Source organism: Nerophis ophidion, linkage group LG17, assembly GCF_033978795.1.
Source record: "Nerophis ophidion isolate RoL-2023_Sa linkage group LG17, RoL_Noph_v1.0, whole genome shotgun sequence".
Classification (NCBI taxonomy): Eukaryota; Metazoa; Chordata; class Actinopteri; order Syngnathiformes; family Syngnathidae; genus Nerophis; species Nerophis ophidion.
The window spans coordinates 33,851,453-33,913,396 of record NC_084627.1 but is presented as its reverse complement, the minus strand read 5'-3'; the positions used below and the strand labels follow the sequence as shown (position 1 = coordinate 33,913,396).

At 40.3% G+C, this 61,944-nt stretch overlaps 2 protein-coding genes across 3 annotated transcripts; one reads left to right on the top strand and one right to left on the bottom strand.

Annotated features, from left to right (window-relative positions):
* The first annotated feature begins 1,757 nt into the window (after positions 1-1,757).
* On the top strand, positions 1,758-33,196 carry ndor1 (NADPH dependent diflavin oxidoreductase 1). 2 transcript variants are annotated; one of them, XM_061876780.1, is made up of 15 exons: positions 1,758-1,872; positions 8,123-8,262; positions 8,353-8,430; positions 14,467-14,564; positions 14,638-14,736; positions 16,237-16,338; positions 16,434-16,637; positions 18,515-18,642; positions 22,979-23,190; positions 23,498-23,605; positions 23,705-23,819; positions 26,666-26,812; positions 26,902-27,020; positions 32,298-32,392; positions 32,460-33,196. In XM_061876780.1, exons 2-15 carry the CDS (start codon positions 8,128-8,130, stop codon positions 32,602-32,604), a joined length of 1,785 nt encoding a protein of 594 aa, XP_061732764.1. In that variant the 5' UTR covers positions 1,758-1,872; positions 8,123-8,127; the 3' UTR covers positions 32,605-33,196. The 2 variants fall into 2 exon arrangements, with proteins under 2 accessions (XP_061732764.1, XP_061732762.1); XM_061876778.1 differs by lacking the exon at positions 1,758-1,872 and adding an exon at positions 7,943-7,961.
* A 7,929-nt stretch (positions 33,197-41,125) lies between these two features.
* ntmt1 (N-terminal Xaa-Pro-Lys N-methyltransferase 1) lies at positions 41,126-58,429 on the bottom strand. Its single transcript, XM_061876781.1, has 4 exons — positions 58,281-58,429; positions 50,021-50,177; positions 46,005-46,257; positions 41,126-41,584 (listed from the first exon to the last, which is right to left on the bottom strand). Exons 2-4 carry the CDS (start codon positions 50,174-50,176, stop codon positions 41,328-41,330), a joined length of 666 nt encoding a protein of 221 aa, XP_061732765.1. The 5' UTR covers position 50,177; positions 58,281-58,429; the 3' UTR covers positions 41,126-41,327.
* Between the last annotated feature and the right edge of the window lie 3,515 nt (positions 58,430-61,944).

Genomic DNA, 61,944 nt, shown 5'->3' with positions numbered 1-61,944 from the left:
ACCACTGCATTAGACCCACAAATGCTGGCAGAGTAACAACTATATGAACGTTGCATGGAAAATTTCTCTGCCAGTTTCTGCATCCCACATCTTACATATACGTAAGATGTTTGGGGCTAACAGAAGTGTGGAAATTGATGTTCTGTGCACACACACACACACACACACACACACATACACACACACACACACACACACACACACACACACACACACACACACACACACACACACACACACACACACAGCAGGCCTAGACAGGAGGAGGACAGAGTGTAGGTATGCAGAACATCAGAGGGTCAATCAAATGTGCGAGAAAATGAGAGCAGACAGTGTTGACAAACAAAGTTGCAACCTTGTGTGGGAACCGCAGGTGCAGAAAGACAAAAGAAGAATCCCTGTGGGATGCAGAAACTGGCAGAGAAATTTTCCGTGCAACGTTCATATTGTTGTTACTCAGCCAGCGTTCATGGGTCTGATGGACCTGTTGCATTTTTATTGGGATAAGGTAAACATCTGTTCAGTATTTTAACATAAAAGTGTTTAATTGTAAGGCATTAAAAGCCACAAAATGCAAGGGGTCCATCAGACCCACAAATGCTGGCTGAGTAACAACAATATGAACGTTGCATGGAAAATTTCTCTGCCAGTTTCTGCATCCCACAGGGATTCTTCGTTTGTGTTTCTGCACCTGCGGTTCCCACACAAGGTTGCCACATTGTTTGTCAACACTGTCTGCTCTCTTTTTCTCGCACATTTGACCCTCTGATGTTCTGTGTACCAACACTCTGTCCACTGTAGGCCTGCTTTGTGTGTGTGTGTGTGTGTGTGTGTGTGTGTGTGTGTGTGTGTGTGTGTGTGTGTGTGTGTGTGGTGGTGGGGGATGTGTAGTACACAGAACATCAATTTCCACACTTTTATTAGCCCTGGGTCCAGTGACCAGGACAGCTAATAGAAATATGTGTTTGATATATTTTCTTCACAGAAATTGAGCCAAAGTCAGTGAGTCTCAGCTTGAAAAAAACATAAATTGTATCGTTTTTATTTTAATAAAAAATGAAAACGGGTCCAAATATCACACAAGGGTGTCACCACACTGCTTGACACTTAATTGCTCACATCCAGTCCTGGTTTTTTTTGGGGGGGGGGGGGGCTATTTCCCTTCATGAACTGTAGTAGGACATTTGGCAATTTTGTAATGGGCGAGGAAATGTTGTTCATTTTTACAAACTTCTTCGCTGAGACCCTCCACAACTTTTTTTATTCGGGTTTGAAAGTGGCTCTTTTCAGGAAAGAAAAAGTAAAGGGATTTCATACAGGAAATGATGTAATGAATAAACCGACCAATCGCATATCTTCGTTATTGACGCGCGATAGGTTGTTTATTGTCACGAAAAAAACAATACTAATTCCATTTTTGTCCACTTTTAAAAATGATTGGTTAGTAGTATCGTAGTGCTTGCTTCTTGTTGCCACAAAACCAGAAAGTAGCGCCGAAGCTCCTTGGAAACGTATTGCAGTGAAAGTATGGATTTTATTTTTGAAATATACTGTAGAGTCGACGTAATAGTTCCTTCTAACGTGAGTACTGAAGTAATAAGAATAAAGAAACGAATTACATCACTGACTATTGAAAATAAAAATCTCACTTTATATAAAGCTTTTTTGTATCGAAATCAACTGAACTACAGTAAGTGAAAACTGTGAAAAATCCGATTTTTCTTCTGAACTTTGAACGTGCCCTCATTTCACTGGCCTATCACGATGCGACTTTTCTGCCGTAAAGTGTGACCAACATGTCCGGATAGGAGATCTCTGAGCGTCACTGTGAAGCACTTTTACATGATTTTTAAGCCATCTGTGAAAATAAATGTAAGTGACAATTTTTGCATACTTATTGATATATTTTAATGTTGAGACGAAATAAATATGTGAACCGTAATTCATAGTCTTGTTAGCCTGCGAGTCGTTAACAATAGTAATGTGGTCCTCATAAGAGAATTGAGTCTTGTCTGTCAGTAATAGTAATACTTTTCAGCTACCCTAACCATTATTGTTTATAAATGGAATATAAAATGATTTAAAGTAATATGTCTGTCCTTAGGTAGCTGGCTGTCAGTAACAGTAGGTACACTTAAAGCCTACTGAAATTAGATTTTCTTATTTAAACGGGGATAGCAGGTCCTTTCTATGTGTCATACTTGATAATTTTGCAATATTGCCATATTTTTGCTGAAAGGATTTAGTAGAAAACATCGACGATAAAGTTTGCAACTTTTGGTCGCTAATAAAAAAGCCTTGCCTTTACCGGAAGTCACCGACGATGTGCACGTGACATCACTGGTTGTAGGGCTTCTCACATCCTCACATTGTTTACAATGTGAGCCACCAGCAGTAAGAGCAATTCGGACCGAAAAAGCAACAATTTCCCCATTAATTTGAGTGAGTATGAAAGATTCGTGGATGAGGCTATTGATAGTGAAGGACTTGAAAAGGAGAAAAGTTAAAAAAAAACAAGCTAGGGCAAGTGAGAGTGATTCAGATGTTTTTAGACACATTTACTAGGATAATTCTGGAAAATTTCTTATCTGCTATTCTGTTGCTAGTGTTTTAGTGAGATTAAATAGTACCTGAAATCAGAGGGGTGTGGCCACGGGTGTCTTGACGCCAGAGTCTCTGAGGGAAGTCACGCGGTTGCATGGACGGCGCAAGCTCCGCTGATTTCCGGTAAGAGGCGACTTTATACCACAATTTTCTCACCGAAAACTGCCGTTAGACATGTAGTCGGGATCCATGTTCACTTGACCGCTCTGATCCATAGTAAAGCTTCACCTCCGGGAATTTTAAACAAGGAAACACCGGCTGTCTTTGTGTGGGTAAAGGCTAAAGCTTCCCACCTGCATCTTTCTACTTTGACTTCTCCATTATTAATTGAACCGATTACAAACATTTAACTACACAGATGTCCAGAATACTGTGTAGTTATGTGATTAAAGCAGACTACTTATAGCTTGGATCGGGCTGGAAAAATAATGTCCACTACAACCCGAGACGTCAAACGAACCTGTCATTATACCGCGATGTTTTCAACACGACACTTCGCAGGAAATTTAAAATTGCAATTTAGTAAACTAAAAAGGCCGTATTGGCATGTGTTGCAATGTTAATATTTCATCATTGATAAATAAACTATTAGACTGCGTGGTCAGTAGTAGTGGGTTTCAGTAGGCCTTCAAACATTGTGTAATGAACCTGCCCTTACAAATATTAAACATTAGTTGTGACAGAACAAGATGATGTCACCCAATTATCATTATAGTACATGTGTTAACTTTGATCATTTTCTTACAGTCTTATTGGGTTCCATGCTGGAAATGATTGCTGTGCACTAGGAGTGTCCAAAGTCAGGCCTAGCAGCCATTTTTGGCCCGCATGTCGCTTTATTACAGCGACCTGCTGCATACCATCAAACCTGTGTTAGGGTCCACCAGTCTATGGCGGTCACTTGCCGATAGCGGCCTAAAAACAATTCTCGTGGAAATAAGTAGTGGTATATACGACCACAAAAGGGACAAGCGGTAGGAAATGGATGGATGGATATACCTTGTCTACAGCGGCAACCCGTTAAACACATACTTGCCAACCTTGAGACATCCGAATTCAGGAGATACCCTATATACCCTATTTCCTTGAATTGCCGCCGGGGCGCTAATTAATTTAAAATCTCTTTTCACTCCTGCGCTTACCAAACGTATGCGGTAAAAGTAAGCATGCGCTAATTATTTTAAAACCTCTTCTCACTCCGACACTTACCAAAGGTATGCAGTAGAAATTTGAGTGTGATGTAAGCTTGGACCTTAAATCCTACTGAATATTTTTTAATCTTCTTCCCTTTATGCGATTTTAAATTACCTTTATTGAAATCAGTCTCCTCCATTTTGAAAATGATGACAGGGGAAGTGTCACTCGTGACGTCACGAGTTTGACCAGGCGGTAATACTAAGCATGCGCTAATTATTTTTGGAAGCGAGTTTGACCCGGCAATAATTCAAGGCAGGCGCATACTATATGCCCTGCGGCAGTTCAAGGAAATACAGTATTTACAAGTATTTTATATATATATATATATATATATATATATATATATATATATATATATATATATATTTAATATCTCAATATTTTTAGGCCATATCGCGATACACGATATATATCTCGATATTTTGCCTTAGTCTTGAATGATCACTTGATGCATATAATCACAGCAGTATGATGATTCTATGTGTCTACATTAAAACATTCTTGTTCATACTGCATTAATATATGCTCATTTTAAACTTGCATGCAGAGAGGGAAATCACAACTAAGTCAAATGATCAAAACTGTATTTATTAAACATTTATTAAGCACTGGCACAAACATTCATGTCTTTTCCAAAACAGAAAGTGCAAGATTGTCAGAGACATTTTAAAACAAGCTATTAGTGCACTTTTGTGCATGATGTCACTAAGATCACGTATCAAAAAAACACTAAATTTAAGTGCACTTTTTGTACAGAACACCACTACAATAGTTTAAAACAAATTAAGTGCACTTTTGTGCATGATGGCACACAAGATATTTCAATACGTGTCAAATAAAAATTAGCTGCATAGTAGAAAATCAAATAGTGTTTGTCCTTTGCTATGTGGTAGGTTACTGCGGACATTATCTCCTTTTGATGTTGACTAGTTTTTCATACGGTATTGATCTGGAAATGTTTCCCTCGACATTTTGACGGTGTGGGCGTGTGGCACCGAATGGAGATGTTTACATGAGGAGTAATCACTCTTCATTCTCTAGCAGGTGACTTTTCAAATGATGCTACATATTAGCAGTAATGTTACTTTTTGTAGCAACGCTTTTGCCCCACACTTGAAAAAATTACAGTTGTCTGTTTGACATATTCCCACTTGAAGCCAAATCACCGGCTGTTTTTCTTGGGAATTAATTCTTCCTTCATTTGTTACCAGATTCGCACCTTCTTTCTCTCGCACGGCTCCGCTAGCATCACAGCTAACGTTACCCATGCTTCTACCTCTCTGCTCCGCGGGGGCGTATACTTATGTGACGTATGAAAGAAGGTGCGCTTGCTGTCTGTGAGAAGGAGACACAATAAGGAGTGGAAAGAGCCTGTAGTGTGATGCCCGCAGCTAAGTGCAACTGCGTGAGAACGTATACTCGAATATCACGATATAGTCATTTTCTATATCGCACAGAGAAAAACCTGCGATATATGGAGTATATTGATATATCGCCCAGCCCTAATATATATATATATATATATATATATATATATATATATATATATATACAGGACTGTCTCAGAAAATTAGAATTTTTGTGATAAAGTCCTTTATTTTCTGTAATGCAACTAAAAACATGAAAATGCCACACATTCTGGATTCATTACACATCAACTGAAATATTGCAAGCCTTTTATTATTTTAATATTGCTGATTATGGCATACAGCTTAAGAAAACTCAAAAATCCTATCTCAAAAAATTTGAATATTTCCTCAGACCAAGTAAAAAAAAAAAGATTTATAACAGCAAAACAAAATCAAACATTTGAAAATGTCAATTAATGCACTCACTACTTGGTTGGGAATCCTTTTGCACGGATTACTGCATCAATGCGGCGTGGCATGGAGGCGATCGGCCTGTGGCATTGCTGAGGTGTTATGGATGCCCAGGATGCTTCAATAGCAGCCTTCAGCTCATTTGCATTATTGGGTCTGGTGTCTTTCAGCTTTTTCTTCACAATACCCCACAAATTCTCTATGGGGTTTAGGTCAGGAGAGTTGGCAGGCCAATGGAAGACAGTAATGCCATGGTCAGTACACCAGTTACTGCTGGTTTTGGCACTCTGAGCAGGTGCCAGATCATGCTGGAAAATTAAATCATCATCTCCATAGAGCTTTACAACAGATGGAAGCATGTACACAGCTGCATTGACTCTGGACTTGAGGAAACACAGTGGACCAAAACCAGCAGCTGACATGGCTCCCCAAACCATTGCTGACTGAGGGAACTTCCGTTGTCTAGAGTTCAGGAGTGGCTTGACCATGGGAATACGGCTATTGAAGCTGTATCTGTTGAAAAGCTCTATGGAGATGATGATTTAATTTTCCAGCATGATCTGGCACCTGCCCACAGTGCCAAAACTACCAGTAACTGGTGTACTGACTATGGCATTACTGTCCTCGATTGGCCTGCCAACTCCCCTGACCTGAACCTCATAAAGAATTTGTGGGTTATTGTGAAGAACAAGCTGAAAGACACCAGGCCCAATAATGCAAATGAGCTAAAGGCCGCATCCTGGGCATCCATAACACCTCAGCAATGCCACAGGCCGATTGCCTCCATGCCATGCCGTATTGATGCAGTAATCCATGCAAAAGGATTCCCAACCAAGTACTGAGTGCATTAATTGACATTTTCAAATGTTTGATTTTGTTTTGCTGTTATAAATCTTTTTTTTAACTTGGTCTGAGGAAATATTCAAATTTTTTGAGATAGGATTTTTGAGTTTTCTTAAGCTGTGTGCCATAATCAGCAATATTTAAATAATAAAAGGCTTGCAATATTTTAGTTGATGTGTAATGAATCCAGAATGTATGACATTTTCATGTTTTTAGTTGTGTTACACAAAATAAAGGACTTTATCACAATATTTGAATTTTCTGAGACAGTCCTGTGTGTGTGTGTGTGTATATATATATATATATATATATATATATATATATATATATATATATATATATATATATATATATATATGTGTGTATATTCCGTTCATGAATGAGTATATCCGTTCGACCACTGTGTTAAATGGAGAAGTCTGATCTACAAAATTTCGAACTGTCCTGGATGAACTGAAATTATTTTTTCCAATCATTTTGAAACTTGCAAGCGTACTTCTTCTTCTTACTTTTCGTCGCCATCTCTCTTCTTCGTTCTTCAGCTTCATCTCTGTTATGTTTTTGGACATTACTACTTGCCGTAGTTTTGAAGCAATGCATGATGGGAATCAGGATGTTGTGTGTCAGTGTATTAAAGTGCCGGCTGGAATAAACACACGCTGAGAAACAGCTCTGTGCCTGCCTACTTTGTGGGTTATAGATAAAACTATGGATAACGGAGACATATATAATAGTCTCCTTTTTAGGTGAGAGAGGACGCTAAAGGCAGTGCCTTTAAGGCAGTCCCCCAAAATTGTTATCCGGGTGGAAATCGGGAGAAATTCGGGAGTCCCGGGATACTTTCGGGTGGGGCACTGAAATTAGTGAGTCTCCCGGGAAAATTGGGATGGTTGGCAAGTATGGTTTAACGCAGGCCAGCAGCCATTCATTTTGCATCCCAAAACATTTTTTTGACTCCCGATATTATCAAAATTTGCCATACCACGGTCCGTCAAAATGTAATTTCTTTTCAGCTGACTGTTTTGTTTACAAGTAAAATGTGATCTTTATCAGATTCTCAGTGTAAACCTGCACAGGACCCAATGTGGCCTCAATGGGGCCTCAATGTCACTTTGCATGCACAGTTTGATGAAGTGAAAACAAAGGAAGTTGACCGGATGAACTTATAAATTAACTCGCTATGTCACGAAAAAAACATGGTGGCCACAGATCAGCATGTTATGGGTTTGTGCCGTGGTTGTTGTGTAGACAAAATGGGCAGAGGATGGCAAAACAACTGCAGGATAAGGAAAAAGAGAACTGCAACAGTGAAACTGAAGTTGCTCGAACAAAAAAATGACATAAAAGTCGCAACCAGGTTGCATTGCCATTTGAACTGCAGTCACAATTGAAAAGATCAAATTCCAAACAGATTTGGACTACCACCTGATGTGGTCAAAATCTAATGCAAAAATATCAGATTTGAAGCATTTTAAGCGTTTGGACTTGCAAAAAAATGTACGTATACAATTTGTGTCCCTGGAGGGGAAAAAAATCAGATTTGTTATCCAGTGTAAACAGAGCCCTTAAAGCTCATATGTAGGGTGTTTTTCCTAAAACCACCTTAAAACACGAGTGAAGGCCATGTCGCTCCGAACCTTACCACTTGTGTCTTTTAGGCACAATGCCAATCCCTGTTTTGCTCATCCTGTACGGGAGCCAGACCGGCACGGCACAGGACACGGCGCAGAGGATTGCTCGGCAGGCGCTGAGAAGACGTCTGCAAGTGCGCGTGTTGCCTCTGGATGACTACGATGTGGTGGGTTTTGTTTCGCAATTGTCGACAAAGTGGGGATTGTGACTCCATGAGGGACATGTGACATGTGTTGTGTGTCTTCTCATTTAACAGGCCAACCTGATCTCAGAGTCTCTGGTTGTTTTTGTCTGCTCAACCACTGGTCAAGGAGACCCTCCTGACAACATGAAGGTAAAATACATTTTGATTGAGGACGTTATTGAGACTCAGCCAAGATCCGCGTACAGTTCTCCCATGTTTTCATTCCCAGCCAGTTCTTCTTCCTGTAATTCCGTCAGAATAAGATTCCTTGCTGCCCTTTCTGGAGAGGCTTAGTACTGCTTTTTGTCCCTATGTTTGAGGAGCCACTGAGAAACAGACTTTAAAAATAACAATAAGAATCAAAGCTGCGAGCAGCATTGAATGGGCCTTCTCCCCTCGTGCACCTTGGAGTTCATGTGAATCGGCGAGCAAGCAGGACACCGTACCAGACGCTGGTACGGTTAGCAAGATAGTTAGCAAGAAAACTGAAAGTCTGGATTAATTTTTGATCAAGAAAGTTTGATGTTTTAAGGCGAGGAATATGGAATTGTTAACATAGCAAAATTATTTGCAAAACGTGTATCTCAACTGTGCACGTGCAATCCAATTCCCGTGAGTGTTTACTAATTTGTGTGTCAATATCAATTTGAGTGTGTGTATTCAGAACCGCGTACGTGTGTTTTAAATCCGGTACGTGTGTTTTAAGTTGTCTGTCCGTCCCTTATCAGAACCCTCAATAGGCTCTCTACTTAAACGTGACTTTTGCGACACTTCTGCTGTGTTAGATTTGAGTGCGCACATCCAGATTTGTGAGCGTGTAATACAACTTGTGCGTGCACGTTCAGAAGAGCATGAGTGTAATGCAATCTGCGCGTGCGTATCTATGATTTGAGAGATGCAGGAACTAGTGTTGTCCCAGGTACCAATATTTTGGTACTTTTCGGTACTTTTTGGTACTTTTCAGCACTCTTCTAAATAAAGGGCACCACAAAAAATGTCATTATTGGCTTTATTTTAACAACAAATCTTAGGGTACATTAAACATATGTTTCTTATTGCAAGTCTGTCCTTAAATAAAATAGTCAACAAACAAGACAACTTGTCTTCTAGTAGTAAGTAAACAAACACAGGCTTCTAATTTAGCTGCTAACATATGCAGTAACATTTTGTGTCATTTATCATTCTATTATTTTGTCAACATTATTAAGGACATGTAGTACAAAATGAATTATTCATCTACTATTTCATTTACTGTTAATATCTGGTTATTTTCATTTTCAACATGTTCTATGTACACTTCTGTTCAAATGTTTTAATCACTTTTTCTTCTGTTGTTTGATACTTTACGTTAGTTTTGGATGATACCACAAATTTCGGTATCAATCCGGTACCAAGTAGTTACAGGATCAGACATTAGTCATATTCAAAGTCCTCATGTGTCCAGGGACATATTTCCTGAGTTTATAAACATACAGTCATCTATATTTTTAAAAAACAAAATAACATTTTGTGATGCTAAAAAATATTGATGTAATCATAGTAGTATCGCCTAGATAAGCTCTTGTAGATCCACCAATGGCGTTTGTTTATATTGTAGCGTCTTTGAAAAGTTGGTGCTGCAGGGAATTCTGGGAATTTGTTTTGTAGTGTTTGTTGTGTTGCGGAGCAAATATTCTCTCAAAATGTGTTTGTCATTGTTGTTTAGTGTGGTTTCAATATATGGCACATGTTTATGACAGTGTTGGCCCTGTTCATACGGCCACCCTTAGTGTGACATGTATGGCTGTTGACTAAGTATGCTTTTCATTCACTAGTGTGTAGGGTGTTCAAAATAAAGATAATGGATAGGTAGTAATCGGACATGTTGAAGTCTTGTCTTGACTTTGCTGACTGTAGATCACTTTTACTGATCTAATATTAAGACTCTAGCGTGCTGCGATATGTAGAAAAGCATGAATAGTTATCGCTTGTTCTACAGGGATGATGTTTGAAATAAATGTACTATATTTGTCACCATGGAGACAAGGATTAATGTTTTAGAAGTAGATACAACCCTGCAAATAGACTGTCACTAGCTCGCCTTGTCTTAAAGCACCTCTGAGGGCGTTTCAGTGTTATTACTTCACCTTTACCTTTAGTTATTAAGCCAAACTTCGTCCGTTTTCCTTTTTCTGTCTACACACTGTGTCTGCTTTTAAGTGCTCCGGTATATTCCGAATATGATTAATTCGTATCGCGGTACTATACTACTGCCGGTATACCGTACAAACCTAGCAGGAATATAGACTTAGACAATCTTTATTGATCCACAAGGGAAATGGCTGTCTTTTTTACACTTGACTTTTGCAACACGTATATGATTTAAGCGTGCGCATCCAAATTTGTGAGCGTGTAATACAACTCGCGTGCGCACATTCAGAAAGTGCGTGCGGGTAATACAATCTGTGTGTGTATATGAGGTGTACCTAAAAAGACAGCCAATAGAGGGTTCCTGCTCGTAGATCATAGATACGCACGCACAAATTGTATTACACGCATGTGCTTTTGAAATTTTACAACAGCAGAAGTGTCACCAAAGTCACGTGTGAGTAGAAAGCCAATCGAGCGTTCTCTCTTATTAGGGACAGACATACAACGTGGAACACAAGTACGCAGGTCTAAAACACATTCGTGGATCCAAAACACATGTACGTAGATCTAAAACACCTACAACACACGTACACAGATCTGAATACAAACACTCAGATTGATATACAGACACACAAATTAGATTGCACACAAACAAATTGGATTACAGGTACACAGATTGAGATACATGTTTGCAAATAATGTTGCTACAATAATACATCCATAGAGGAGAATCTCGACCGCCATGATCCACCCACCCACACGTTATAAATCATCATGCTTAACATTATCAGTCTCTTGAACAGGCCCTCGCTCCCATTGCACCACAGAGGTCATGACATTTCAGGGAGATAGGAGCATCTGTATGGAAGTTATGAAGCTTATCATTTTCCACTACAAGGGTGCGATGATGGTGCCGCTGTAGTCATGCAGTTACGCCCCCACGCAGCATCAAACATTTCAGGAGGATAGCCACAGGTGGAAGAAAGTTATGACTGGTATAATTTTCCACCACAAGGGGGCGATATTGACACCACTGCAGTAATGCAGTTGTATCAATCAATCAATCAATGTTTACTTATATAGCCCTAAATCACTAGTGTCTCAAAGGGCTGCACAAACCACAACACAAACCACTACGTCATCCTCGGTATCCTAGCCAATACTCCTACCCGCCATCAAAAATTTGAGGAAGATGGGAGCAAGTGTAAGGAAGTTATGACTGTTTTTAGAGATGTCCGATAATGGCTTTTTGGCCGATATCCGATATTTCAATATTGTCCAACTCTTAAGTACCGATACCGATATCAACCGATACCGATATATACATTCGTGGAATTAATACATTATTATGCCTAATTTTGTTGTGATGCCCCGCTGGATGCATTAAACAATGTAACAAGGTTTTCCAAAATAAATCAACTCCAGTTATGGAAAAAAATGCCAACATGGCACTGCCATATTTATTATTGAAGTCACAAAGTGCATTTTTTTTTTAACATGCCTCGAAACTGCAGCTTGGAATTTGGGACATGCTCTCCCTGAGAGAGCATGGGGAGGTTGAGGTGGGCGGGGTTGGGGGGTGAGGGGTGAGGTGGGGGTAGGGGGCAGCGGGGGGTGTATATTGTAGCGTCCCAGAAGAGTTAGTGCTGCAAGGGTTTCTGGGTATTTGTTCTGTTGTGTGTATGTTGTGTTACGGTGCGGATGTTCTCCCGAAATGTGTTTGTCAGTCTTGTTTGGTGTGGGTTCACAGTGTGGCGCATATTTGTAACAGTGTTAAAGTTGTTTATACGGCCACCCTCAGTGTGACCTGTATGGCTGTTGACCAAGTATGCATCGCATTCACTTGCATGTGTGAAACACAGCAGATATTATGTGATTGGGCCGGCACGCAAAGGCACTGCCTTTAAGGTTTATTGGCACTCTGTTTTTCTCCCTACGTCCATGTACGCGGCGGCGTTTTAAACAGTCATAAATTTTACTTTTTTTAATACTGATACCGATAATTTTGAAACCAATACCGATAACTTTTAATTTTACATTTTAAAGCATTTATCGGCCGATATTGCCGATATTATCGGACATCTCTAACTAAGATAGCGATAAGGGACACCGCAGTAGTCTGGCAATGGAGTCCCACCCCACACATTACAACCCAACTTAAATTTCAGATAATTTTCCACCAATAGGTGGCGATATTGTCACCACACTGCAGTGATGCTGTTGCATCCCACCCATTCCCGTGATCCACCATCAACATTTTTAGAAACATCGGAGCATACGGAAGGAAGTTATGATTGTTCTAACTTTTCACCACAAGGGGGCGATGGTAGTGCAGATTTTAAACGTCCAAGCATGATTGGACCCAGACCTTAAAGGGGAACTGCACTTTTTGGGGAATTTTGCCTATCGTTCAATAGCATTAATATATATATATATATATTTTTTTTTTTTGATACATTCTATTAAACCACCTGTTTGGTTAACTATTGTAACTGGGGGTATAGCCAGATGTAGTGCAAGCTCAGCAGGAACTAATGATGCATTTTTTACATTTCTTGTTCTAAAACAGCCACCGTCAAGAGATCGCTTTTTCCCACCAGTCACACACTTCACAAAAATACTGTAGCACTACTTGTCACATCCGGTCCAACTGCAGTAACAAAATAATAATCTCTGAAACATGGCTTACACATTATCAAATGTTGATTAATATTCCTATCAATTACAGTAAAAGCGTAATTGATAGGAGCGGGATCAGTGATACTCATTGCATAGCTCGCCAAGCTTTAATATGCTGCTCGCATGCTAGTTTCTAACAACAGAGTAATTATCATGTTGTTTGTTTTTTAATTTGAGGGCCCCAATGATTAGGTTAGCTTTGTGACCCCTAATAACTAAATACGCCCCAGTTTACATACTGAGGACACTAACTCCTGTTATAAGTTAGTGCTATATTAATGCACTAACTTCAGTGTTTCCCCTAGAATATTTGTTAGTTAAGGTGGTGTCTCTCCAGGGGAAAGGGAAAGGCAATATTAAAAAGTTAAAGTACCGATGATTGTCACACACATACTAGATGTGGCAAAATTATTCTCTGCATTTGACCCATCACCCTTGATCACCCCCTGGGAGGTGAGGGGAGCAGTGGACAGCAGCGGTGCCGTGCCCGGGAATCATTTATGGTGATTTAACCCCCAATTCCAACCCTTAATGCTGAGTGCCAAGCAGGGATGTAATGGGTGCCATACGATATATATCTCTATATTTTTTCCGTAAAGTAAAAACAAAACAGTTCCAGTTGCCTGAGATACTAAGTATGTCATTATTTTGACTTAGTAAATATTGACTTACTAAGACAAAATAATGACTAAGTCAAATTAATGACTTACTGTAAATGAGCGTATGCAATAAGCATTTGAAAAAATGAGTTAAAAGTAGGGCCGCATGCTGACATATGCTTAAAATCATCATGCTTAATGTATTACAGCATTTGGGAAGCTTTAACAGCCAACTGATGATTGGCTGTTACATGCGCTCTGAATACGCACTGCTGATTGGCTGTTACCGCTCTGCGTGTAACCAATCAGACGGTTGTGTGGGCGGGACATTGCTGATTGCTGGGTGCTGCAGAGACGTACTAAGGCAGAGGCAGTACGAAGCGTAGCAGCTTGTTAAGACTTTAATTTAGCACCAAATGATAATATAAATACATTTAATAAAGTCATATACAAATTAGGCAACAAGAGAAGTATTCTACACTTCTTTTTTGTGAAGTGAATCTGAACAGCCGATATGGGCTTCTACATCTACTGTATGATTTGCCTGAGAAGCTAGACAGCACAAAAAAAAAAACGAAAACATGTTTTTATTACTTAAGTTTAGACAGGGGCTCTTTGTTGTTAAGGCAGCCGCCTTAACAACAAAGCGCTGCGGGAAACCCTGAACTTCCCCAGCCTAGTATTTGATGAATGGTAACAAGGAAATCAATTGGTATTACAGTTAAAACAAAAAGGCCACGCTGAAGTCACTTCTCTGTGCTTTTGTTTTTCTCCAAAGAATTTCTGGAGGTTTCTCTTTAAAAAAACGTTACCGGTTGGGTCTCTGTGTCGGCTAGACTGTGCCATACTGGGCTTAGGGGACTCGTCTTACCCAAAGTAAGTATGCGTTGCTGTCTCTACAATGCACTTACACACTCTCCTCTTCATCACGTATCTGCTGTATTTGGAGGTTCAATTTTGTGGCCAAGAAGCTCCACAAGCGTCTCGTGCAGCTTGGCGCCACTTTGTTGCTGCCTGTTGGCCTCGCTGACGACCAGCATGACCTGGGGTAAGTGATAATTGGTGCATTATGGATGTTTGAGATTGAATAATTAGGTGTACACACCAGGCAACCCCTTAACGACCAGACCATGTCATAGGTTGTTAGAGTTTTAAACTGACTGATATAATTTTAAATTAAAAATAATTGGTAAAAATAGGATTATACTAAAAATGCGTGATAAGAAAAAATAAATAAATGAATCCTGAATTCTTTAATGCACCACTATATAGTATACCGAACATATATGCACTAATACTGTAGGTCTGAACTGTGAGTGATTAAACTTTTTCCATGGAGAGTCCCATCCTGAGAAATCAAAAGGATTTAGGGATTTTGACAATTTTCATTTTGTGAAATAGTCTGAAAAACTAATATGACAAGAAAGTGTTTTTTTGTTCTTCAATTGAAAGTACACAAGACCTTCCAATAATGAAATCACTTACTAAATCTTCTGAAAAATTTAATTTGAGGTTTTCATGAGCTGTATGCCATAATCATCAAAATCTCATCAAAATAAGTTTTAAGATATCTTTCTCACAATGTGTTGGTGATGAACCCCAAGATGCAGAGAGGGCAGGCTTGGTGCAGGAAAACATGATTTAATGTTCAAAAATTAAGGCAAAACACAAGTCAGGAACTCGGAGAAAGGATACCAGGAACTAGAAGACAGCTAACAGCTATTCAGATTCAGCATACAGCTTCAGCTACAATGACAATGACATCGACAGGCAGAAACGACAATACTCCAGCACAGACTGGATGGCAAGGCAGGTTTAAACAGCAGGGCGGTATAGCTCGATTGGTAGAGTGGCCGTGCCAGCAACTTGGGGGTTGCAGGTTCGATTCCCACTTCCGCCATCCTAGTCACTGCCGTTGTGTCCTTGGGCAAGACACTTTACCCACCTGCTCCCAGTGCCCACCCACACTGGTTTAAATGTAACTTAGATATTGGGTTTCACTATATAAAGCGCTTTGAGTCACTAGAGAAAAGCGCTATATAAATATAATTCACTTCACTTCACACAGCTGGCTGATTGACACCAGGTGTGGCCAGGTGCCAATCAGCCACTGCTGACGGGAAACAGCGCTCAGGGAGACAAGCAGGAAACAACCAAAATAAACAACCAAAAACGGAAACAACCAAAAACACTGACAGGAAACAAAGACAAACATAGCGGAAAACCTAAAACATGACCAAACTGTCAGAGACAAGCCTGACAATCTTGAGTTGCATGTTATGAGCTCATATATTAATTTCACCTGTAACTCTAATCTCCGGTATAAACGAACGAGCCTTTGCATGATCTTTGCATGATATTCAGTTTTGTTTAGTTTCACCTGTATGTTGCATTACCATTTTTGACATGAATTGGCAGTATTTAAAAAAAAAAAAAAAAGATCATCAATGTATTTTATTTTGGACACAAATGGCCCTGTGTTATAGTAGAATATGGAATATTGTTTAGTTTTATGCCAGTTGTAATAATAATTGTTTTTGTAAATCAGGCCTGATGCTATAGTTGATGTGTGGCTTACATCATTTTGGCAAAACATGGCTGCCTTGTACCCAAGCCTTACAGATGTGGTCCCATTGAGGGAAGATGAGCCGTGAGTATCCTCTCAATTTAACACATAATAGCAAATATTCTATTGATGTTGACTCTCTGGCATGTTGCATTCACTTTGGAGCAATTTCTCAACAGACTTCCTCCGTCGTACACGTTCCATTTCTTGGATGGTGTAAAAGAGAAGACCGATGACTGTCGGAAAATTAGAACACAACCAGCTGCTCCTTCCCAGTCTCATCCCTTCTATGCCAAACTTCTGTCCAACGTGAGGGTCACTGACCAACAGCACTTTCAAGACGTGAGGCACATTGACTTTGACATCAGTGGCTCCAACATACAGTACGTCTTCTTCAAGCTCTTCCATTATTGATATTGGCCCAATATTAACAAAAAAAACAGGTATCGGATTATATTGGTTTGCATCTAAAATCTCTGATATAATTGCTCTTATACAAGCAATCCTGCAGCGTGTTTACTTGCGCAAAGATGGACTGCCAGTTAAAATTTAAATTTGCTCTAAGAAGCACACAAGGTTGGTATTTTAGTCAAGTCTACAGGATACTAGGAGCTACCAGCTACACAACAGCTAAGCACATAATAGCACACAAGCTAGACATACATAATACGTGTCCTTAATTGAACAATATTGCAGTCTAAAACACCACATTTGTTAATCTAAACAAGTATTAAATAGTTATATAATGTATGATGATCTGATGCACAGATCATCATACATAACTGATTCCACCATAGTATGGGGATTTTTTGTCCTTAGTTAGTTTGTTGTTGTGTCTTGTTCGCCTAGTAAAGAGTTGAATTTCCCGCACTCGGCCAGATCGGTTTCAGATGCTGGAACAAGTTTGTTGTGATGCTGCCTTTTTGAAACAAACTTCGCAGCGTGCAGTCTCTTGTTACACACCTGTTGCCGCAAAACCAAAGAACTGACAACATTTTTTTTTTTTTTTTTAGAAACAAATGTCTCGCTCTTATTAGCGTTAGTATTAGCCATGTTTTGCTACGTGTGCCGCTAAGAAAGTAAGGGGACGGCGCAAATTACACAAGCTCCTGAGGGCCAAAAGTTATGACGGAGCCAAAGAAGAAAACATTTTAATTGTTTGCAACAAAAAACTTGAATATATCGATAAAATCGATATATCCCTCAGGCTTACTGCATACAAGGCATTATAATGCCACATGTACATACAGCTCGCCTAAGTAGCATGGTAACATTGCTTAGCTTTCAGTCATGCACTGACCACATAAACCTGATTAGCACTCCACACAAATCAATAACATCAACAAAGCTCACCTTTGTGCATTCACGCACATCATAAACGTTTGGTGGACAAAACTAGACAACGAAGGAGTGAAATAAAAAACTTTTCTGTGGCAGCATCTGAGAAATTTATACATGTACTGTAAATAAACTATTGCGTCCCAGTCCACACAACTACGGTGAGTTCAAGGACTGCTAAAATTAGGATAAAACAGCGCTAGCCAAAAACTCTCATTAGTTAAGCATTAACACAAACTTATTAAGCAGAGGGCTTTCTAACAGTTAGGAAGGTTTGTGTCATGTTTGTCCTCCTACAGAATAGATTTTGTTTTTATTTTTTTCATTTTCCTACATTTCTGAAAATGCCGACCGCCGCATTAGATGTAGCCTGTGTACTTAGACAATACAACATATGACATAACACAACATATACACTTAAACGCAACATATAACACAACATGTAACATAACACCAAACAACATTTAACACAACACAGCGTATAATATAACACAATACAGTATATACTGTAAAATAACACATCATACAACATGTGTCAACATATAACATAAGACAGCATATAACAAAACACCAAACACAATATAACACAACTTATAACATTATGTTATATTGTTGTTACACAACATATTCAACAAAAGCATAACTCACAACACCACAAATAACATAACATAACGTATAATATAAGTCAACACTGCTTACCGTGTACAACATACTGTGCACCTATGAGTGCTTATTAATGGGGTCAATCTCCATGACAATCCAAACAGCCACAGGTTAACAAGCATCCACACTGTTTGTAATAATAGCCAGTTTGTATGTTCCTGTGCTGATACATAGATTGTGGTGAACTGCACTGTTTCATACAGTATTGGCTTACATCACCAATCAAACCACACTTCAGTACTGCTGTTGTTTTGGGTAGTTTTACTGCAGGTGACGTGGTGATGATGTATCCTTGCAACGCCCCAGAGGACGTTCAGCAATTCTGTCAGCTGTTGAGATTGGATCCAGAGGCTAAATTCTCTCTTACAAGCACAAATGGCTCTGCAGGTAAGGTTTTAAGCTGTATTCATGGTAAAAGTTAAGTTTAGCCCAGACATGGGCAAAATATGGCCCGTGGTTAAAGGGAAACTTCACTTTTTTTAATATGGTCTATTGTTCACAATATTTATGAGACAAGAAGACAAAAGGTTTTAGGTTTTTTTTGGGATTCTGGCTTGCAAAAATCGTCTCATTCCAGGTGGCTGTCAAAGCAGCTAGTAGGAGCAATCCATTCTGTTGCTACTTTTTCGTCCTTTGCGTAAATTTTTTGCCGTGTTTGTTGCATATTTGTTGCATTTTGCTTTATTGTAAAAGACTGATCTCAAGACGGTCGTCTGGGAAGTAAAGAGGCGAGACGTTCATATGTTCCTAATATTCAGGGTTTTATCAGTTATAGTTAATATTACAAATCCAACATAATTTTTTTCATGTACATTTTTTATTCAGCAAAAAAGCTGTACAATTCCATTTAGTTTTTGAGGTTATCTGTCATATTTATAGCATTCTATCAGTCATATTGTAAGTGTATTGTGTTTTTAGCTTTTACCCTTATCTGTGACATTTTAGGAATCTTTTTCACTAATGCTGAACAACCTAGACATATTTAAAGTAATCCTTAAAAAAGAGAACAAACTAGACACAGACAAACTCACAGCGTCATGTGAAAATCAAAATAAAAGAAAAAGACTGGTGAATATTGTCACACAATCACCAGTCAGTCTCTCCTCTGTTAGACTGAAATATCCTACTGTTTTAATGCCATATATTGTACTGTATATAAGGTATGTCTTTCTGTATACTATGTGTGTGTGTGTGTATTTATATATATATATATATATATATATATATATATATATATATATATATATATGTATGTATGTATGTATGTATGTATATATGTATGTATGTATATATGTATTTATTTATGTATATATGTATGTGATAATATATATAGTATATATGTATGTGTGTATGTTAATACATTTTTTATATATATGTATATATATGTATACATATATACATACACACACTTACAAACCCCAAAACCAGTGAATACAATGATGTGAAAATCCTTTTCAACTTATATTTAATTGAATAGACTGAAAAGAGAAGATACTTAACGGTCGAAACTGGAAAACCTTGTGTTTTGCAAATATTAGTTCATTTGGAACGTGATGCCTGCAACATGTTTCAAAAAAGATGGCACAAGTGGCAAAAACGACTGAGAAAGTTGAGGAATGCTTATCAAACACTTATTCCCACGGGCGAACAGGCTAATTGGGAACAGGTGGGTGCCATGATTGGGTATAAAAACAGCATCCATGAAATGATCAATCATTCACAAACAAGGATGAGGCGAGGGTCACCACTTTGTGAACAAATGTGTAAGAAAATTGTTGAACAGTTTAAGAACAACATTTCTCAACCAGCTATTGCAAACAATTTAGGGATTTCACCATCCGTAATATCCGTAATACGTGAGGTCTGTAATATCGTGAAAGGTTCAGAGAATCTGGTGAAATCACTGCAGGTAAGCGATGATATTACAGACCTTCGATTCCCTTAGGCGGTACTGCATCAAAAAGCAACATCGGTGTGTAAAGGATGTCACCACATGGGCTCAGGAACACTTCAGAAAACCACTGCCAGTAACTACAGTTTGTTGCTACATCTGTAAGTGCAAGTTAAAACTCTACTATGCAAAGCGAAAGCCAACACCCAGAAACCCCGCCAGCATCGCTGGTTTCCGAGCTCATCTAAGATGGACTGATGCATATTGTAAAATGTTTCTGTGGTCTGACGAGTCCACATTTCAAATTTTTTGGGAAACTGTGGATGTTGTGTCAAAGAGGAAAATAACCATTCGGATTGTTATTGCCGCTAAGTTCAAAAGCCAGCATCTGTGATGGTATGGGGGTGTATTAGTGCCCAAGGCATGGGTAACTTACACTTCTGTGAAGGCACTATTAATGCTGAAAGGTACATACAGGTTTTGGAAAAACTTATCTTGCCACCCAAGCAATGTTATCATGGACGCCCCTGCTTCTTTCAGCAAGACAATGCTAAGCCACGTGTTAAAACCACGTAGCTTCATACTAAAAGAGTGCGGGTGCTAGACTGGCCTGCCTGTGGTCCAGACCTGTCTCCTTTTGAAAATATGTGGCGCATTATGAAGCCTATAATACCCCAACAGAGACCCCGTACTGTTGAACAACTTAAGCTGTACATCAAGCAAGAATGGGTAAGAATTCCACCTGAAATGCTTCAAAAATGGGTTTCGTCAGTTCCCAAAGGTTTACTGAGTGTTGTTAAAAGGAAAGGCCATGTTACACAGTGGTAAATATGCCGCTGTGCGTACTTTTTTTCTATCTGTGTCTGCCATTAAATGCCAAAAAAGAAATTTGTTTGTCTGTTCAAACATTATATATATTTATTGTCTTTGCAGTCCATTCAATTGAATTGAAATTGAAAATAATTTGTAAATCATTGTATTCTGTTTTTATTTACAATTTACACAACATGCCAGCTTCACTGGTTTTTGGGTCCATCCATTACCTACCGCTTATTCCCTTTGGGGTCGCGGGGGCGCTGGTGCCTATCTCAGCTACAATCGGCCGGAAGGCGGGGTACACCCTATATATATATATATATATATATATATATATATATGTGTGTGTGTATATATATGTGTGTGTGTGTGTGTATATAAATGTGTACATATATACACAAAGTTGAGGACAGAGTTACTCGCCCTCCAAGTGCTGTTAAATTGAGAAATGCATTTTTTTAACACAGCTTTCCAAGCATCCTATTTTAAGTTTGGATGCTTCAAATATTTTTATTTGCACTTATAAACAAGTTTATTCCGTGAAAACTAAAAATTACCAGAGTTAAAATTATTAGACCCTTGATGCTAATAGGCAATTGTGTGTCCTTTTTAATGGATGACAGCCTGCAATTTTTTGTTAGTTTTTCACAAGTCACACACTCATGACCTGAGCAATCCCAGCCCATTCTTCTTTGACAAACTTATCATACTCCTGCCATGCACTTTGGTCTTCAATTCTCCCCAAAGATTGTCGATGGTGTTCATGTCGATGGTGTTCAAGTCAGGACTTTGTGCAGGCCATTCAATAACATTCACTTTCTTCACCAGGAGTGACTTATGTTTTGCGTCGTTATTATTCTGTACCTACTTTTGCTGCTGAATGCATGAGATTTATTTTTTCCGAGACCTTCAAATATCCTTTTTTTCTTTAGGATTCCTTCCACCTTGACAAGATTCCCAGTTGCATGAAGTATCCCCACAACATAATACTCCCACCACCTTGTTTCTCCGTGGGGGCCGTGCTCTTTGGCTTGTATGCCTCTCACTTCTTTCTCCAAACACGCAGTGTCTCAATGGTTTTCTTTCATTTGACCAAAGGATGCACATCCAGTATGCATAGTTTTTCTCGGGGTTGTCCTTTACATACTTCAATCTGGCTCAAAGGTGTCTTTATTGCAGATGTACAGTTTTTCTTGTTCTGTAGCCTTGCAGTCCAATCCTGTGCAGGACTTCAGTGATTGTCTTCTTTGAGACTACAATTCCAAGCTTGGCCAACTCATTCATTATTGGCTTGACAGTTGCTCTGTGGTCTTTAGACACATCTCTCACTAGCTTTCTTTCCAGGGTCTTTAAAAAAAAAGTTCCGACCTCTGTCCCATCTTACTGCCTTTGAATTTCTTGATCATACTTCGAACTCCAGTTCTTGACTTTTGGAAACACTGTGCTAACTTAGTGTATCCATCTCCTGCTTTGTGTGCATCAATGATTATATTTGTTGCATTTAAATTAATTGCTTTTGCTTTAAGCGTGATGCTTTCTGAGTTCTGAATAATACAGCGTGAATTGAATCTTCCACACTGCTCTATAGCTTCTTATTACAAAGTCAGTGTTCACTGGTGACTTCAAATAGGTTTGATTAACCAGAGCAGATGGCTTCCAAAACTTGCTGTCTCTCAAACTACTGGTAGTTTTTAAGAGGGCTAATAATTTTGACTCTGGGCATGTTTTTTTTTTTTTTTTGTGAAATAACTTTGTTTCTGTGTGCAAATTAAAATATTGGAAGCATCCAAAGTGAAAGTAGGATGCTTGGAAAAGCTGTGTTGAAAATGCATTGCTCTCTTTAACAGCACTTGGGAAATAAAAAATACATCTTTATAGTAGGGCTAAAAACAAATTTTGACCATGCAACAAATGTATTATACAACAAAAAACATAGGAATGTGGTTGTATTGGAACCATGTTGCACAATTGTGTCTGCCTGATGTGGTATAGGCAAAACCTGTCTTGTGTGCTCAGTCCCTGGCAGGCTTTCTCAGCCCTGCACTGTGAGCTACCTGGTGGAGAAGTGTTTGGACATTGCAGCCGTGCCTCGACGCTCCTTCTTTGAGCTGCTCGCTACCTTCTCCACCAACGAGCTGGAGCTTGAGAAGCTGGTCGAGTTTAGCTCTGCAGAAGGCCAAGAGGAGCTGCACAGCTACTGCAACCGACCACGCCGCACCGCTCTGGAGGTAGGGGCCTAGCATTCAGAGTCAGTGGAGGGTTGATAATAATTACAATTCATTTTACATCTACATTTTAAGTCTAAGCCATTACAGCCCACAGTTAGGCTTGGGCCGATAACACATTTTGCTTGACGATAGTATTGCCATTATTTTTGGAGACCAAATTAACATAATTCCAATGCATGCATCTCTGTTCTAAATGCCATCAACTTGTATATTTAATATATTGTCATGTGAGCTTATTGCTCCTCTCAATGAGTAGCTTGTACTTTTGAGGCATATAAGCTAATTAAATGTGCTCTTGCTGCTGTAGGTCTTGGCCGACTTCCCCCACACGACGGCACAACTCAAAGCCGACTACTTGCTCGATCTTTTTCCTCAGATCCAACCGAGGTCCTTTTCCATCGCCTCCTCTCTTCAGGTAGTTCTTTTGAACACAGCTATTCACTTGTTCTTCAAAAATATGCACCTTCCTCACAGTGTTTGGTATGTTCTACCCCGCCCCCCTTCCCTCTCGCAGGCTCACCCTAACAGGCTGCAGGTCCTGGTAGCTGTGGTCCAGTACAAAACCAAAATGTTTAAACCGCGGAGGGGTCTCTGCTCCACCTGGTTAGCCTCCCTCGATCCCACAAAAGGTCATCCACATCTTTGAATGCCTAAATACCACTGATGTGTGACTTTTGGAGTAAATAGAGCAGTGTTTTTCAAACTTGTTTCAGGCAAGGCACATTTTTTTCATTAAAAATACCAGCGGCACACCATTGATTGATTGATTGAAATTTTTATTAGTAGATTGCACAGTACAGTACATATTCCGTACAATTGACCACTAAATGGTAACACCCGAATAAGTTTTTCAACTTGTTTAAGTCGGGGTCCACGTTAATCAATTTGTGGTACAAATATATACAATCAGCATAATGCAGTCATCACACAGGTTAATCATCATATTATATACATTTCGTTATTTACATTATTTACAATCCGGGGGGTGGGATGAGGAGCTTTGGTTAATATCAGTACTTCAGTCATCAACAATTGCATCAACAGAGAAATGGACATTGAAACAATATGTACAACCAGCAGAGAACATAGTGAGTTCAGATAGCATAAGAACAAGTATATACATTAGAAATACATTTGATTATTTACATTAGGTTACTTAAAATCTGGGGAGATGGGATGTGAATGAAGGAGGGTATTAGTAAAGGGTTGAAGTTGCCTGGAGGTGTTGTTTTAGAGCTGTTTTGAAGGAATATAGAGATGCACTTACTTTTGCACCTGGTTGGAGTGCATTCCACATTGATGTGGCATAGAAAGAGAATGAGTTAAGACCTTTGTTTGATCGGATTCTGGGTTTAACGTCATTTGTGGAGCTCCCCCTGGTGTTGTGGTTGTGACGGTCATTTACGTAATGGAAGTAGTTTGACACGTACTTCGGTATCGGTATCAGGGAGGTGTAGCGGATTTTATAGACTAGACTCAGTGCAAGTTGTTTTAGTCTGTCCTCCACCCTGAGCCAGCCCACTTTGGAGAAGTGGGTTGGAGTGAGGTGTGATCTGGGGTGGAGGTCTAAAAGTAACCGGACTAGCTTGTTCTGGGATGTTTGGAGTCTAGATTTGAGGGTTTTGGAGGTGCTGGGGTACCAAGAGGTGCAAGTGTAATCGAAAAAGGGTTGAATGAGAGTTCCCGCTAGAATCTTCAAGGTTATTTTGTTAACCAGAGAGGAGATTCTGTAGAGGAATCTCGTTCTTTGGTTGACCTTTTTGATTACCTTGGTTGCCATTTTATCACAGGAAAGATTGGCCTCTGGAATAGAACCTAGGTAGGTGATCTCATCTTTCCTGGTGATAACAATGCCCCCCACTTTTATAGTGAAGTCACTGACTTTCTTAAGGTTGATATGGGACCCAAATAGGATGGATTCCGTTTTACCTAAGTGTATGGATAGTTTGTTGTCAGCGAGCCACGTGCAAATATTAATGAGTGAGGATTTGTTCCACCTGTGACTTGTCCTTGCCGGACACCAGCAGGGCCGAGTCATCCGCAAACAGGAACAATTCACAGTGGCATGCTGATGGCATGTCATTTACGTATATTAGTAACAGTAAAGGTCCTAGTATACTGCCTTGGGGGACTCCACAGCTTACTGAGAGGGGAGGGGACACGGTGCCGTTCACCTCTACCACCTGTTTCCTCCCCTCCAAGTAAGATTACATCCAGCTCGTTGAGGTTTTATCAAATCCGATCGCTCTGAGCTTATCCAACAGTATAGCGTGGTTAACGGTGTCAAAGGCCTTCTGAATGTCCAGCATGACCATGCCGCAGTATTTGCCCGAGTCCACCTCATGTTTGATGTGGCATTTGTTCATTAGTTTATTAGTAGCAAGGGATCTATCGACCTGTTCATAAACTATTTTTTCCATTACTTTTGAAATGGAACTGAGAACAGAAACAGGTCGGTAGTTACCAGGTTCTAATTTGCTTCCTTTTTTATAAAGGGGGTTACTCTTGCTATCTTGAAATCCTTGGGTACTTGGCCTTGATTGATTGGGAGGTTTATTATATGTGTGATTATTGGGGCAATGGTGGTGTCAGAGTCCATGAGGAATCTGCCAGCAGAAATCGTTAAAAAATTCAACTCTACCAGTCGTCATGCCTTTTTTTGAGTTTGTTGGTGTTTTTCTGTGTAGTGCTTCAGTTTTTGTCTTGCGCAGTCATTTTGGTGGCCCTCCCTGTTCACCTGTTCTGTTGGTGTTTTCCTGCAGCAGTTTCACGTCTTCTTTTGAGCACCATTCCCCGCACCTGCTTTGTGTTAGCAAGCAAGGCTATTTAAGTTGTTGCTATTCTTCTTTGTGTGTACATTATTAATTGTCATGTCATGTACGGATGTACTTTGTGGACGCCGTAAGTTTTTGCTGTCGTCCAACATTCTGCTTCTGTTTACTTGGTAGCCAATTCAGTTTTACTTGTGTTTTGCACAGCCATTCCTATGCTTCATTGCCTTTTTACTTATGCTCATTTTTGGTTTAAGCATTATAAACGTTTTTACCTGCATATTGTGATCACAACAAACCATCCTCGTCTCAACCGACACATTCCGACTTTTACAAAGCAATTAACTACCTGCTGCCACCTACTGACATGGAGTATTACGTGGTTTCCCTGCCGAGCTCTACAGAGCACAGACACTAAGCAACAGCACATTATTTGCAGATTATAATCATTGAATTGAAAAAAATATTTTTGGGAGGAATTAGGTGAAGTTGCATAATTTCTCACGGCATTCCCTATTTCTCATGAAATAGAGAATAGATGTATTTAGTTTTCATCTGACCTTTTCAAACAGATGACTAAGGAAAACAGGAGCAGCGCCTCCTTTCCAAATGTTTAGTATATTTCAGTTCAGCTCTGTTTAGTTATTTCTCATTTCTTTGACAAGAAGACAGCCCTCCTCATGTGATTGCACTTTGTCCTACAGAAGATGTTTATGTGCCTCTCTGGGTGAAGAAGGGAAGTCTAAAGTTTCCCACGGAGAAGGACATCCCCGTCATAATGGTTGGACCAGGAACAGGAGTGGCACCCTTCAGGTCAGCTTTACAAGAGAGGACTGCTGAGGGTAAACATGGTGAGTACGTCCCCTCCCTGGACTGATTTGTCTCTGAGTGGTGGGGCCTCATGGAGATGACTCCCCTCTTTGACTTATTTACTGTCCAGGCAATGTCCTGTTCTTTGGCTGTCGATCCGAGTCCAAAGACTTCTACTTCAGGTCCGAGTGGGAGGAGATGATGGCAGTTGGACAGTTGAGGCTCTTTTCTGCCTTCTCCAGAGACCAGGTTCACCCCATGACTCAATATGATGCCTGTGACTTATATTTCAGAACACTCACCCGGACTCACCTCAATTACTCAGCATCAAGGTTTGAAATTAAGGGGTTAAATCACCGAAATTATTCCCGAGCGTGGCCACCGCTGCTGCTCACTGCTCCCCTCACCTTGCAGGGGGTGGAACAAGGCGATGGGTCAAATGTAGAGGGTAATTTCACCACACCTAGTGTGTGTGTGTGTGGGTGTGTGTGTGTGTGTGTGTGGGTGTGGGTGGGTGTGACTATCAGTGGTACTTTAACTTGAACTTTTATTCACTCAATTAAAATTGTATTTTTATACTGTAGTACTTTTCATTCGGCCTGTGATTGATTGATTGAGTAATTGATTGAAACTTTTATTAGTAGATTACACAGCACAGTAAATATTACGTACAATCGACCACTAAATGGTAACACCCGAATAAGTTGTTCAACTTGTGTAAGTCGGGGTCCACGTTAATCAATTCATGGTACAAATATATACTATCAGCATAATACAGTCATCACACAAGTTAATCATCAGAGTATATACATTGAATTATTTACATTATTTACAATCCGGGGGGTGGGATGTGGAAGGGGGTGGTGGTTGGTTTGGTTGATATCAGCACTTCAGTCATCAACAATTATATCATCTGAGAAATGGACATTGAAACAGTGTAGGTCTCACTTGGTAGGATATGTACAGCGAGCAGTGAACATAGTGACCTTAGAGAGTATAAGAACAAGTATATACATTTGATTATTTACATTTGATTATTTACAATCCGGGGAGGTGGGATGTGGAGGGGGGAAGGTGTTAGTCTAGAGTCGAAGTTGCCTGGAGGTGTTCTTTTAGTGTGCTTTTGAAGGAGGATAGAGATGCACTTTCTTTTCCACCTGTTGGGAGTGCATTCCATATTGATGAGGCATAGAAGGAGAATGAGTTAAGACCTTTGTTATGTCGGAATCTGGGTTTAAATTAAGGTTTAAGTACCAATGATTGTCATGAACACACTAGGTGTGGTGAAATTTGTTCTCTGCATTTGACCCATCTCCTTGAACACCCCCTGGGAGGTGAGGGGAGCAGTGCGCAGCAGCGGTGTCCCACCCGGGAATCATTTATGGTGATTTAACCCCCAATTCCAACCCTTGATGCTGAGTGCCAAGCACACTGCCAAAAGTCAGTGTTCGAAAACAAGAAAAAAAAAAAAAAATTGGGGGTATTTTATTTGAGCTAAGCAAAATTATCTGCCAATAGAAAAAGAAAATGTGGCTTGTCAAGACTTTCCAAAACAAGTACAATTAGCTAACCTCAATGAACCAAGAAATACCTTAAAATAAGTATATTCTCACTAATAACAACTGCACTACTATATGAGTACTTATTTTCTATTGTTTAAAGGGGAACATTATCACAATATCAAAAGGGTTAAAAACAATAAAAATCAGTTCCCAGTGGCTTGTATTTTTTGAATTTTTTTTCAAAATTTTATCGGTCCCCGAATATCCCTAAAAAGCTTTAAAGTGCTTGATTTTCGCTATTTGCGATGCGACTATCCACTTCCCTGTGACGTCATACAGTGCTGCCAATGTAAACAAACAACGGCGAATACCACAGCAAGATATAGCGACATTAGCTCGGATTCAGACTCGGATTTCAGCGACTTAAGCAATTTAACAGATTACGCGTGTATTGAAACGGATGGTTGGAGTATGAAAGTATTGAAGAAGAAACTGAAGGTATTGAGCGAATAACTATTGACGCTATTCATAGCCATACCAAGGCCGAATAGCTGCGTTAGCATCGCCGGTAAAATGTGCGGACCAAACGATCAGGACTTTCGCATCTTTTGACACTGGAGCAACTTAAATCCTTCGATTGGTAAGTGTTTTTTTCGCATTAAATGTGGGTGGAAGGAAACGTAATATAGTTGCAAATGCATCTGCAGGTTATCCATACATCTCTGTGCCATGTCTGCTTTAGAACCGCCGGTAAATAGCATGTTCGCATCGATTAGCGTAGCATGTTAGCATCGATTAGCTGGCAGTCAACATCAACAAAACTCACCTTTGTGAATTCGTTGACTTTATAGTTGCAAATGCATCTGCAGGTTATCCATACATCTCTGTGCCATGTCTGCTTTAACACCACCGGTAAATAGCATGTTAGCGTTGATTAGCGTAGCATGTTAGCATCGATTAGCTGGCAGTCACGCCGCAACCAAATATGTCTGATTAGCACATAAGTCAACATCAACAAAACTCACCTTTGTGATTTCGTTGAATTTATCGTTGCAAATGCATCTACAGGTTATCCATACATCTCTGTGCCATGTCTGCTTTAGCACCGCCGGTTAAATAGCATGATAGCGTCGATTAGCGTGGCATGTTAGCATCGATTAGCTGGCATTCCCGCCGCGACCAAATATGTCTGATTAGCACATAAGTCACCAACATCAACAAAACTCACCTTTGTGATTTAGTTGAATTTATCGTTGCAAATGCATCTGCAGGTTATCCATACATCTCTGTGCCATTTCTGTCATCGCCGGTAAAATGTGGGGACACTTTGGCACATTCAATGGGGGTCTGTTGGAAGACACTTTCGCATCTTCGGGCCAGTGGTGCAACTTGAATCCCTCCCTGGTAGTGTTGTTACACCCTCCGACAACACACCAACAAGGCATGATGTCTCCAAGGTTCCAAAAAATAGTCGAAAAAACGGAAAATAACAGAGCTGAGACCCGGTGTTTGTAATGTGTTGAAAATGAAAATGGCGGCTGTATTACCTCGGCGACGTCGCATTCTGACGTCATCGCAAAAAGAGCGATAAACAGAAAGGCGTTTAATTCGCCAAAATTCACCCATTTAGAGTTCGGAAATCGTTTAAAAAAATATATGGTCTTTTTTCTGCACCATCAGAGTATATATTGACGCTTACATAGGTCTGGTGATAATGTTCCCCTTTAATCGAAAATAAAACAACGAAGTCCATTTGGCTGTCATCGGTTTTAATGTGAGACACAATTGTGTCAAAGTCATGATTTTCTTTTTACATGCTTGAAATAAGAAACTATTACTTTTAAAAAGTAGTTTTGTACTTGTGAGTGTTGATGACACAGTTGATATTCTCGTTTCAAGCATGTTTTTCTCAATATAGGTCATCAAATCTCAGCAACAAGCTGTAATATCTTACTAAGATCATTTAGGACCAAACCCCTTAAAACAAGTAAAATACTCTAACATAAAATCTGCTTAGTGAGAAAAATGATCTCATCAGACAGAAAATAAGCAAATATCACCCTTATTTGAGATATTTCATCTTACTTCGATTTCCGTTTTTGTAGAGCATGGAGGTAATGGGTCCCATTTTTTTAATAGTCTTTGGTATGACTCGGCCGGGGTTTGAACTCCCAACCTACCGATCTCAATGCGGACCATCTAACCACTAGGCCCCTGAGTAGGCTTTCAACATGGTTTGTGGAGCTCCCCCTGGGGTTGTGGTTATGGTGGTCATTTAGTTTAGAAGTAGTAATAGGTGGGAAGCGAACCTGCAACCCTCAGGTTTCTGGCACGGCCGCTCTACCCACTACGCCATGCCGCCCCAAATAGTTTGATATGTACTTCGGTATCAGGGAGGTTTAGCGGATTTTATAGACTAGGCTCAGTGCAAGTTGTTTTACTCTGTCATCCACCCTGAGCCAGCCCACTTTGGAGAAGTGGGTAGGAGTGAGGTGTGAAATGGGGTGGAGGTCTAAAAGTAACCTGACTAGCTTGTTCATCGCAGCTGTTGTGGTAGTTCTTAAATATAACGTCTTCTGCCTGCTCTGCCGTTGAAGTTTTCACCGTATCCCTGGCTAGGGGGCAGTCAGGTACTAGGTCTTTGCCAAGGGCCACCTTGGGTAACAGTAGTAAAGGGGTTAACCTCGTAGTGCCCCAAGACCCCATAGAGGAGCCTCCACTGCCGGATGCACTTTAATGTCATGCCCAGGACAAGTGTGTATGTATATGCATATATATACTGTGTGTGTGTGTGTGTGTATATATATATATATATGTATATATATATATATATATCCATCCACCCATTTTCTACCGCTTATTCCCTTTTGGGGTCGCGGGGGGCGCTGGCGCCTATCTCAGCTACAATCGGGCGGAAGGCGGGGTACACCCTGGACAAGTCGCCACCTCATCACAGGGCCAACACAGATAGACAGACAACATTCACACTCACATTCACACACTAGGGCCAATTTAGTGTTGCCAATCAACCTATCCCCAGGTGCATGTCTTTGGAGGTGGGAGGAAGCCGGAGTACCCGGAGGGAACCCACGCATTCACGGGGAAGACATGCAAACTCCACACAGAAAGATCCCGAGCCTGGATTTGAACCCAGGACTGCAGGACCTTCGTATTGTGAGGCAGACGCACTAACCCCTCTTCCACCGTGAAGCCCTATATATATATATATATATATATATATATATGTGTATGTATGTATATATGTATATATATATATGTATGTATGTATGTATATATGTATATTACATGCCAAAAGTTTGGACACACCTTCTCACTCAATGTGTTTTCTTTATTTCATGACTATTTACATTGTAGATTGTCACTGAAGGCATGAAAACTATGAATGAACACATGTGGAGTTATGTACTTAACAAAAAAAGTTGAAACAACTGAAAACATGTTTTATATTCTAGTTTCTTTAGAATAATAACAGCTTTGCACACTCTTGACATTCTCTCAATGAGCCAACTCCTTGAAGACTGTTGGAGAACCATTTCAGGTGACTCCTTCTTGAAGCTCATCGAGAGAATGCCAAAAAGGTTTTACATCGTTAAGTTCAACTCGTGAAAAATGGGAGCAAAAACAAGAGTGTTGCGTTTGTATTTTTGTTCAGAAAATATATGTGTATGCGTGTGTTTTATTGTATAATTGTACATAAGGTCAGTGTAGACAGGCTGGTCCGACGTCAGAAAGTCATAACCTTTAAGTAACCATGAATTAATCAACGTGGACGCCGACTTAAACAAGTTGAAAAACTTAATGGGGTGTTACCATTTAGTGATCAATTGTATGGAATATGTACTGTACTTTGTAATCTACTAATAAAAGTTTCATCCAATCAATCAAAAAACCAAAGTAATGTAGGTGGAAAAGGAGTACAATCAAGGGGCGTCCTAATATTTTCCACCAATGCATACTAATTTGATACATTAAAGATATTATTTGTCCGACTTTGTCATTCCAGGAAGAAAAGATTTATGTACAACAGCGTGTCAGCGAGAACGCTGCACTCATTTGGGACCTTATTAGCAATAAAGGCGCCTACTTCTACATAGCAGGGTAAGTTCCGAGCAAACTTTTGTGGATTCTGACGACACTTCTTAACATTTCTTTGACGTCTGCACAGAAATGCCAAACAGATGCCGACCAGTGTGTGTGACGCACTCAAAAGGGTCTTCGAGCAGCAGGGAGGGCTGTCGTCCGAGGACGCCGAACAGATGCTGACAGTCATGGAACGCTGCGGTCGGTTCCAAAGTGAGACCTGGTCCTGATCAGACGGAGTCAAGAAGGACAGCGGTCACATGACTTCACATCGGTGACATCATCAATATATCTACTCACTCTATGCACAGAAGAAGATTTGAAATTCTGGACTAATACTTCAGTCCTGCCACCGCAACAATAAAGAAGGACCATGTACACACTTCAAAGAATGTGGGTGCATTTTAGAAACAAAGTTCCGACTGTCTTTTAGGTCGCGAATGTGAGGTGATTGGATGAGTGTGAGTAAGGCCATGAAGGAAAAGTAAGGGAGTGCCAGAGTGTGTGTGCAATGTCAGCTTATTGAGTGTGTGACCCCCACGGTCAGATCTTCGTGTACACCACCTGAAAAAGAAAATTATGTTTAATTCTGCATAGACAGATCAATTTTGGTTGTGGAAAAAAATCTAAAAGAATGCACAAAGTATTGTGTTATTTGCTGTGTTATATTTACTGTTTCCTTAGTGGAAGAAATTTGTCAAAATGGGTTTTTTTTTATAAGTGATGTTATGTAAGGGATCTAGGCTGAGATCTTAGGTTCAAGAACTTTAAAACCAGTGAAGTTGGCACGCTGTGTAAATTGTAAATAAAAACAGAATTCAACGATTTGCAAATCCTTTTCAACTTATATTCAATTGAATAGACACGTAGGATTTGGGGGGGCTCGGCTTGGTTGGGACCCACCATGACCTTGATGTCCCCCAATTTTAATCGCATTATTAGTTCCTACAAGCATACACGTCTCACTCATGCTACAGTACACACATCAATAGGGACTGGAGGTCGGCGGTAACGCCTGGCCTCCTAATTTTAACTACACAGTAGACACTCTGGGGGCCCTGTACACATGCATGAGGGGGTTGGGGTTTTGGAGTACATTGCCTCCTCAGCCGGTGCGGGTTGCAGGGACTGCGGTCTGGTGGCCTGCCACTCCTGGGCAGGACCTCGCTGAAGGTGTGAGGATTTTATTGTTATTATTATTTTTTTGATTTATTTATTTTATTTTAAAGAAAAAATAATCATACAATATATTATTTATTTGTGTGGGGTGTCGCTCGGGTCTCGCTTCCTGTCGAGCGGGGTCCGTGCCCGTGTGGCCCGTCCTTGCGGTGTGGAGTCTGTGCTGGTGACTTGATGCGGTGGAAGCGCGGCCCCTTTGTCTGGTCTGGATGCTGTGTCTCGGTTGTTTGGGCAGTGGTGTGTTTGTGCGGGTTTGGGTTGGGGTGGTGGGGTCTACTGGTGGGCGGGGGTGTGTTGATGTCTCTTGTTTGCATGTTGGCGTTTGGGCTGACTGGCAGGCTGGTCTCCATGATCCTGTTGGCGTGTAGTTGCCGATCATTTTTTTTTTCTCGATCGCTTTGATTTGATGGGGTGGTGCCGACTGTCTGGGACTATTGCAGCTGCTGTTTCTGATGCCGTTTGTTTGTGGTGTGGGCACCCGTGGCTGCTGGGTCCGGTGCAGGTGGGTGGCTGATGTTGTGACTGGTGGTAGCGGGCACTCGTGGTGGTTGTCGGGGCTGACGGACTAGCCGGCTTCATACTTGTTTATTGTCGTGTTGGTTGGCTTGTCGGGTGTGGGCCTGGGGTGCCCTTGCGCCCTGCCGCGCCGCCCTTGCGTGCCCGGTTTCGCACCGTTGTCTGGGGCGGGCTTGTCGGGGGTTATCTCTGGGTGGCGTGGGTACGCGGCAGTACCTATGGGGCTTGGGGGTTCGGCTAGGTCTCAGTGGGCAGTGGATGCCGGGACTTCATTGCTGTCCCTCCGGCCTGTGTATGGATTGGTTGTCGTAGAGATGTGTGTGTATATACATATATGGGTGGAGGAAAGGGGAGCATCCACCCTCGTTGATCCCGCATCAGGGCAAGAAAAAACTCCACCCAATGGGATGACAATGAGAAACCTTGTAGGGGACCGCAGATGTGGGAGTCCAGTCCATAGTGGGTCTCACATAATAGTGAGAGTCCTGTCCATAGTGGGGCCAGCAGGAGATAATTTTGAGTGGAGACAGGTCAGCAGCACAGATATGTCCCCAACTGAAGCACAGATGAGTGGTCCACCCAGGGTCTCGACTTTGTGACCATCTGTGGTCACTGAATCAGTCCCCCCACCACCCCCTCTCCACGATGGAGAGGTGGTTCTTTTCCTCTTTGGTCCAGAGAACACATCGTCCACAGTTTTCAAAAAATATTTTAAATGTGGACTCGTCAGACCACAGAACACTTTCCCACTTTGCATCAGTCCACCTTAGATGAGCACGGGGCCCAGCGAAGCCGGCGGCGTTTCTGGGTGTTGTTGATAAATGGTTTTCACTTTGCATAGTAGAGTTTTAACTTGCACTTACAGATGTAGCGACAAACTGTAGACTTAGACAAACTGTAATGATCCAAGGGAAATTGTTCCACACAATAGCTGAGTTACAAATGATGGAAAAGATGAAAAGGACAATGCAGGTATAAAATACACTAAAAGCAACATAAAATATAACATATATACATAATATATGTACAGTATAGGATATATACTGATATATCATATGTTTATATATACACAATATATAACAATTACCATGTACAATATTACAGTATATGTAACAGCTGCAGCATAAAATAGAGAGTAAAACCAGCAGAAAATAGACATTATAAACAAAGAGCGGTAGCTAACATGTCAGGTGTCAGGTAATAGACAGATATCATCTATTGCTGTATGGCGAGTAATTATACAGTTAGGTGGAGTGCGGAATGAAGGAGTTCTTGAATCGAACACTGGGAATGAAGCTGAAGGAGCCTGTTGGAGTATGAGCTCCGCTGTCCCTCAATTGTCTGGTGGAGTTGGTGGGCAGTATTGTCCATGATGGCAAACAGTTTGTCCAGTGTCCTCCTGTCCCTCACTGACACAAACGCCTCCAACTGCGTGCCAATAGATTGGCTGGTTTTCCGGATCAATTTGTCAATCTGGTTTAAGTCCCTTTTGCCGGTGCGCCTCCCCTAACAAACCACTGCAAAGTACAGGGCACTGGCCACAACAGACTGAAAAAAGATCTCCAACAGCTTGCTGCACACATTAAAGGACCTAAGCTTCTTCAGGAAAAAGAGTCTGCTCATGCCCTTCTTCTATACAACTTTGCTGTTGTCCTTCCAGTCCACTCTGCTGTTGAAGTAGACTCCCAGGTACTTGTACTGCCCACTACTGCCACCTCTCCGCCCTGGATGTTGATGAGCTCCATAGGGGTCATTTCCTTCTTGAAGTCGATGATCATATCCTTGGTCTTGTCCAAATCAAAGAGTCGATGGTTCGCCTGAGACCACTCCACAAAGTCAGCAATCAGTGTCTTGTACTCCAATTTCTGTCCCTCTCCGAACCACGCGACCACAGCAGAGTCATCAAAGTATTTCTGCAGGTGGCAGGACCTGGAACTATACTGGAAGTCTCAGGTGTACAGGATGAAGATGTAAGGAGACAGGACAGTCCCCTGTGGAGCACCTAGACCACTGACCAGAGTATCTGACAGGGAGCTCCCCAGTCCCACAAACTGGAGCCTATCAGGTAAGTAATCCAGGAGACAATCGATGAACTGACACCCATCCTCAGCAATTTGTCACTCTTCAGAATTGGCGGACTGGTGTTAAAGGCACTGGAGAAAACAAAGAACAAGATCCTCACAGTGCTCTTCCCACCATCCAGAGTGAGCACAATGCAGCAGGTAGATCAGCATCATCCACTCCTGATACGCAAACTGTAGAGGGTCTAGGGAAGGAGCCACCAGGGGTCTCAGCTGAGCCAGCACAAGTGTCTCGAGGACCTTCATGACATGAGACATCAGGGTAACCGGTCTGAAGTCATTTGAGCCCGATGGGACGGGCTTCTTGGGCGCTGGCACTATGCAGGATGTTTTCCATAGAGCTGTTATCCTTTCTAACTTCAGACTCAGGTTGAAGATGAAGTGCATATCTCAGTCAGCTGAGCAGCATAAGTCTTCAAGACCCAGGGGTTGACTCGGTCAGGGCCTTCTGACTTGGCTGGGTTGACTCTCTCCAGCTGATGTCTCAGGTGTCAGACACACCAGGCTGGCTTTCTCAGTTCGGGGATAAGAAACAGTGGTGGCAAGCAACAGCGAAGCCGTTTGTAGGTTGATGTTCAGGGAAGGTGTGAGGACAGAAGCAGTTGCTAAATCTACTGAAAGATAAATTCAGCTCATTGGCTATATCAACACCCCCATCCAGCAGTTTGGCTTTGTTGTTGAAGCCTGTCATGGTTTTCTCGAGTGTCGTTCTGTTGGAGTTTAGCCTCTAGCTTCATTCTGTAGGAATATGTTCCTTCTTGCAGCTGAACTTTAAACTGCCACGGTATCCTCCTCAACTCGTCCCGATCACCAGATCTGAAGGTTGGATCAGCTGGCTGCTGATCCAGGGTTTGTTATTTGGGTAACAATGGACAGTTTGTGTAGGGATGATGGAGTCCTCACAGAAATTGATGTAGTCTGTGATGGTGTCAATATCTGTCCCGTGAGGCTTACAGAGCACATCCCAGTCTGTGGCCTCAAAACAGTCCCGCACGGCGAGGCATGCTTCCTGGTTCCGCCTCTGACGTTGTTACCGACAGTGGTTTTCTGAAGTGTTTCTGAACCCATGTGGTGATATCCTTTACACACTGATGTTGATTTCTTTCCATTTCCACGTTCAATAGGATTGGTCTTTTTTTTTATTTTTAATTACGTCTCGTAAACAAAATCAAAAAAGTATTTATCTATCAATCTAATGCAGACTTATATTATACACGCATCATACATACAATCATGGCCGGCTCTACGCAGGGGCGAGAGGGGGCAGAGCCCCCTTAAATAAATGTCTTGCCCCCTCAAATAAAAATTTGAGAAAGCAAATTTTAATAAACTCACAAAATTACTACATTACAAGTTGACAAAATTATCTGCACTAGCGGAAAAATCCGCCGAAAAAGGGACACACCCGATATAGTAGTGTCGGCTTCCCTCTCATCCCTCCCTCCGCTGTGCGTGTATTCACCATTCCACAGGCTGCGCAGCAGACACACACCCGCACACACCCCTCAGCCCTCAGTAAACATCCAATCACTGTTGCAGTATGAAAGTAAAAGAAAAGGAAAAGTTGTCTACATTTATCATATACTTGTTAGGATGGGTGTGTTTGTGTAGTCTTATCTGTCATAAACACGTTTATCGTCGCGGACTTTCGGTGCTACGGAGTTCCTTTTTTTAATTTTTAGACAACTTGACAAGAGCAGTGACAGCGGAGGCTCTGAGCAGCAGTGGTTTGGAAGGCAGAGAGCCTCCACTGTCCCTGTAACAAGCTACAAGTCATTTATGATGCTGTTAATGAGGGTAAAAATGAAACCTGCTTAGCAGTCCTCTGCTGTCCTCTGTTCACAGCGGAGTCCCTAGCAACGGCCCGTTTTACTTAGCAACGGTCTGGCAATCGACTGCTGGAATTCTTTTTCTGTTGTTTTTCTTGTAATTCTACATAGTCAACCTTTAATGTTTTAATCTACATTTTGTAATAAACTAATTATAAGTTTCATTTGATATGACCAAGACACCTAAAAACAAAAACACAGCCATTTTCATCAATTTACAAGCAAGTGGGCAACACACATACATTGGAGTGAATGCATTTTGTGCCCAGATGAGTGCCCACGTCCACTGCATGTGACAAACTGAAGACAAGTGACCTGTGTCTGACAGACCCCTACGTAAAGCCCCGCCCCAGGCTGTAGTCCTGTACTGTTGTTGTTTTTCTTCATGTAATCACAGTGGGTTATTTCTGTTGTTGTTCAAGCTTACTTATTTTCTGCTCCAGCTTCTAGCAGCTCACAAAGAGAAAGTTAATACTCTGTAATGCATCCATTTTTCAGAGCATTTAAAAAGTCTAGTCCTGCTCCTGCATTTAGTAGTAGCAATGATAGTTTGAGATTCTTTTTTATCATTATTCATCAGACTACCTTTCAGTTTTGTAAATATTGACTGTAGTGTGTGAAGTTCTACTTTGGGTCAAAATTTATTTGAGAGTTAGGCCATCCAGTTAGGATAAATGTTATGTTGTTGGTTGATCAAATCTGGATGAAGGATGTTTTATTTTATTTTATTCATTTATTTTTATTTTTCAGTTTCCCCCCCTGAGGGATTGCCACCTTATTGTGGTCAGGGGGCTTGCGTGCCTCAGTGACCGTAAGAGCTATACCAGCAGGAGCTTAGTCTTCAGGTGGGACACCCAAGTTGGACATATCTGAAGGTATAGAGGCCTGACAAAGTGCTATCCACTACTCCAGGTTGGGGTTGGACACATAGCTAAAGACCCATTTCAATGAAGAAAGCATTGTTACTATAAGCACAGAAAAAAAAGTGCTGGAGCATGATGTGTACACATGATGCCCCCTTCACATTTCTGACTGCCCCCTCATATAAGCATGCCTAGAACCGCCCCTGCATACAATAATCCTAAACTTAAGCCATACATCACAATCTTTTAAATGAAATAAAGTATAATATTTTAAAAACAAAAATGTTTGATGAACACATTTAGAAACGCACACAATACATACAAAAAATAATAGGTTAAAATAGATTTGTTTATGTTACGAACTGTAAGGGGCCCCATTTTGGGTAATGAATGAAATGAAATTCAATGCAAACTTCTTCCCCTGCTAAGTCACTGGTAAGAATATAATGGACAAGTTCCCAACTTGAGGGGAGGGGGGAAATCACCCAGGGCCTAAAACTAGCTAGGACTGCTTTTGCCAGAGATTCATTATTTTTATTACCAAAATCTTATATTGGTGACTTATACCGTCGACTGGGCCACTGTGCACAGTCCTCGCCAGCGCTATGTGCCACAGCTTGCCAACAGGCTCAGGTCGGGACTCATTGCCAATGCATGTACAAAACCCAAAACCAGTGAGGTTGGCACATTATGTAAATCGTAAATAAAAAAACAGAATATAATGATTTGCAAATCCTTTTCAACCTATGTTCAATTGAATAGACTTAAAAGACAAGATATTTAATATATAAACTGATAAACCTTATTTTTTTGCAAATATTAGCTCATTTGGAATTTGATGCCTGCAACATGTTTCCAAAAAGCTGGCCCAAGTGGCAAAAAAGATTGATAAAGTTGAGTAATGCTCATCAAAAACTTATTTGAAACATTCCAAAGGTGAACAGGCTAATTGGGAACAGGCGGGTGCCATGATTGGGTATAAAAGCAGCTTCCATGAAATGCTCAGTCATTCACAAACAAGGATATGGCGAGGGTCACCATGTTGTGAACAAATGCTTGAGAAATTGTCGAACAGTTCAAAAACAACATTTCTCAACGAGCTATTGCAAGGAATTAAGGGATTTCACCATCTGAGGTCTGTAATATCATCAAAGGTTCAGATAATCTGGAGAAATCACTGCACGTAAGCGACGATATTACTGACCATCAATTCCTCAGGCAGTGATGCATAAAAAGGTGACGTCAGTGTGTAAAGGATATCCTCACCTGGGCTCGGGAACAATTCAGAAAACCACTGTCAGTAACTAGTTTGTCGCTACATCTGTAAGTGCAAGTTAAAACTCTACTATGCAAAGCGAAAGCCATTTATCAACAACACCCAGATACGCCGCCGGCTTCGCTGGGCCCAAGTTTATCGAAGATGGACTGATGCAAAGTGTAAAAGTGTTCTGTGGTCTGATGAGTCCACATTTCAAATTGTTTTTGGAAACTGTGGACGTCGTGTCCTCCAAACCAAAGAGAAAAATAACCATCCGGACTGTTCTAGGAAGTAAGTCCAAAAGCCAGTATCTGTGATGGTATGGGGGTGTATTAGTGCCCAAGGCATGGGTAACTTACACATCTTTGAAGGCACCACAAATGCTGAAAGTACATAAAGGTTTTGGAGCAACATATGTTACCATCCAAGCCCCGTAATCATGGACGCCCCTGCTTATTTCACCAAGACACATGTTACAACAGCGTGGCTTTGTAATAAAAGAGTGTGGGTACTAGACTGGCCTGCATGTAGTCCAGACCTGTCTCCCATTGAAAATGTGTGGCGCAATATGAAGCCTAAAGTACCACAACGGAGATTTGAAAAACTTAAGCTGTATATCAAGCAAGAATGGGGAAATTCCACCAGAAAAGCTTCAAAAATTGATCACATAAGTTCCCAAACGTTTACAGTATTGTTAAAAGGAAAGGCCATGTAACACAGTGATAAAAATGCCCTTGTGCCGACTTTTTTGCAATGTGTTGCTGTCTTTAAATTCTAAGTTAATGATTATTTGAAGAAAAAAAGTTAGGTTTCTCAGTTTGAACGTTAAGTGCCGTTATCTTGTCTTTGCAGTCGATTCAATTGAATATAGGTTGAAAAGGATTTGCAAATCATTGTATTCTGTTTTCATTTACTAATTACACAAGGTCCCAACTTCACTGGTTTTGGGGTTTGCATTTTCATGTTATTATAGAGGTAGTAGTATTCAAAGTGTACACAAGCAGCAGATAAAAAGTACCTGCAGAGACAGTCAGTGTGCTTTTTATTGGAGCTGGTAGCGCCTCCTTGGTGCAGTCTTGTGAAACACATTCAGGCCGGACTAAAATACACTTGGGTGACATTTAAGCTTCCAGACAGAAAACTTTCTGCTTCCGTAAAGTTAATGGTTAAAAAATGTGTTGAAAATAAATAAAACCGATGACGAAGGTTTATGAATATTAGCGAGTCTTATTGGAGGGCCAGAGTGTGGACGTGGTAGATCTCCTTGGGGAAGTTCACTTGTTGTTCCTCGAAGACCACGCTCAGGCCCGCTCTGGCCACCAGGCGGCGGACTATTCCCAGGTCTCGACACACGCTGCTGTCCACCTCGTCTGGGACCACACCCTGGTAAGACACGTTGTCCTTGATGATGACCAGCCCGTTGGGCCGCAGAGCCTTCTGGCAGCGCCGCAGGAATTCCACCAGGTGGTCGTCAGTCAGGTGGCCTGTGAGAACAAATCAAACATCTGCCCATAAATGGGGAGTTTTCTTGAGCAGTCGAAAATGCATCCATTTGTACAATTGCTTTTATATTATATATGACAAACAAATCAGATATTTATTTATTTACTCCCCTCAATTCCCCCCAAAATGGATTAACTGATTGGAATATAAAGACAATATAACATACATCCATGAAGGTGGATGCATATGCAAAAGTGCAATATATTTTTCTGTACGGTAATCTATTTATTTATATCTGCACCTTATTGCTCTTTTATCCTGCACTACCATGAGCTAATGCAACAAAATTTAGTTCTTATCCGAACTGTAAAGTTCAAATTTGAATGACAATAAAAAGGAAGTCTAAAAGTTTATTAAAAGTAGGGCTGTCAAATCATGAATTGTTCTAATCAAATAATTACACTCTTGAATTTCAATAATCACGATTAAAGAAAATACCTCAAATTTGGTCACAGAATCGTATTTTTACAATCAGGTAGGTGATTTCAACTTTTAAAAAGAAAGTCTGAAAATAAGCCGGGGGTCTGCCTTTGATTTTATAGTCAATTTCTGTCTCTTTGACTGCCTCTCCACATGCAAAAATCATAAAGAGAACAAACGATGTTTATTCTATGAGCTAACTTCCTTTATCTGAATAGCCATTTGTGATTCATAGCATGAAATAACAAACATCTTGCAGTCATGTTGTTTGTTTCAAAATGATTCAACTACTCAATGTCAAAATATAAACAGTAGAAATCATGAACAAAATGTTAGCTACTGTCTTGTTCTAAAAAACACCAATGAAAATGAAATTTAGCATTTAGACAGGCTGTATCAGTGGTCCCCAAACTACGGCCACTCAGCCGGATACGGAAGTCCCAAGGTAATAAGTAAATAAATAAATAAATAATAATGATTTATTTCTAAAAATATTATTTTTTAAAACCTGTCTTTTTTTTTTTACCGCTTGTTACTCTGTGCTTCCTAGCCGCTTAGGCAAATCCTATTGTATAAAAATGCATGTGGAGGGGGGTGTGGTGTGCGGGCCTGCCACAGAACGGGATGTTGCCAAGACCGGCCTCGAAAACAGCGACAGGTGCGTAGATGGCGCAGGTGGGCCTTGTTATCTAATCACCTGTCGCCTTTATTAGCAGCAGTCGTGATAAGACGAGTAGTCGGAGTTGGAGGTGCTGCTGAAAGGACGCAGGAGAGAAAGACAGTTTGCTGGAAAGCAAAATACTTTGCACTATAATATAAAAATAAAACAGTGTTATACCCAGAATTCCTGGCACTCCTGGCAGTGTGTGGAGGTCTGAAGAACCCACTAGAGGGCAACCTCTACAATGCATTTTACCGATCAATAACGTGACATCATCGCGCTCGCGCCGCAGATCAGTCATTTATTGCCTGAGGAATATATATACATATGTATTGTATATATATACTAGGGCTGGGATATGGCCTTTTTTTAATATCTCGATATTTTTAGGCCATGTCACGATACACGATATATATCTCCATATTTTGCCTTAGCCTTGAATGAACACTTGATGCATATAATCACAGCAGTATGATGATTCTATGTGTCTACATTAAAACATTCTTCTTCATACTGCAGTAATATATGCTACTTTTAAACTTTCATGCAGAGAAGGAAATCACAACTAAGTCAATTTAGCCAAACTGTATTTATTAAATAGTTACTAAGCAGTAGCAAAATATTCATGTTATTTCAAAACAAAGTGCAAGATTGTTAGAGACATTTTAAAACAAAGCTCTGAGTGCACTTTTGTGCATGATGTCACTAAAATGACATATCAAAACAACACTAAATTAAGGCGCACTTTTTGTACAGAACGCCACTACAATAGTTAAAAAAAATAAAAAGTGCACTTTTGTGCATGATGTCACACAAGTTATCTCAATAACTGTCAAATAAAAATGAGCTGCATAATAGGAAATCAAATCACTATGTGGTAGGTTATTGCGGACGTTATCTCCTGTTTTTGACTATTTTTTTCATAAGGTGTGGATGTGGAAATGGTTGCCTTGGCATTTTGGTGGTGTGGCACGGAATGGAGATGTTGACATGCGGCGTAATCACTCTGATCTAGCAGGTGACTTTTCAAATGATGCTACATATTAGCAGTAATGCTACTTTTTGTAGCAACGCTTTACCCCACACTTGACAAATTATGGTTGTCTGTTTGACATATTCCCACTTGAAGCCAAACCACCGCCAGACGATGGACCCCCTAATGTTTTTCTTGGGAATTAATTATTCTTTCATTTGTTACCAGATTGGCACCTTCTCTCTCTCGTATTACCACTCGCACCACAGCTAACGTTACCCGTGCCGCTACCTCTATGCTCCGCGAGGGCGTATACATATGTGACAAATGTAAGAATGTGCGCTTTCTGTCTGTAAGGAGAGACAAGAAAGTGAGAAGAGCCTGTAGTGTAATGCCAGCAGCTAAAAGCAACTGTGTGAGAACGTATACTCGAATATCACAATATAGTCATTTTCTATATCGCACAAAACCTGCGATATATCGAGTATATCAATATGTCGCCCAGCCCTAATATATACACACATATATACGTAGATACAGACTGCCCCCCCCCCCCCGAGTCAAAATGTTTGAGGACCTTTGGGCTATACTGTAGCTAAAGTCATCACGTCTGCCACAATCATGTGTGATCTTAAATGTATATTCCACGTCTTCCATGTCGAGAGCAGTTTTGATTTGGGCGTATATGGTAAACAACTAAAATGAATGTTTCGGGCATTGTATTATCCAGACGCATACATTTGTCCAAGTGTGGCCAAGTAGACGCATTGTGGGTTTCCTGGACGTCGTCTACATCGCTTAAAGAAAAATCTAAAGAAGAGAATCCCTCTGCCATCTTCCAGTAGTTTTTTTAATATATAAATCGCCCTCTTGGATATTCCCTCTCTTGTCATCATTTCGGATGTCTGTGTGATTTCCTTTCCTGGTCTGATGACCCACTCTAGCTTGCCTCTGATTGGCCTGTCCCTAATTTTTTGCCCTAATCTTAACCAATCGTGACACATTATTCTTATTAGCCCACATTTCAGGTTTTGTTTGTACACAGCCAGCTCGACATGGTATATACTGTAGTTGTAATAATCTGACAATGTTACCTGGTGTCCAAACTGTCAGACCTGGGTCTCCCGAACTCCATCTGCATGTGGATTAAGGACTTCTTATCCAACCGCCCCAAGAGGGTGCAGTTGGGTCGCCACATGTCATCAAGCCTGCACCTCAGTACCGGCTCTCCACAAGGCTGCGTGCTGAGCCCCCTTCTCTACTCCATCTACACATACGACTGCACACCTGCCCACTCCAGCATCTCCATCATCAAATTTGCGGATGACACCACCGTAGTGGGGCTCATCTCGGAGGGAGACGAGGCTGCATATCGGGATGAGGTGGAGAAGCTGTCGGATTGGTGCAAAGTCAACAACCTGGCCCTGAATACCTCCAAGACCAAGGAACTGGTCATAGACTTCAGGAGGAAAAAAACAGACATCCTGCCCCTGATCATCAGTGGTGACTGTGTGGAGAGGGTCTCCGACTTCCGCTCCCTGGGAGTCCACCTGGCCGACGACCTATCCTGGAGCACCAACACCACGGCTACCATCAAGAAGGCACACCAGAGAATGCACTTCCTGAGAATACTCAGGAACAACCACCTCTCACAGGAACTGCTGGTGTCCTTCTACCGGTGCTCCATTGAGAGCATCCTGACCTACTGCATCTGCGTGTGGTTCAGCAGCTGCACGGCCGCAGAGAGAACGGCGCTCCAGAGAGTCATAAAGACCGCCCAGAAGTTAATCGGATGCCCCCTCCCCCCCCTGGCTGACCTGTACAGCTCCCGCTGTCTCAGGAAAGCACAGAGCATCCTGAAAGACCCATTCCACCCCGGGCACAGCCACCTGGAACTGCTACCCTCAGGCAGACGCTACAGGGTGCTAAAAGCGAGCACCAATAGACTAAAAAATAGCTTTTACCCAAGAGCCATAGTAGCATTAAACAGGCACTGAGTGAGCACAATATGTCCATCATGTCCTCATGTGTGATGTTTAAATGTTTTTTCGGACTACAATGTGCAATAATGTTTTATGTATGTGTGTATATGTATTCATATGCATGCAGATATGCATCTGTGTGGATACATATACATATACATAGATACATCTGTCATCTCTATCTTTTTTTTTTTACTATTTATACTACCATATTGTATATGCACCTTAGGAGGAGCTGCTCCAATTTTGTTGTTGTTTGAACCTGTTCATTGCAATAATGACAATAAAACTCTATTCTATTCTATTCTAAAACTGAATCAGAGTTCATTAACAAGTCCCTAATCAAGTGTCCATACATGACTCACCAATCACCCACTGTATCCAGATGACGTCGTAGCGTCCACTCTCTGGTACGAAGTCCTGTAGGCCAATGCAGAAGAAGTTGCCCACTCTCTTGGCGTCCTCCCCGAGGTATGTCTTTGCTTTGTCCAGGAACTCCTGCGTCACGTCCACCAGGTCCACCGTCTTGAAGAGAGGCAGCAGCAAACGTTTGGAGATCCTCCCGATGCCGGCGCCGCAGTCTAAAGCGCAGCCTGCGTTCGTCTTCCCCTCGCCTTCCTGCAGCAGCAACCATCATTTAGCAAAATACAAGTGCCATTTATTTAACAATTAATTAATAAGGAAACAAATTCATGACATCATTACTTTTATTACAAACTACATATTATTTTGTAATTGCTATACAGTCATCCCTCGTTTGTCATGATCTGAGCGTGGTAAATGAATTTCTGCATAAACGCAGAACTAAATAAGGTTTTTATGTTATGAGAGCCCTCAAGACATAAAATTCCACCCAAATAGTAACCTTTACGCTTGATCCAATATACCCTATTTTTCGGACTATAAATCGCAGTTTTTTTCATAGTTTGGCCTAAGGTGCGACTTATACTCGGGGCCGACTTATGTGTGAAACTATTAATACATTACCGTAAAATATTAAATACTATTATTTAGCCCAAAGACATGCACCTGGGGATAGGTTGATTGGCAACACTAAATTGGCCCTAGTGTGTGAATGTGAGTGTGAATGTTGTCTGTCTATCTGTGTTGGTCCTGCGATGAGGTGGCGACTTGTCCAGGGTGTACCCCGCCTTCCGCCCGATTGTAGCTGAGATAGGCGCCAGCGCCCCCCTCAAACCCCGAAAGGGAATAAGCGGTAGAAAATGGATGGATGGATTATTTAGCTCATTCACGTAAGAGACTAGACGTATAAGATTTCATGGGATTTAGCGATTAGGAGTGACAGATTGTTTGGTAAACGTATAGCCTGTTCTATATGTTATAGTTATTTGAATGACTCTTACCATAATATGTTACGTTAACATACCAGGCACCTTCTCACTTGATTATCTATGCGTCATATAACGTACACTTATTCAGCCTGTTGTTCACTATTCTTTATTTATTTTAAATTGCCTTTCAAATGTCTATTCTTGGTGTTGGATTTCATCAAATAAATTTCCCCAAAAAATGCGATTTATACTCCAGTCTGACTTATATATGTTTTTTTCCTTCTTTATTAAGAATTTTCGGCAGGTGCGACTTATACTCCGGGGCGACTTATACTCCGAAAAATACGGTAGTAATGCTGCCTGAGGCTGATCCAATCAGTGGCTACAATACTGAACTGCACATATGATTGGTTTGTTCTCATTCAGTGGCCCATACTACCATAGTATTGTTATTTTTATTACAATTGGCGAGTGTTATGCTAAATTTAGGAAAAGAATAGGAAGAATATGCACAAAAAAAAAACATCTGCGCGTGAAGCCTCCAACTTTGAAGCGCTATGTGGCAAGGGACGACTCTATATTAAAATGAATATATATTCAAAACATGTTTGATTGATTTATAATAAATTAAATATGTACATTTCCAGAGTTAATAATATACATGCATTATAAAATGTTCATTTAATTAATAAAATATGCATCTTTTCATTAATATTTATCATAAATAAAATATATTTTACAATGTATAAATCATACTATTAACAAATATAGACTTACCTATATATTATTTATTTATCTTAAATAATTGCAAACATTTAAATGTAAAAATCTTTAATTAATTATTCATATTTATAATTGAATATGCATATGTGCCTAATAATAATAATAATAATAATGGATTAGATTTTATATTGCGCTTTTCTCTTATTAGTTCCTCAAAGCGCTCACAGAGAAGTGGGAACCCATCATTCATTCACACCTGGTGGTGGTAAGCTACATTTGTAGCCACAGCTGCCCTTGGGTAGTCTGATGGAAGCGAGGCTGCCAGTTTGTGCTTACGGACCCTCCGACCACCACCTTTCATTCATTCATCACTCATTCACCAGTGTGAGTGGCACTGGGGGAAAGAGTGAAGTGTGCTGCCCAAGGACACAATGGCAGCAATTTGGATGTCAAGAGGCGGGGAGCGAACCTGTAAACTTCAGGTTTCTGGCACGGTCGCTCTACCCACTACGCCATACCACCCCCTACTACTACTGCCTATGTGTCAAGGCTCCTAATATTATACAGGGTTACCTTGGGTTGTCTGGATATATGATACACAAACAGTACATTAGAGAAAATGTTTTTATCTATAATAAATTATTACTGAATTAAATAATACACAAGTGCGTGGCACGCAGTAACTTGAGATTCCAGGTTCGATCCCTGCTTCCGCCATCCTAGTCACTGCCGTTGTGTCCTTGGGCAAGATACTATACTCACCTGTCTGGACTGTCACCCAAACTGCTTTAAATGTAACTTAAATAATGGGTTTCATTATGTAAAGCGCTTTTAAGTCATTAGAGAAAACCACAATATAAATAAATTTCAGTTCAGTTCACTTCATTATTTATAAAAGAATAAATCAATTGTAATTGTTTATATAATGATAAATACAAAATTAATTCTAATCTCTAGTTGAAAAAGAAATAAAACATTTATCAATTTATACTATACATGGTTTTACAGAATCACTAAATATACTTTTTTGGACTAAAGAATCTAAACTACTTTTAATTGACATGCAATAGTTAAAAAATGTTACGCAATTAATTAAAAAATAATATATTATACAGCATCAGAATATAAATACGGATATATTAACAATAATAAATTAGGTTAAAAATAAAATTTGATTTCTATTTACCTCTGTGACTCACAAAACATACTTATACTGGATCAAAGAATAGAACAACAATTGTAATGCAAATTAATAGGTAAAACATGTATACAATTAAAAAAAAAAAAAAAAATATATATATATATATATATATTAAACAGTATCAGAATATAAATATATCCATCCATTTTCTCCCGCTTGTCCCGTTCGGGAGCCTACCCTAGCTGAATTCGGGCGAAAGGCGGGGTACACCTTGGACAAGTCCATTCATCCATTTCCTGCCGCTTGTCCCTTTCAGGGTAGCGGGGGTGCTGGAGCCTATCTCAGCTGCATTCAGGTAGCCCTGGACAAGTTCCCACCTCATAAATCTAATTATTTCAAAATCAATAAATTAAGTGAAAAATAAAAACATTTGTCTCTATTCTACATATGGCTTTATAGCTTCTGTGACTAAACATACTTGGTCTGTACTATGGAATAAATCCAGTTCAAAAGATTTCTGAGCAGGCCCAAGTAGTGCTAATCTACTTCTTGACTTTTATCTAGAAAGTACCTAGAAAGTAAACGCTGACAGAATGACATTAAACAGGTTTGGTGAGGAACAAGACAAACTGCTGGCCTCAACACAAAGAACCATCCTAGCAGGGCTGACATACGACTACTTTCTTGATCTTTTGAGCTAAATGGTAGACTATAAACAAATCTACAGTAAAGGCCAAAAGTTTGGACACACCTTCTCATTTCAATGTGTTTTCTTAATTTTCAAGACTATTTACATTAAAGATTGTCACTGAAAGCATTAAAACTATGACACTTGTGAAGTGAAAACCATTTTCGGTGACTACCTCTTGAAGTTCATCGAGAGAACGCCAAAAGTGTGCGAAAAACTAATCAGAGAAAAGGGTGGCTATTTTGAAGAAAGTAGAATATAAAACATGTTTTCAGTTATTTCACCTTTTTGTGTTGTGTACATAACTCCACATGTGTTCATTCATAGTTGTGATGCCTTCAGGGACAATCTACAATTGTCATAAAAATAAAGACAATGCATTGAATGAGAAAGTATGTCCAAACTTTTGGCCTGTACTGTAACTGAAAAAGAATGGATACACAAGTTTCCATGTAGAAATAGAAGCACACACAAACAAACTAGCATGCGCAACTGCAATCATAGGGTCAATGTGTTGTCCTAGTGACATTTTCTTACACCCAGGAACTTGCGAAGGAAGGCCTTGGAACCATTGATATCGATGCTGGAGATGCTTCCGTAGCCTCCAAGCATGCCGTCCACAGTAGGGGGAACGTCCTTCCAATAGCCCTCAGCATTGGAGTAGAAACTGGGCTCTCCTGATATGTCACCCATTCTGTTGGAAGAACAATATCAAGTCACCCATTCTGTTGGAACAACAATCTCAAGTCACCCATTCTGTTGGAACAACAATCTCATGTCACCCGTTCTGTTGGAACAACAATCTCAGGCTTCAAGATAGCATCCTTCACCACTAAGGAACATAGCAACAACACAGCTACCAAACATAAATATATTCCGTTTTCATAAACGTGAGTACACCTTCACATTTGAATATATTATTTTCAACGAACGATAATACAGACCTTTGGTTTGGAGTTTATTTCGAACAGGCATACAATTACAACACGATACATCACAATTTTTAGTTTCTCTGTTCAACATGTTCGAAAAGGAGTAAGAAGAAGCAAAGTGTATTTACTCCTACCCCTTTTCCATTACATAGCAATTGCTAACACTTTTGTTCACTTCCTGTTCTCAATTTACTCCATAAATAATAACATTAAAATAAATACATAAATAATTAGTGGAGTTAGTTGTATCTCATATGGTGATAGCAGTGACGTGCTGTCAGGGGAGGCAAGTGAGGCAGTGCCTCACCATGCCACTAGGAAGGGTAAAAGGCTTAACTATGAGATGTTCAAAAAACAGAGTAATAAAATAAGTTTGAATATTTCTCTTTTGGTCTATGCTTTCTATGTGATTTTGGTGTGGTTCCTGTATATTTGGATAATTTCCATGGTCAAAATCGCATAAATTCTGTGTTTCCTGATCAAAATAACGCAGCAGACCAGAAGTGAGGCAGACACAGGTGGTGCCTCCACGGCTACACACAAAGTGTTTTGAGCGTGTGCGTGAAAGGGGGCGCGTGCTTGATGCCACGGGGAAAAGGTAACTCTGTCTCAAAGTAGGGGGAGATGTATTGTTCCCACACTGGGAGAAATGGGGGCGCTAAAGCTAGCAGACACATGTCTCTCCAGCGGAAGCCAGCCTTTTTTCTTTTTTAAACTGTATTTAAAACAAAAATGCCATTTTTATTAGAGTAAGCAAGCGTTTGTGGGTGTTATTGCTGCTTCAGGTACAAATAGAGAAAGGTAAGATACACTCACAATACTTGATTTATTTTGTTAAAAGAAAATGGGACCAAAAAGTATTTATAACAACTTTGTCAAATACTTTTTGGACCAATTTGTCGAACCATAATATCATTATAACGTTTTTATGAAAGCAAATTACTCCCTTCGTTTTCCTGTTATTCTAATGTGCAACCTAAATCAACAATGGCTAGACCTGTTAATATGAATTTAGATTAAAAAAAAAAGAAGAAAAAAAACCCTCCAAAAGTATCCATGCCTCACCTGGTGTATAGTTCACCGCAAGTCACTGTGAGATAAATAAGATTATCAATAAGTTTAGGAATGTTTATCATGTTTTTTCTTCTTTGCACTTTGGAAAAATCTTGGGTTTGAACATTTTTTAAATTGGATCATATTAGTACACACTTTGATTTCTTTACTTCATCTATTCCAGAATGCAATTCCACATGCTGATACACTAAAGGTTATAAGTGTTGTACGTGCATAAAAATGTTTTAAATTAATTTTTTCTCAAAAGTTATATTTCTCATCTTTTGTGGAGAAGAATTGTTGTATGTTTTTGGGTAGCAGGTTATAATTTTCTTTTTGCATAAATTTAGCTGTTGTCAAATTCACTATATTGTATAATTTCAATATTTTTGACTCAATAAATAAAGGGTTTAAGTTTTCCCTATGTCCAACATTATGTATAATCCTCACTGATCTTTTTTGTAACACGATTAGTGACTGAAGTATACTTTTGTAGTTATTTCCCCATATTTCTACACAATAACTCAGATATGGTAACACGAATGAGCAGTAAAGACTATGAAGTGATTTTTGGTCCAATACATATTTAGCTTTATTCATTATTGATGTCGTTTTGCCACCTTATGTTGTATATCTTTTATTTGAGATTTCCAGTTCATTTTATCATCAATCTTTACACCTACACCTGATTTCGTTTACTCTTTAAATGTCTATTTCATATATTTGTATTTGTGTTGGACTTTCTCTTCTACTGTTACCGAATAGCATTATTCTAGTTTTACTAAGGCTTAAGGATAGTCTGTTTTTGTCAAACCATCTTTTTAATGTGTTCATTTTTTCTGCTATTTTTTGTATTAACTTGTGTGTTTTCTCCTTAACAAAACATAGTACTGTCTGTGAATAATATTAATTCTAAATCTTTTCTAACTTTTCGAATGTCCTTTATAGAAAGATTAAACCATTTTGGTCCCAGTATCGATCCCTGTGGTACGCCACAGGCTATATTTAGTGTTGTAGACGTGTGTTCACTGAGCTTCATGTATTGCTTCCTGTTGGTTAAGTAGTTTCTTATCCAGTTTAAGACCAACCCTCTGATGCCATACCGTTCTAATTTTTTGATTAAAATATTGTGAATAATTTTTTCAAAAGCTTTAGTTAGATCCATAAACACTGCCAGTGCAAACTATTTACCAAATATTTCAATGGTTATTTCCTCTGTAATTTCGATTAAAGCCATCAATGTTGAATTGGTAGCTGTGTATTCATATTGGTACTCAACCAGTATTTATTTTTTGTTCATGAAATTTCTGTTTTTTAATGACTGTAGAAAATTGTAAAAGTAAAGAAACAGGTATATATTTTGTATATTGGTGTTTGTCTCCAGTCTTATAAATCGGTACAACTTAAGCTATTTTCATTTTTGCAGAATACATATAGCTTAATGATCAAGTATGACACATAGAATGGACCTGCTATCCCCGCTTAAATAAGAAAATATCATTTCAGTAGGCCTTTAATATTTGCTAACACTGTGAACAAACTCAAATTAATCACGATCGATTACAATCATATATACGCTCAGCCCTACCCGAGAGAACCCATGCAGTCACAGAGGGGTCTGCAAACGCACACATGCTCGCTGTTACACACGAGCACTAACCACTGCGCCACCAATTTTTTTTCTGCTTTGAAAAATCTCTGTATTTTTAACCATTTTCCCAGGGGATTTCCTATACTTTGAAATGCAAAAGTTGATGCTCCCCTGACCCGCAGCATTAGACATACGTAATCTCCCTTGAAGTTTGTTGGTGCTAAATTAACCACAATATTGCGCCGCAAAAAATATGTTGCTACTGGCCCTACATTTCCTAAAAAAAGTTAAAAAACAACTTAAAGCCTTATCCAGCTGTTAACTAATGTTGTGTTATATTCATCTTCAGCTAACTTTTACTGCAAATTACTACTGGCTCAAAATATCAGTTATCTGCAATGTTCCCTCGAAGGAGCGCACTGCTCAGCTCTCCCACGTGCACAGAAAATGTATGTGGCGCACAAAATCTAAAAATGGCAAACAAAATAAGGACATAACATTTTTGGTACCATGTTCAAAGCAAATATGACAGGTGATAAGTTGTTACAACAGAAAACAATGACGACGTCTGCTGAGACATTTTAAGGAGGGGAAGGATGTGGTTTGTGTAAACATCCATCTATATTCTACTGCTTGTCCCTTTCGGGGTCGCTGGAGCGTATCTTAGCTGCATTCGGGCAGAAGGCGGCGTACACGCTGGACAAGTCGCCAAAAACAATAATTTTATTAAACAAATCTGATTACTCTCGGCCGTAACCACAAGAAACAACATCAGCAACAAAACTAATATCTAGCAAAACTATGACTTTCTGCCATAATCACAACAAAACAAACCAATTATAGATCTTATTGACAGCAGCCACTCTCTCGCTTTCATTTGTGCCAAAAACGCACACACTCAATTCAGCCAGCGATGCATTCATGGCCACAAAACAGACGGACAACTCCAACACTACACAAACTGTAACTGTCAGGTTGTTACACTGTTATGCCGTTCACACGCAACCAATCGATGTCATTGTTGCACTCTAACGCTTAATTTGGCAAAACGAACGAGCACTCCAAAATCCTATTTTGTGGGGACAGGTGACCCTTCTAAGGAACACTACAGATCACGTTCGAAACATGTCACAGTGGAAAACTCCATCTAATAGGCATTAAATTTGACTGAACATAATACACCAAACTAGGGTTGGGCGATATGGCCTTTTATTAACATCTCAATATTTTGAGGCCGTGTCAAGATACATCATATATATCTCGATATTTTGCCTTAGCCTTGAATGAACACTTGATGCATATAATCACAGCAGTAAGATGATTCTATGTGTCTACATTAAAACATTCTTCTTCATACTGCATTAATATATGCTCATTTCAAACTTTCACGCAGAGAAAGAAATCACAAATAAGTCAACTTACCAAAAGTGTATTTATTGAACAGTTATTAAGCAGTGGCACAAACATTCATAACATTTCCAAAACAGAAAGTGCAAGATTGTCAGAGAAATTTTAAAACAAGCTATAAGTGCAGTTTTGTGAATGATGTCACTAGGGTGACAGATCAAAAAAAAGACTAAATTAAAGTGTACTTTTTGTACAGAACGCAACTACAATAGTTTAAAACAAATAAAGTGCACTTTTGTGCATGATGTCACACAAGATATTTTAATAAGTGCCAAATAAAAATGAGCTGCATAATAGGTTCATGCGGACGTTATCTCCTTCAGTTGTTGACTTTTTTTTTTTCATATGTTGATCTGGAAATTGTTGGTTCGGCATTTTGTTGGTGTGGCACCAGCCGAGATGTTGACATGCAGTTTCAAGCACTCTTTTCAAATGATGCTACATTAGCAGGGCTGCTACTTTTTGTAGCAACGCTTTTGCCGCATAAATGTTGAACATATTCCCGCTTGAAGCCAAACCACCGCCAGACGATGGGCCCTGTACTGTTTTTCTTGGTAATTAACGCTATCTCCATTTGTTACCAGATTCACACTTTCTCTCTCTCGTATTAACACTCGCACCTCACCGTTAGCATCACAGCCAATGTTACCATGTCGCTACCTGTCTGCTCCGCGAGAGCGTATGACGTTGCACGCGTGACAGTATGTGATGTATGTCAGAAAATGCGCTTGGTTTGCGTCTCTGTGAGAAGGAGAGACAAGAAGGAGTGGGAAACGCATGTAGTGTAATTCCCGCAGCTAAAAGCAACTGCGTGAGAATGTATACTCCAATATCACGAAATAGTCATTTTCTGTATCGCACAGAGTCCAACCCATTATACATGGAGTATATCGCTATATTGCCTAGCCTTACACCGAACATATAAGATACCCTGCGTCACACAAGCAGTGTGTAGGAAAGAATACGAATTGGGGAAGGCATGGTACCGTTGGGAGAGTGGCCGTGCCAGCAACCTGGGGGTTCCTGGTTCGATCCCCACCTTCTACCAACCTCGTCACGTTTGTTGTGTCCTTGAGCAAGACACTTCACCCTTGCTCCTGATGGGTCATGGTTAGGGCCTTGCATGACACCTCCCGCCATCAGTGTGTGAATGTGGAAATAGTGTCAAAGCGCTTTGAGTACTTTGAAGCAGGGCTGGGCGATATGGCCTTTTTTTAATATCGCAATATTTTTAGGCCATATCGCGATATACGATATATATATCTGTATTTTGCTTTAGCCTTGAATGAACACTTGATAGATATAATCACAGCAGAATGATGATTATTTGTGTCTACATTAAAATATTATTGTTCATACTGCATTCATATATGCTCATTTTAAACTTTCATGCAGAGAGGGAAATCACAACTAAGTCAATTTACAAAAACGTATTTATTAGAGTTATTAGCAGGTGACTTTTCAAATGATGCTACATATTAGCAGTTATGCTACTTTTGGTAGAAACGCTTGTGCCCCACACTTGACAAATTAAAGTTGTCTATTCGACATATTCCCACTTGAAGCCGAACCACCGCCAGACGATGGACCCCGTGCTGTTTTTCTTGGTAATTAATTTTTCCTTCATTTGTTACCAGATTCGCATCTTCTTTCGCACCTTCGCAACACTCAGCTAGCATCACGGCTAACGTTAGCCATGCTGCTACTGCTCTGCTGGGCGAGGGCGTATACGTATGTGACGTATGACGCGACAGTATGCAGGTATGTGATTTGACCACAATGAAAAAGACTGAAAACATTTCCGGGGGTCTGGGGGACGAATGCCCCCAGCCAGGTCCAGGGAGGTGCCCTGGTGGGGGGACAAGGTGGGCAGCGGCCCCCGAAGCTCCTGGTTTTTCACCAATTTAACAGCTAAAATGAACAAAGACAGCACCATTTGAAGAAAATATTTTAGTGTTTAAAGACATGAAAACATTAATAGAACATACATACCCCAATTATCCTAATGGATCACTGTATATGGTTCAGTCCCAACAGTAGTTAGTCACTAATATTTACATCTTGAGTTCATTTCACATCCACGGGTGTCACATTGATCAGTGTTATTATCCACAGTTTATTTACAGTATTACCACATTACTTCAGTTCACTTCACACATTTACTTGCTCGGAGAACCCTAACATGAGCTTTCCTTGCAAATTTCTGAGCAGCCTGCATTTTCCTTTTGGTCTCTGCTTTTGTAGCTTCTTTTTTGGATTTCACTGCCAACTTCTGCCTCTAGTATTATATGCAAATGTATTTCAAATAAATTGTTAACTGGAATCAATAATGCGACTCTTTGAATTTCTGTAATTTCATAATATATTTTCACATGGCTTTTTATTTAAAAAAAAAACATTTATATTTCGCAAAGCAATAATTGGTTAATATTTAAAACAAATGTGCATATTTCACAAGCAAATATTTTTAAGCTTACCTCATTATTAACTACCCTGTCTGCAACTGAAGTGGGTTATTTGGGTGGATCTTTCCTCTCATGTCCACGGCAGTTGTCGATGTAAACAAAGGATGAAGTCCGTAAGGTTTGCTCACTTTCGGTTGACATCCAAAAGTACCAGCTAGTGAAAAGTTTGTTTTCCTTGCTTCAAGTTGTTTCATATGTTTTTGGCATTTCGCATGTACTTCCAAAGCCTTGAAACTTTGTGATCAATAGTCAATATTATCATGACACCACGTGCACAAAACTTTTCCGGGACGATCAATATTCCGAATAAAATCGCCGAACAAAGTCCTAACTTCCTTCTTCCCTACAGTATCAGTGATTTCCCATTCCATCCAGTCCCCTTGAAACTTATTTTTGACATGTTTATCAATTTATTTTACTCATGAAGCGTCCTTTCTCTCGAGAACCGACATTGTTTACATTTGGAAAATGGCGGTAATAACGTCATCATTCATAACAGATGTCCTGATTGGTCACAAGGAACATATCAACCTATCAAATATGGCGTAATATTATATTACGCCGTAGTTGATTGGTCGACACTTACTTTCCCCCGAGATTAAAAAAGACGGAATTCCGACTTTAGACGGAAAAGTCACATGCCTGAGTATGTGACATGTGTAAGAACCTGCACTTACACTTTGTGAGAAGACACAAGAAGGAGTGGGAAGAGCCCGTAGTGTAACGCCCGCAGCTAAAAGCAACTGCGTGAGAATGTATACTCGAATATTACGATATAGTCATTTTCCGCACAGAGACAAAACCGCGATATATCGCGTATATCGCCCAGCCCTACCTTGAATGTAGAAAAGCGCTTTACAAGTGTAACCCATTTACCATTTATTACTGTTGTTAAAAAAAAGGAAAAGTTACTTTGCTTAATTTGTAAAAAATAAAAAAAAAAGAGAGCGAGAAAAAAAATAAATACACATTGCTAATAAGTGATCATTTACACGTTTTTCTTTTGCCATTTATGCTGGTATTTTATTGGAGATTACTAGAAAGTGAAGAAGACAAGTGTACTTTATGTAGTGGTAATAATCACACAACGACCACTTGATGCGACTTACTTGAAAAAGTACACAGTGGATTGAACCTCAACAATTGCAAACATTAAACTAAAGCTTCCAATTCCTTGTCATAAAGTCGTCAGGAACTTTAAAGCCCACGAGTGCTGACAGACCACATGAAACCACTCCTTGACTTTAAGGAACCTTGCTCGTTCGGCCATTAGTTAGCTCGTAAACTGCGTCCATTCAAACAATTAGATATTTCAATTTCACATTTACGGGAACAAAAACAACATGTACCTTATACCACTTGGAGGCCCTGAACCTTCTTTAACCCACGTCGTGCCTGCCGGGCGCCTGCATCACTTTCTATTTCGGACCATGGCGGCGTGTGCTCAACGTCATTTCCTTATTTGGTTGCTGTTCAACCACAGAGCGGGAACGAGGTCGCCCCCTCCTGGCTATTTTTGGAGACTGCATGCTTCCAAATCATTGTCATTTATTTCGTGGAATGCCAGCCAAAGAGTTTCTCCACAAGCATTAAAGGCCTACTGAAATGAGATTTTCTTATTTAAACGGGGATAGCAGGTCCATTCTATGTGTCATACTTGATAATTTCGCGATATTGCCATATTTTTGCTGAAAGGATTTAGTAGAGAACATCCACGATAAAGTTCGCAACTTTCGGTGCCAACAGAAAAGCCCTGCCTCTACCGGAAGTCACAGACGATGACGTCACATGTTGATGGCTCCTCACATATTCACATTGATTTCAATGGGAGCCTCCAACAAAAACAGCTCTTTGGACCGAGAAAACGACAATTTCCCCATTAACTTGAGCAAGGATGAAAGATTCGTGTTGAGGATATTGATAACGACGGACTAGAAAAAAAAAAAACGCGATTGCATTGGGACGGATTCAGATGTTTTCAGACACATTTACTAGGATAATTCTGGGAAATCCCTTATCTTTCTATTGTGTTGTAGTGTTTTAGTGAGTTTAACAGTACCTGATAGTCGGAGGTGTACGTCCACGTGTGTGTTGACGCGCAGTGTCTCAGGGAAGTCGACGTCAGCTGTATGGGCGGCACAAGCTCAGCTGATATCCGGTAAGAAGCGACTTTTTACCACAATTTTGTCACCGAAACCTGCTTGTTGACATTCGGTTGGGATCCATGTTCGCTGTGATCCATAGTAAAGTTTCACCTCCGTGAATTTTAAACAAGGAAACACCGTGTGTTTGTGTGGCTAAAGGCTAAAGCTTCCCAACTCCTTTCTTTGTACTTTGACTTCTCCAATATTAATTGAACAAATTGCAAAGGATTCAGCAACACAGATCTCCAAAATACTGTGTAGTTATGCGGTTAAAGCAGACGACTTTTAACTGTGTGTGTGCGCAGCGCTCATATTCCCTAACAGCCCGTGACGTCAGGCGTACACGTCATCATTACGCAACGTTTTCAAGAAAAAACTCCCGGGAAATTTAAAATTGCAATTTAGTAAACTAAAAAGGCCGTATTGGCATGTTTTGCAATGTTAATATTTCATCATTGATATATAAACTATCAGACTGCGTGGTGGGTTGTAGTGGGTTTCAGTAGGCCTTTAAATTGTATAATCATAATCAGAATATCATTATCAACAAAATGGTTTAAGACACAAATAATTTAACTTTATAGACTGTGCTATAACTATAACTATTACTGAAACATCCATCCATCCATCTTCTTCTGCTTATCCGAGGTCGGGTCGCGGGGGCAGCAGCCTAAGTAGGGAAGCCCAGACTTCCCTCTCCCCAGCCACTTTATCCAGCTCCTCCCGTGGGATTCCGAGGCGTTCCCAGGCAAGCCGGGAGGCCTACTGAAACCCACTACTACCGACCACGCAGTCTGATAGTTTATATATCAATGATGAAATATTAACATTGCAACACATGCCAATACGGCCTTTTTAGTTTACTAAATTGGAATTTTAAATTTCCAGCAAAGTATCCTGTTGAAAACGTTGCGGTATAATGACGCGTATGATGATGCGTGCGCGTGACCACATCGGTTGTAGCGGACATGTTCTTCCAGCCCGATCCAAGCTATAAGTAGTCTGCTTTAATCGCATAATTACACAGTATTCTGGACATCTGTGATGCTGAATCTTTTGCAATTTGTTCAATTAATAATGGAGAAGTCAAAGAAGAAAGATGGAGGTGGGAAGCGGTGTATTACAGCTGCCTTTAGCAACACAAACACAGCCGGTGTTTCCCTGTTTAAAATTCCCGAAGGTGAATCTTTACTATGGAACAGAGCGTTCAAGCGAACATGGTTCCCGACCACAGGTTTCGGTGAGAAAATTGTGCTAATAAGTCGGCTCTTACCGTAGACATGAGCTGAGCTTGCGTCCTCCTGCAGCTGCGGACAATTACCTCCTCCCACTGGAGACACTGGCGGTCACCACACTCGTGGCCACACCCCTCCGACTTTCAGGTACCATATAATCTCACTAAAACACTAGTAACACAATAAGCAGATAAGGGATTTTCATGAATTTTCTTTGTAAATGGGTCTAATAACATCTGAATCGCTCTCACTGCCCTCGCCTTTATTTTTATTTTGTTTCAAGTCCTTCACTCTCACTATCCTCATCCATGAATCTTTCATCCTCGCTCAAATTAATGGGGAAATCGTCGCTTTCTCGGTCCGAATCGCTCTCGCTGCTGGTGGCTATGATTGTAAACAACGTGAGGATGTGAGGAGCTCTACAACCAGTGACGTCACGCGCATTGTCTGCTACTTCCAGTAGCAGACAATTAGCAACCAAAAGTTGCAAACTTTATCGTCGATGTTCTTTACTAAATCCTTTCAGCAGAAATATGGCAATATCGCGAAATGATCAAGTATGACACATAGAATGGACCTGCTATCCCCGTTTAAGTAAGAAAATCTAATTTCAGTAGGCCTTTAAATTGTATAATCAGATTCAGAATATCATTAGACAAAAAGGATGAAGACACAAATAATTTAACTTGGTAAACTGTGCTATAACTATAACTATAACTATTACTAAAACATCTATCCATCCATCTTCTTCTGCTTATCCGAGGCCGGGTCGCGGGGGCAGCAGCCTCCCCAGCCACTTCATCCAGCTCCTCCCGGGGATCCCTAGGCGTTCCCAGGCCAGCCAGGAGGCCTACTGAAACCCACTACTACCGACCACGCAGTCTGATAGTTTATATATTGATGAAACATTAACATTGCAACACATGCCAATACGGCCGGTTTAGTTTACTAAATTCCAATTTTAAATTTCCCGAGGAGTTTCTTGTTGAAAACGTCGCGGAATGATGACGCGTGCGTGTGACGTCTCGAGTTGGAGGGGGCTTATTAGTCCAGCACCACTTGCGGCTAAAAGTCGTCTCTTTTCATCGTGCAATTACACAGTATTCTGGACATCTGTGTTGCTGAATCTTTTGCAATTTGTTCAATTAATAATGGAGAAGTCAAAGTAGAAAGATGGAGTTGGGAAGCTTTAGCCTTTAGCCACACAAACACATGGTGTTTTCTTGTTTAAAATTCCCGGAGGTGAAGCTTTACTATTGATCAGAGCGGTCAAGCGAACATGGTTCCCAACCACTGGTCATTCGGCAGGTTTCGGTGAGAAAATTGTGGTAAAAAGTCACCTCTTACCGGAGATCTGCGGTGCTTGGGCCGTCCATGCAGCTGCCGTGACTTCCCTCAGACACTGGCGTCAACACACCCGTGGACACACCCCTCCGACTATCAGGTACTATTTAACTCATTAAAACACTAGCAACACAATAGAAAGATAAGGGATTTCCCAGAATTATCCTAGTAAATATGTCTAAAAACATCTGAATCGCTCCCAATGTAATCGCCTTTTTTTTTCACTATATTATTTTTTTTTTTTATAGTCCCTCGCTATCAATATCCTCAGCCACAAATCTTTCATCCTT

Bases quoted from the DNA above. Each gene is read 5' to 3' on its own strand.
- ndor1 (XM_061876780.1), top strand. From the start codon at position 8,128: ATGCCAATCCCTGTTTTGCTCATCCTGTACGGGAGCCAGACCGGCACG. The intron at 8,431-14,466 runs GTAAAATACATT...TTTTCTCCAAAG, and splicing joins ACCCTCCTGACAACATGAAG to AATTTCTGGAGGTTTCTCTT. The intron at 27,021-32,297 runs GTTCACCCCATG...TTGTCATTCCAG, and splicing joins CTGCCTTCTCCAGAGACCAG to GAAGAAAAGATTTATGTACA.
- ntmt1 (XM_061876781.1), bottom strand. From the start codon at position 50,176: ATGGGTGACATATCAGGAGAGCCCAGTTTCTACTCCAATGCTGAGGGC. The intron at 46,258-50,020 runs GTAAGAAAATGT...TTGCTGCTGCAG, and splicing joins TCCTTCGCAAGTTCCTGGGT to GAAGGCGAGGGGAAGACGAA. The intron at 41,585-46,004 runs GTGAGTCATGTA...TTGTTCTCACAG, and splicing joins CTGGATACAGTGGGTGATTG to GCCACCTGACTGACGACCAC.